Source organism: Petaurus breviceps, unplaced genomic scaffold (genome assembly GCF_028583685.1).
Source record: "Petaurus breviceps papuanus isolate PSGF00001 unplaced genomic scaffold, PetGlider_PUasm1.0 454, whole genome shotgun sequence".
NCBI lineage: Eukaryota > Metazoa > Chordata > Mammalia > Diprotodontia > Petauridae > Petaurus > Petaurus breviceps.
Genome location: NW_027186342.1, coordinates 1,185,717 through 1,257,805, shown reverse-complemented (window position 1 = coordinate 1,257,805; position 72,089 = coordinate 1,185,717). Strand labels below are relative to the sequence as shown.

The following is a 72,089-nucleotide window of genomic DNA, read 5'->3' as shown; positions in this document are numbered from 1 at the left end:
TTTCCAGAAAAGTCCTCAATAAATATAATATGCCTTACAGTTTACAAAGTCTCATATTTTTGAAACCGAGCCATAGGATCACGTGTTAGAAGGCACTTTTACAGTTGACCTGGTCCACATTTAACCCTTCCCCAACCCAACCAATCGTCAACCAAAAAAACCCAAAACAAAACAAAACAGATGAGGGTACAAAAGTGGAAGAATTGGCTAAAGATCACAGCAACTATGAGAGTTGTATTTTATAGGTCTTCTGATTTCAAGTCAAATGGTATTTCCCCTTTAATCTGTTACTTTTCTAGGACTGGCTTGACCTTGTTAAATTGAACGCAAGTAATAAAATGCACTTATTAATCCTATAAGACATTGCGTGGTATCCATGCAATGCCAGGAGAGCTAGAAACCCACCCCCACATCCCCAACACACATGTTGGGTGAACTTATTGTGCAATTTCTGGGGGGACACAGACAAGAGAAAGTACTTCCCCTTCAATGAGATTTAAGTGTGTGCAATGTTAACAGATTAGTCCACTGAAAATACATTCATGTTCTACTACATCAACCAACTAATCAACGAGCATTCATAAAGTGCCTATCATGTACTAGGCTAGAGGTGGGGAATCTGCAGCTTCAGGGCTACTTGCAGCCCTCTTGGCCCTCAAGTGTAGTTCTTTGACTGAATCCAAACTCCAAAGAACAAATCCCCTTAATAAAAGATTTGTTCTGTAAAACTTGGACAGAAGTTCCCTATTCCTATACTAGGCTCTAGGAATAAAGAGACTTAAGTAAAGTCAGTCTAAGTTCAAGAACCTTACATTCTACTGGAGGGACAGAACACATGCACTGATAGGTATAGGACATACACAAAATAAATATAAAGTAATTTCAAGGGGTTGACAATTTTGTGGATAATCAGGTGACCTCTTGAAGGAAGTGGAACTTTAGATGATCCTTGAAGGGAACTCGAGGTTCTAAGAAGTGAAGAGTAAGAACATTTCAGGGATGTGGGTGTGTTTGGTGCAAAATACAGTGGCAATGCCCATTGAACATCTCCAACAGAAGGGTCGATAGACATCTTAAACTTATCAGCATGTCCAAAATGGAATTCACTATCTTTTCCCTCAAGCCCTCCCCCTCCTTATAATTTTCTTATTACTGTATCACCATCCTTCCAGTCACCCAGGCTCCCAAACTAGATGCCTCCAAACTCCTCACACTGTGCCCCCTTATCCAACCTGTGGTCCAGGACTAGTGATGGTACCTTCAAAACATTCTCATATGTGTGTGTGTGTGTGTGTATATCCTCCTCTCTCACCTGTCAACCACTCTGGTGAGGGCCCTCATTACTTTGTGCCTCAAGTACTGGAATAATCTTCTGGTTTGTCTCAACTGTTTTCCAAAAGTACAGGTCTAACTAGGTCACTCCCCCTTCAATAAATTCCAGTGGACCGTTATTACTTCCTGGATCAAATATGCTCCCTCCCTCTCTAGTCTTTACCCCATCTTCTCTAAGTACTCAGTAATCTAATAACACCGGTCTCCTTTGGGTTCCTTGCACATGATACTTCATTTCCCAACCTACAGGTAATTTCCCTGGTTGTCCCCATGTCTGGATTGCTCTCTTTCCACCTCCTGGCTCCCCGCTGTGGTTGTTTCTGTATCAGATCAATACTGTCCATAAGGTTTTCTTGGCAAAGATACTGGAGTGATTTGCCATTTCCTTTTCCATCGGATTAAGGCAAATAGAAGTCACTTGTCCATGGGCACACAACTAATGTCTGAAGCTACATTTGAACTCAGATCTTCCGGACTCCAGGCCTGGCACTCTCTATACCCACCGAGGTACCTGGCAGGCTTCTTTCAGGTCCCAGGTAAAATCCCACTTTCTGTAAGAAGCCTTTCCTGGTGCTGCTTAATGGTTGTTTTTTCCCCTCTGACATTAGATTGTAAACTCCTTAACAGCAGAGACAGTCTTCTACCTTTCTTTGTATAACTAGCACTTAGGAGAATGCCAGGTATATGCTAAGTACTTAATCTGTAAAAAGCTTAGCAAATTTTAAGGTGCTATGTAAATGCTAGTTAGCTATTATCATTATTAAATCAAAGCAGAGATAAACAAGAATTATGCAAATGTCCCTTATCCCTCAAATTTTTAAGAAAGCTCAAATATTCCTCTCTTCTCCCATTCCTAGAGAATTTTCCAATTATTTTTGTTAATGATTTTTCAAATCTACTTTTCAAGTTCATTCTCCCTCCTCACCTCTAGTCTCACATCTCCAACTGCCCACTAGACATCTCAAAATAGTTTTCCTACAGCCATCTTTATGACGCCCATCCTTCTCCCAATCCTTCCCCACTGTTGCCTTACCATCCTCCCTGTTACTCAAGCTAGTAACCTAGGTGTTACCCTGTATTCCTTACCCCATCCCCCACTCAATTTATTGCCAAGGCCTGTTTGATTTTACCTTTGGAACATCTCTTGCATAGACTTCCTTTCTTCCTCAGACACCCCCCCCACCATCTCATGAGCCTGTATTATTCCAATAACCTGCTAGCTGGTCGCCCTGCTTTAGGTCTCCCCCCACTCTATCCTCCACTCAGATGTCAAATTCACCTTTCTAAAGTCAAAGTGTGATCATACCACACACACCCAAACAACTCCAGTGCCTCCCTATTACCTCCAAGATAACCCTTTCACCCCTTCTTCCTCTCCATGTAATGTGAAATCCAGTGACACTGGCCTTCTTGTGGTTCACTGAACAATTCACTCCATCTCTGGACTTCATGAATTTTCCCTGGCTGTCCCCCTTGCCTGGAACTCTCTTCATTCTCATCTCTGTTTCCTGGACTTCTTGAAGTCCTAAAGCCTCATTTTCCCAATCCTCCTTAATTCTAAGGTCTTCCCTCTGTTATCTCCAATTTTCTTTTCTGTATCTTATTTGTACATAGTTATTTGTATCTTCTCCAAAATGTAAGCTCCTTGAAAGCAAAAGCTGTCTTTTTTGGCTTTCTCTGAATCCTGATAAATATTTGCTGACTGACAAGAGATGTAATATTACATAGAAAACAGGTCAGTTTGATGGAACTGAAGAGCATATAAAAGGGAGTAATGTGTAATCAGTCTGGAAAGATAGGTGGAAGCCACATTAAGAACATCATGAAATGCCAAACAATAGAGTTTGTATTTTATCCTAAAGAGAATAGGGTGCCACTGGGTTGTTTGCTTTTTTGAGCAGACAAGTGAGGTTGTTAAACTCATATAAAAATATATAAGGGAGGGAGGGGAGGTTGGAGTAAGGTAGAACAATTCGAATACTATAGAAGCAAGTAGTTCAGATGAAGTACCCAAATAGAGTAAATGTAAGAAAATGCCTTTCAAAGGACTTTGCAAAGCTCTGGAGAAACAAATTCTAAAGACAGCTAGCAACAGCCCTCAAGGAATTTACAATCCTAATAGGAGGGATATAAGGAAGGGGATCCCAGGGGAGAGAAGTTACCAAGTAGGAAGTGAGTAGAGCCAGGAGAGGACATTGGCTTTCAGTGGTAAAGGAAGAACTAAGTTGATTTGGGTAATTATGACATGCCAAGAATAAGTAATCATAGTAATCTATAGTTTTTGCACAATAAAACAAGTCTCAACCAGAAGAGGGAGGTAGAGGTACCCTGAGGTAGCTTAATTCCCTAATCAAGTGGGGAAGGGGGAATCCAAAAAAGTAGGGGTAAACAGCTTGGTTAGAGAAGTGCTTAGGAGTCAGGGAGGAGAGAGAGATGTAGTAGAAGATTCCCGAGGACTAGGAAACAAACAGATTGGAGGTGTGACTATGTTCCCTATATTCTGTAAGCCCTGCAAGTTTCCTGTCAGCTACAAGTTTAGGATTAAACAACTTTTCAGTATTCTAATTAGACACATGTTTATAAGAACCATTTTAAAGATATCCTTTTGAAATCAGACAATCCAAATTTATCTTGACCTAAATAAATTAGGCATGGCCTTACTAGTACCTAAAACCACTTAGAAAAAAAAAGGGGGAAGGGAATACCTTCTCTAGCTGCCTCCATAAAAAGAGCTCTGAGGCATATTTGTAATCGGAAGGATCTTCAGTTTAAGTAGAAGCACCCTTTTTAAGGGAAAATATTTTTGAAGGCTTCCTAAACAATTCTCTTCATCATTTTAAAGTTCTCAACATAGGAGACACATATATATGTGAAAATTTAGGGTTGACAGAGAGTGTGTATACACTTTCAACTAGCCACGGTTAAAGTTCATTTGGTCAAAGACCAAATTTAAGCAGGAAAAGACAGATCCTAGAATTCTAAAATCAAGCAGACTTAAAACCCTCAAAAAACCACACACAACATATAAACCAAACTTGCAACAAATAGCCAACAACTTAAGAGGAAAAAAAAAATCAATGAATGAACAGCCTTTTCTACAAAAAGGACTTGTTTCTGCATCATAGAGTACCATGCTCAGCAATAATCATTTAAAGAAATTAATCCAAACCAAATAAGCACTTGAATTTTAGATTAAAACGAACAAATATCAGTTTCTATTAACAACCATGCCAGGCCAACCACTTATCTACCCTTCTGAATAATCTAGTATTCCCTGGCTAAGAAAGTCAGAAATTAAATCCTGCTTAAATTGCTCCAGAAAGAAACACTACTCTTTAAGAACTGTGGGCCTGGAAGGATTATCCAGTAAATGCAAAATACTGACCTATCAAAATTCCATTAAAAATGTGAGCACGGAAAATCATACCAATGTGCAAATATCTAACAGTATGTTTAATAGGATAAAATAGTACTACTTTAAGATAGTTTACTTTCGCCCTTCTATTTAGTCTAGTGTCACTGGAGAACTGGAGCCAGGCGACATATAAAGATCTTCTCCACCCCCAGCTCTTAAGTTACTTGACCTCTCTGTGACCAATTTCTCCACCTGGAAATTGAGGACCTTTTTTTCACCCTCAGGGTTGAGAGGATGAATTTAACTAGCATCAAACTATTTATCTATCTAGTTCCTAACACACACGACAGTCTGTTATGTTTTCAAACTTCAGAAATGCTTTAAGTTCAAAGTATTTATACTTAAGGTTCAATTCACTACCACGAGCAACACAGAATACATTATCTTATATTCAATCAGAAATCAACAAGTATTTATTAAGGGTCTACTCTGACACTCGGGGAATGAAACAGTCTCCACTCCCAAGCAGCTAATGTTCTAACAAGAGAGACAAAGACATTTGTCTTATTGTAAATATGAACATCTGGAAGGAAAAGAGGAGATTGGGGGCAGTCAAGAGATGGGGTTTGTTATGTGAGGAAAGGCAAGTAGGCCAGTGTGGAAGGACTGCAGAATATATGAGGGAAGTAAAACATAAGGAGTCTGAAAAGGTCAGAAGGGCAAGATTGTGAAAGGGTTTAAAGCTAATCAGTTTATTTCTGATCCTAATGGTTACTAGGATTGTATTGACAAGTAATGTGGAGGATAGACATAAGTGGGGGACAGACTTGAGAAGGGAGACCAATTAGGAAATCATAGTAATAAGGAGGCGACAAGGGCTTTAACTAAGGGGGTAGGGAAATGGGAGCAGAGGGAAGGAGTCAGAGAACAGTGTGAAGAATTCAATGGCCCAAGGTTATGAACTGCTTTTGGAGGACATAATTGTACAGGTTGAGTTTGAGATACTTCCCCTTATTGTTGTGGAGAAAAATAGAAAAGGATGGTTGAAACAAACAAGGTAAATTTAGACCAAAACAAAACAAAAAACCCAAAACCAAAAACATTAAGGCAGCATTCAAACTAAAACCATGGATACATATACTCAAAAAGGACATGGTACCTGTTTTTCTGTATATATATTATTCTTGCTGAGGAATAATATTGTAGAAAATATTATTTGGTGCTTTTTAATGTACTTCTCTGTACATAGGTTTCCCCTAGAAGGTAAGACTCTTAAAGGCAATTATTTTGGTTCTGTTTTTCTGTCCCCAAGCCACCTTTTGTGAATGGCCTTTAAGAGAGGCTTTAAGTAATAATGCAAATCTGAAGGCTACCAAAGAATAATTCTTCAATAGTCTTTTTAGTATAGATCTGTGATTTCATCAGTTCTGAATATAGAGGAAAAGTCTACCAAGGTAAATTTGCAACTCATCCAAGTTTCAGAGTTGCCTGGAGAACTGAGAAATTGAGTGACTTGACCAAAGTCTCTCTCCACTATGTTGCAGCTCACAAGAAAAAGAAAGAACTTGATTATAGCAAATAACAACAGTGGAATTAGAAGAACACTATATTCGGAGTGAAAGGGCTTGGGTTCAAATCCAGAATTTTCTGTTCATATCTTGTATTAATTTGAAAAGTCATAGGAATTTAGTTTTAGAAAGGAATTTGGAGGTTATCTTACCCACAATCCTCATTTATACATGGTCTTGAGACCAAGATAGGTTAAATGATTCAGCCAGGGTCTGAGATGGATTTTGGACCCACATTTCCTTGACTATCAGTCTATATTCACTAAGCTGCAACTCAACCTCTCTAGGCCTCAGTTTCCTCATCAGTAAAATGAGAGGAGTATCAAGATACTCAGCTTATGAACAAATCTGCTAAATTTATCACAAATAAAAATTTTAAGAAAAACCCAAATTTCGGAGATATGTCTTCTTGAGGTGTCAATCAAGAAAACAGTTAAGTCCTCTGATTTACCTGGCTCATGAGGAATCTGGATATCCTTTACTCGGTAGTAGGCTGCCCTAGGATACTTCCATGGTTCTTGAAGGTCAATACTAGGTCACAATGGAAAACAGTATTGCTCCACTGAGTTTCTAAAGGGGTCAATATTGGTTGTGAAAGGCATTTATGAAATCATCCTTAAGCATTTCAAGAAGGACCAGTTTATTCCTTAAAAAAAAAAAAATGCCAAGTGGGCACCAAAATACTGAAAATGCCACCCTATGCTTCCTTGGTTCATTCAGATTATTGTTGGGGACTGGGAACCAGAATATAGCATTCTGCTTTGTGAAGACAGCTTAATCATCTGGATTCAAGACTGGAAAGACAAAACAAGGGAATATGACAGAAATCTATAAAAAGTTACTGAGTAATCACAACCAGTATGGACTTTATTTTCCTCCCTTGTAAAATAAGGGTAAGAGAGAATTTTAGAGATAGATGGGATACTAAAGGCCATTGAGGGTTATAGGATCACCTGAAATTCCTTTGGGTCTAAAATGATAGGTGTGTACAAAGTGATTACAGATGTATTCAACAATCCCTGGAATTACTGGCACTTTCTGGACACAGATTTTGGCCTTGAATTTGAAAGAGGTAAATTTAAGATAAAATAAAAGTACTACTTTACATGCAAAATCAAACCCAACCAAAACTCAAACCAGTAATTTTGCAATCAAGAGTTAGTAGAATTCATTGACCAGTAGAGTGGCTTTCACACAGAAGTAGAGATAATAACCTATGCCCTTTTCACAACCATTTCAAAAGCAACAATAGGCTTGATTAACCACGGTTTGTTTCCAGTAGGGCAATTCATACCTATTCAAAAAGCCTATTCCCTTCAGCATTTGTGCAAGGCTCAGTAACATTTAAAACAAATTTGCAAGAACGACTATTAAGCCCTTCCGGTCTATGGTACCTAATTATGGGGGAAGAAATAATTCTTATGGTCTGAATACCACAAAAAGGGCCAGAATCCCAACGTCTGTTCCCTAACAACTTTTTTGGAACTAAAAGAAAAAGTAGACTATGGAACACATCTGACTCTACAGCAGGGAAGTTTAAACTTTCTTTTTTGGTCATGAGAACCTTTAGAACTCTAGTGAAACCTCTACTTTCCTTTATTAAAGGGTTTTTAAGTGAATAAAATACAACGTATTATGGACCAGGGGTTAAAAATTCTCGGTCTAGAGGATGGAGCATACCAAGAGACATGACAGAAAACTCCAGCAGACTGCCGGGAAATGGTGCAAAGCCATATGCAGATTAGAGGCATGCAGCATGTCTAGGATGGGCCTAACGAAGGATAAAGACCCAACGAAACCGATGATATTGTAATAATACCACCTTTCATTGGTACATAGCTTTTAACTCTTCCAGAACCCTGAAAGGCAAGAGCGTGGAAGGCAGGCGGGTGCAGGGAGAGTGCGTGGAGAAAATCGCGAACCCCACCCCGCCGCTTCGCTTCCTCTTCCGAGGCCCGGCCCGCGTGTCGGCCCCACACGTGGGCGCTGCACTCTAGGGCCAGAGACCAAATACGAATCCCCCCACCTTTCACCTCCCCGGGCACATGCGCGGTTGGTCAGTGTAGGGACATAGGCAGTCGACGAAAAGAGGGACAGAAGGAGGGGAAGAGGGTAAAAAGGAGGGGAACCCGGACCGCGTAGAGATCCCCGTCTGGGCACCGGCGCGCGTGCGCGAAGGTCGCCGCCTCCACTCCTCTGCTTCCCGCGCACGCGCGCCGTTCCCTTCCCCCCCCTCCTCACCCCCTGCAACCGGCTCTCGAGCTCGCATTCTAACCGCTCCCCGCGATCTCTCCACCATCTCAACGGCCTCGCGCCCCTGAGACCTAGTATGGAGCGCGGCCACCCACCCCTCCTTCCCCGCACGCGCACGGTGTCTGGCGCTTATGGGGGCAGGGTGGGGGGGTGGTTCTCGCGCCTTCCGCGGATTCTTTCCGCCCCCTCCCCACTCCAGTTCGCGCTGCAGCCCGTCCCCGCCCCCAATTAAGCCTCGAGCTGACGGGGTAAAAAGGGTGTGAGGGGTAAGGAAGGACACCTTTCCCCCATCCCCGAGGGGGGACCCTGAAAGGGCTGAGCCACCTGCCAGGCGCAGCCTCAAACCCCAGAAGACGGCCGCAGCTCCAGCTCCCCGGTTCAAGGGAGCCAGCGGATTGGGCCCAAAGCGGGGTTTCAGGGCCCGGTAGTCCGCGGCACTCCGGCGCTCACTCACCTGAAGCCGCCATGTTGGGAGAGGGAGAGAGAACGCAAAGGACCCGGATGAGGCAGTCACGTGATTATAGCGAGCGCGTCGGGCTGGGAGACGCGAAGCTGGGCGGGGGGGCCTGGTTAGGGGGAGGGGAGACGAGGGGACCAGGCGGTGCTGAGCTGGGCGCATCTACGTAGCACGAGGGCGGCAGGGTTGCGTCAGGCAAAGGGACGAAGTACAACGTGTGGGACTTGAGGGCGTGACTTGCCCGGCGCGTAGGGATGGCGTGACGTGGAGCGTGTGGGGCGGGGCCCATCTTGGGGCGGGGCCAATTGATTCTTGGGTCCTCCCGCCCAAAGGAAAGATGGAAAAGGGGGCGGGCGGGAGAACTTTGCCCCAATCTTCATTGAGTTCCAAAGGGAGTGTAAAAATAATGAACAGAATCATTGGTTTAGATTAGAAAGAAACATCAGAGGTTATAGTTATATAGTCCTAACTCCTTTATTGCTCAAAATGAGGAAACAGTACTGGAGAAGTAAACATACCCAAAATTACCCAGCTGGTAAATTAGCAAAACCAAGATAAAGCCAGCTCTGCTGGTTCCAGAATCAGTGCAATTTCTGCTGTTTCTGCTACATCATTTGGCCTCATTGATTTTTTATAATAGTAAAACTTTTTTTCATTATATTGCATTTTGTCAGCATATGTCCAGTCTAAATTTATGATGTGTCAAATTTGTTATTTATCAAATTAAACATTTTAAAGTTCAAAAATGACATTGACCTCATTGCTGTTTTTCCCATAAACCACTCCATGCATTTCACTGCATGGAATGCTCTCCCTCCTCATCTCTGTCCCCTAGTCTTCCTTCAACCCTCAACTAAAACCCCACCTTCTTTGGGAAGTCTTTGCAGGTCACTCCTAAGGCTGGTGCCTTCTCTCTAAGATGACTTCTAGCTTATCCTGTCTCTATCCTGTTTGCATGTTGTCTTTCCTTTAGAACTGTGAGCACCTTGTGGCAGGAACTGTTTTTGCTGTTCTTTTTTCATTCAGGAAAGATTATGAACAGGGTACTTTGACTTGCCTTGGGTTGCATAGCTAGTCTATATAAGAAGTGGAACTTGAACCCAGAGTGGTTTTCTGTCCAGTTGAACCATATAACAACTGTGTGCAATAGATACCACAGGAATTGTTTGCCATTTTCAAAGGAGGAAACAGATAAAGAGACGTTAGGGGACATTTCCCAGGGTAGGATTTGAAGTCAGATCATGCTGATCCAAAGTTCAGTACTCTATCCACTATATCATGCTGCTTCTCTAAAATGTGGCACCAAAAATTATAACCCATGTATCTAATATAGCACGAAATGAATAGGGCAGCATTGGAGGACTACTGTTTTGAATTCTGCCCCATAGGCTTACTGGCCATGCCCTGGCCAAGTCACTTACTTTCTCTCCTCTGATCTGACTGCTGCCCTCCCTGACTTCTTTTAAGTCCCACCTTCTATAGAAAATCCTTCTCAACTCCTTTCAATTCTATTCTAGTGCCTTCTTTGTGTGAATTATTTCCTCTTTGTCCTGTATATAGTTTGCTTTGTATATATTTATTGCATGTTCTCTCCCCTATTAGACTGTAAGCTCCTTGAGGGCAGGGACTGTTTATTTTTCTTATTTGTATCTCCAGTGCTTAACACAATACCTGGCATGTATTGAGTCCTGAATTCAGGCCTTCCTGAATCCAGACCTGGCACTCTCTATCCACTTTGACACTTATCTGCTCTGCTTAGCACATAGTAGACAATTAATAAATGTTGATTGATTGACTTAGCTCTCTCATCCACAGTTTCCTTATCTGTAAAATGGGGATAGCACCCCACAGTATTATTGTAAAGGGCAAATAAGATAGCATTTTAAGTGTTTGGCAAACAGTAAAATGCAATTTAAGTGTTAGATAGTATTATTATTATACTCACTGACATCTTTTGCTTGTAGCCACTATTCACACACAGGATTGTGATTATCTGCTTCCAGCATCACCATTCCTATCTGGTTTCATAGCAACCTCTTAACAGTATACAGGTTGACATATATAGTAACTATGATATGATAATGTCACATCACAGGGTACATTTCCTGTAACAAAAAGAAAGTTTCCATTGGCTAAAGTCAATTTTTAAAAAGAATTAGCTGATTATGGCAAAAGGTATTTCAGTTGCCATGTTTGGGCATCAGATTCTCCTTTCTGTGCACTGACACAATTCAGTTATTGGGACCAGAACACAGCCCTTCCAAGGAAGAAAGTATTGCTAAGTAGTTTGTTGTTTACTGTTTGTTGAGTCAGTTGCACAGATTAGGCTTTGAACTGAAGGAAACTGACAAATGTACAGGAATACTGGAGGGAATTTTGCTAACTTGAGTGGGCAGAGCATTATCTCCAAGGAAGCAAGGATATGTGTTTGTGTGACAACAGAAGAAACGAAGTTTGCAGAAAACTTGGCTGCCTCGGGAAACATTCTCACTGCAGAACTCTCACAAGAGTTAAGGGTAGAATTGATCATCTGGGATCATAATTCAGATACCTTTTTCATAGAGAAAGTCTGTAGACCTGTTCAAGATGAGGAAAAAAGAAATCTTCAGGTGGGAGGGAAGTGAGCCATGAGAGAGCAACATCTACTTAAGAGTATTTCTGGGTAGCCAAGTTCTCCATAAGTGAGAGCTCATGTTGAAATTGCAGAAAGCTTCCCTCTTACTACTTTGTGGCAGTATCGCTGACCACAGCCAGAAGAAACAAACTATCCTAAAAGGTAAGCTGGAACTCCAAGGAGGAGCGTTTAGCTCTGGTCTTGAGCAGTGACCAGGCTGATAATATGTAGACAAGACTGAGACAAAATAAAGACAGGGTCATAGCCCATAATTCAACAGTCCTGAAGCCAAGCCCTGTGGTTTTGAACTAAGTGCAGAGAATTTGGTGTTTTACTTAGCAGCTTTATTGAAATTTGGATGGAATGGAGAGGGTGCAGGAAATATCCCTGTCTAAACTTTGTGTCTCACCTATAGAATTAAGTAACAATATGATAATGGTCACTCCCTTTTATAGGGTGCTTTATAGTTTAAAAAATGAAGTGCTTTCTTCACTACAGTCCTGTAGGGTAGCTAGCACAAGTATTCTCCTCACCATTTCACAGTTAACTGTGGGTTCAGATCCTGGCTCTGACGCTCACCATCTATATAACCATGGAGTGGAGTCACTTAACTCCTTTGAGCCTCAATTTCCTCAGATTTTTTTTTTCTCTTTGGAGGGGGGAAGGCAGGGCAATTGGGGTTAAGTGACTTGCCCAAGGTCACATGGCGAGTAACTGTTAAGTGTCTGAGGTTGGGTTTGAACTCAGGTCATCCTGACTCCAGGTTCAGTGCTCTATTCACCTAGCTGCCCCCTCAGATTTTTTTTTTAAAAGGGTAAAAATACTTAAACCACCTACCTCATGATGATGCAGTGGATAGAGTATTGGGCTAGAAGTCAGGAGTATCTGAGTTCAAATATAGCCACAGACACTTACTAGCCGTGTGACCCTGGGCAAGTCACTTAACTTTGCCTCAGTTTCCTTATCTGTAAAATGAACTGGAGAAGGAAATGGCAAATTACCTCAGTATCTTTGCCAAGAAAACTTCAAATAGGGTCATGAACAGAGTTGGACATGACTGAATGATTAGGTAGCAACAATAACCTACCTCATAGGATTAATTGTGAGGAAAGAACTTTATAAACCACAAAGCACTATTTAAATATGAGTTGTTATTAAGCCCATGACTAGCAAGTAGAACAGTAGAGACCTGAATGCAAGATTTCTGACTCCCCAGGGCTAGGGTTCTTTCTGTATGCTTCAGTGATAAAGATAAGTCACGTTTAAGAAGTGAGTGAACCTAGCCCTCTCTCCACTTTGTTTTCTAGTCAGTATTTTCAGTATTCAGTACCCAAGTCAAATGATGTGAGCATCCAGCCATCATCCTTACATACTAAATTCTATAATAAGTTTCATTGCCAAGAATAAGCCATTCAAGAAATGGATGTTGACTGATGAGGTTTTAAAGAGAACCACAGCAGTGAACTAGGGAACATCACTTAAGCACCTGGATTCATCAGAGTCTATTGAAATTATAACCCAGTTTTCAATAGCAGTAGTTTTTCCATGCAGGTGAAGAGCCAATCTTTTCTTCCTTTGTTGTAATTCATTCTAAATTGAGAAATCATTTGACACAATTTGGAAAAAGCAGGAAAGCTTTCTTTTTTTTTTTTCTAGTTTGTAAGCAGGAAAGTGAAAAAAAATTTTCTGTCTAATGTTGTATCTGGGATGTCTTGTATTAGAGTGCTTGAAATTTTCTTTAAAAAATTGTATTTGTGGGGCAGCCAGGTAGCACAGTGAGTAAGAGCACCGGCTCCAGTGTTGGGATGACCTGGAGATAGAACCCCGGGCTCAGACACTCAGCACCACACCCAGAAATAACTGGCCGTGTAACCTTGAGCAAGTTACTTAACCCTGATTGCTTTAAAAAAAAAATTGTATTTGTAATCAAGTGACTAAAAATGATAGAGATTTATGATCTTAATCCTGGTGGTTTCTTTTTTAAATTAAAATTCAGAATACAAAAACATTACAACAAAAACAATGTTTTTGCCTTTCTTTGTAGAGTACTTTCTATTCCAGCACAGCATAAGCTTAAACTTAATAAATGCTTGTTGATTTGATCACTTAGTTAAGACAAATCACAGGGCCTCAATTTCAACTACAGAATGAAACATTTAGACTAGGTGATCTCTCTAACATCTTTTCTAGGTCTAAATTTCTGTGATTCTAAGTGAGAATTTTTTGCATGTGTGATCAATGTCCTCATAAAAATGACAAATGCCATTTGAAGAAAGGTGTATCCCCACTAGAGGATGCAAAGGAATCCCTGCTCTCATGGGGCTTCCAGTCTACTAGGCGAGGTTGAGAAATCTGTATTACAATTAAGAAAACTACAAAGTTAATTGAGAGAGGGCATCAGAGAGGTACAAAGGGGAGTCAGAAGAAGCACTGGATTTGGAGCCAGAAGGCCTGGATTTCAGTTGTCTCCAGCATTTCCTTCTATAATAGTCATGACATCGGAGTCTCAGTTTCCTCATTTATAAAATGGGTCATATAACATTTGTATAACCTCCTTCACAGGTTGTTGTAAGGAAATCAGTGAGCTATTGTGAGAAATAAAAAGATGGAAAGATTACTTCTGGTATGATTAAATATGAATTGACAGTTTCATGAATTGATGGTCTACCTCCCATGACTTCCTCTTTCAGTTTATTTCAGTAGCTAAAATCAAATGATCCTTTAAGTTTCTTGGGTCCACAAGTCCCACGAAATTAGGATATCTGACTATTTTAAAATGAACTCCATAGAGAGTTTGCTGCATTGCAGGATGCCATGCTTAGAATTAGAAGCCCTGGACTACGTTCCAACTCCATCTTTGTGCTAGCATGTTCTAGCTTGGGGATTTTCATCTCTCTTGGCCTTACATTACTTATCTTTAAAAGGAAGATGTTGGACTTTATCATATCTAGGGTTCTTTCCAGCTGTAAGCTCTTCTCTTTGCCACAGATTAACTGTGTGACCTTGAGATAAACAGGTCTCTGAGCCTCAGTTTCCTTATCTATGAAAATGAGTATAGTTCTGCTTTCAGTACTTAATTTATCAGATTAAAGTCAGTCCATTCTGTTTAGGACTCTTCCCTGGAGGTCCTAGATATCCACAATGATGAATAAATGTGTGAAAATTCCCTTCAGCGTACTATGCCATCCAGCCATTCACCTTCACAAGATATCTTGGAAATCTGATTTGGGGGCTAGATTTTTTTTATTCCCTACTTATTTATTCTATCCTTCTCCCCCCCCCCCAAATTGGGATAGTTAACCCTTTTGTCTCATGTAGTTTTCATTTATGCTTTCTTGAAATATAAATAAAGCCTAATTGAGATTCAAATGAAGCCATTTGTCTATGCCTTCAAACCCAAGTCAGTTTGGCTCTTACAGGTTGGCCAATAATAGGACCCAGCCCAAGCCTCACTTGCTCATTATTCAGGTTTTGCTGGGTCAGAGTGAATTAGTAATTGACATACAATTTACAGCAGCAAATAAACATAATAACCTTGTATTTGACAAGTGTAAAGACTTAGGATTTTGGGATAAAAATTCATTATTTCCTAAAAATCATTGGGAAAACTGGAAAGCAGCATGGCAGAAATTGGGCATAGACTAATATCATATACCATTTGCCAAGATAAGGTCAAAATGACCTAGATATAAAGAGAGATTTTTACAAGAAAATTAGAAGAACATGGAACATATTGCTTACCAGACATATGGATAAGTGAACAATTTATGAATAAACGAGATCTTTAGGTGTAAAATGGATCATTTTGATTATACTTAAATTAGAAAAGGTTTTGTAAAGATAAAACAAATGTAGCCAAGATCAGAAAGAAGGCAGAAAGTTAGGGGAAAAAATTTATAGACAGTTTATCAGATAGAGGTCTCATATCAAAAATATATAAAGCACTTTGTCAAGTTTATAAGAATATGAGTCATTCCTCAGTTGATAAATGGTTAAAGGCTATGAATAGGCAATTTTCTGAAGAAGAAATCAAAACAATATATAATCATATGAAAAAATGCTCCAAATAATTATTGATTAGAGAAATGCAAATTAAGAAAACCTTGAGATATAATCTTACATCTCCCATATTTGCTAAAATGAAAGGGGGGGGGGCGGCTAGAACACCAGCCCTGGAGTCAGGAGGACCTGAGTTCAAATGCGGCCTCAGACACTTAACACTTTGGGCAAGTCACTTAACCCCAATTGCCCTCCAAAAATAAAAAAAACAAACCCAAACATCTAGAGTACCTTAAAAAAAAATGAAAGGAGGGAAAAGTGACAAATGTTGAAGGGGATGTGGAAAAATTGGGACATGAATTCATTGTTGGTGGAATTGTGAACTGATCCAACTGTTTTGGAGAGCAATTTGGAATCAAGTCCAAAGAGTTATTAAACTACATATACCCTTTAACCTGGTAATACTGACACATGGTCTATTTCTGAAGACAATTAGGGAAAAAGGAAAAGAACCTATGTTCTAAAATATTTATAGTAAGGGCGGCTAGGTGGCGCAGTGAGTAAAACGCTGGCCTAGGAGTCAGGAGTTTGGTTCCGGCCTCAGACACTTAACACCCACACAAAAATACTATCCGTGTAACCTTGGGCAAGTTACTTAACCCCAACTGCCCTCCAAAAGGCAAACTAAAATAAAATAAAATGTTTATAGTGGCTTTCTTTGTGGTGGCAAAGAACAGGAAATTGCAGGGATGCCCATCCATTGGGGAATGGCTAAACAAATTGTGGTATGTGATTGTGATGGCATACTACTGTGCTATAAGAAATGATGAGCTTAATGATTTTAGAGAATCATGGAAAGACTTGTAAAAAATAACAAAGAGCAAAATGAGCAGAGAACCAAGACAGCATCGTATACAGTAACAGCAATATTGTTTTAAGATCAACTTTGAGTGAATATTATTTTGTCTATTATAAATACCCAAATTGGCCATAAAGAACATACGAAGAAAGAAGCTATTAGCATTCAGAGAAAGAACTGATAAAAAGAAGTATGTATAGAATAATTTTGCATATATTTGTATGTGGTAGCCATCTCTTTGCGGGGGAGGAAGGGAAGGGAAGAAAAAAAAATTACATGATAATTTTGTTGTATATTTGAAAGGAATAGCAAGTTGTACATAGTAAATTTATAGTTTCATATGCAATCATCTTTTTTATTGCACTGTTATAAAAATACTTATTTTATTCCATAAATTAAAAATAAAATAAGAAAATAGCAATTGTTTCTGTTCTGGCCAGAAACCCTGAGGGTCTTTTCCTCCCAGATTGATTCTTTTAAGATGGCAAAGTAGGCCATCTTTTGCCTCAGTTGTTACCTAGCCTTTAATCACTGAATGGGTGTTGCCTCAGACAAATTGAGACCTGGGAAAGACCTTAGCTTAAAAAGGCCAAGGTTTCCCTACTGCCTCTGGGGCCAATTCCAGTCATCCTGATCTGTTTCTTGCCAGTGGATTCCGGAATGAGGAAAGGATAAGGCTGATGACTTTGGGCAACTCTGCCTCACTTAAATCCAGTTCACTTGCAAGTCAAGACATCACCTTCCTGATGTCATTGGTCTTCTTTGAATAGAGAACAAACCAGGAACATCAATAGCAGGTTACCAGCACTTAGGTTCTACTCATGATTTCTGTAACTGTCTAGAGCCAAAGTTCCTTTACTGATCCCCAGTACCTGATAGGAGTTATAAACCCTCATTAGAATATAAGCTCCTTGAGGACAGGAACTATATCATTTTTGTATTTGTATCCTCAATGCCTACCACAGTGCCTGACAAATTGAATGCTTAATACTTGTTTGTTAATTGATATTTGAGTTAAGAATATTTAGCCTTAGTTTTAACGGTACAGTAAGTTTTATGACAGTATAAGAATATACTTCTGTAAGGAGGGGGAAAGAAGTTAAATTGAGTCCAGTGATTTAAGTTGTGACCTGTTTTGCCCTAAAGTTCAGGCTCTGAGCTCTCATTTCAGGGGAAATCAGAAGGAATGTATTTTTAAAGTTAAGGAACTGCTACTGGGCCCTTGGGGCTTGGACGCTCACTCCTTGGAACTCACTTGGTTCTCACTCCTCCTGAACTGGACCTTATGCTCTGGATCTCTATGTGATGGGATCAATATCTCCCATGTAGGCTGGGTTAGTTTTTCCTTAAGAAGTATTGAAGTTCTCTTCAAGACTGAACTGACTCAGGGAAAGAAGGCTCTGGCCAGTGATATAACTTCCATGCTGGTGGCCTAAGTACAAAATCCCACATAAGAGGAGTCAGCAGCTCTACTCTCAGGCTCATGACTGGCAGATGAGCTATTGTGTCCTTGGTGAATATCCTTTATCTGCTGTGGCTGAGCCAGCCGTCTTTTGTTAAGTTGGATATTCTATGAGAGTCCCATTGCATTACAGGCTTGAACCTCAGCTGCTAGGGAGCCTGAGGCAGGCCTGCCTGGCCCATACCATTTGGTGCACAAGTCACAAATTTGGATCAGAGTGGCATTGTTAAATGGTGGAAGAGCTGTGCAGAGGGTGTCTGGTGCCCTGGTGGCCCCTTGCCCTGATGGGGAGAGAGGAGGGTTTGGAAAGTAAAATAGAGGCATTCAGCATTAACTAGAGGTAGGAGTGAATGTGTTCTCTCTTTAAGAACTGTGACCTGTTACAGGGTTTAAGGCTTTGTTTTTCTTGCGTTTTCAGTGGGGAAGTGAGAGGGACAGAAATTAGATTCTCTTTGATTAAAAAAAAAATAAAATTTAAAAGAAATCTCTGCCCTGAAGATAAAAGGTATAAATCATTGTCAAATTAGCATAATTTTTGCATTTGGAGGTGATCTTGGGGCCCATCAGCTGTGTGAGGCAGGTCTATGTCATGCCTAGAGACTGTAATATTGGAATTGTTTGAAAATTGCCCTGTAGGAATTTCTGAGAATTTCTTATATGGCATTTGGGAGGGCATTGGAAAGTGTGCTGTTTGGACTTCTCTGGGACATTTTGGTGCAAGGCATTGGGGGACACACTTGAAAGAACTATGCTTGATCCTCCCCAGGACCCAGAAAACTTTCTGGAATTGGGTATATGGGCCAATGTGCTAAACATACCCTACTTAATTTTCTGGGAAGGACCTGAAGTGGGGATTGCACCTTTTTAAAAAGAGGAATGGCTTCTTCCTCTCTACCCACTGTGAACTGTAACTCTTTCTTTGGGACTTCTGCTAAGGGGTCGTTAAGTGTCCCTCTCAAGTAGACCCCAGCATAGAGAAATAGTAGCAGTATCTGTAGCTGCTCTCAGGCTGGCACAGGGGGGCAATGGCGCAGCCTAGGCATCCTTCTGCCACCAGCAGTGACAGTGCCTTTAGCAGTGCTTGGCCTGGTAAGATGGGGTGAGGATGGGGGTGGGGGGCCTCAGCTCTGAGGGCCCTGTGACAGAGGATTCGTAGTGTCAGTACTACTCAGGTGAGGGTGGGGTGGTAGTAACTGCGGTAAGGCTTGGCCCAGCACAGGGGGACATCATTGCTAGGCCCTGGCACCACAGGGGAGGCAACAGTTGTCCAAGGAGAAGGGGCATTGTTATGGGCAGCAATGAAGTCAGGACCAGCAGAGAGGGTCATTAACGGCTGGCTGCTACTAGCAGGAGTTCAAGTTCAGTGTTGGGACAACTCTTGTCTCCACGTGGAAATGTGTTTAATCAGCAGGCCAGGAAGTGGTGATTTGTGTGGTGGTCTTAAGGAATTCATCAAGTTGAGGGCCCCCCCCCCCCAATCCATGTGAGTAAGACTTTATCCTCTTAGTTGACCAAGAAGCCTATAAAGGGAGGCAGGAGCCAATCCAGTCCCAAGGATAACTTTGTTGCCTTTTAGGGAAACTAATCCCTGTTTTAGGAAGCAAGGGAACCCTAGTATTGCCACAGGGCCCCTCCTTATTCCTGTCAGTGTAGTACTCAATGGCCAGTGTCACCAAGGAGAGACATTGCTCTGAGGTAACTCTAGTTATGGGGGAGATGAAACTGTCTCCTTAACCCTGCAGAAAAAAGGTTGGTCACTCGGCAGAGGCCTCTAAAGAGACAAAGATTTGGTACCCTCCTTCCCATTCTGAGGATCCAGGGAGGGGGAGGTCATAGTTGGTGGGCCTGATGGTGGGCCCTGCAGGGGGCTTGATGGTACAGGCTGACTCCTAGTATTGATGTTGTCACAGAAACAACAACCTGCATGCAAGAGGGCAGTGATCTCTTAGCTGCCTTACTGCAGATGACCCTGACTAAGTGAGGAGATTGGGCAGTTCTGCCAGTTCACCCACGAGTGCTATGACCTGATCTTCCTGGTGCTACCCCTGCTGATCATCACCACTTTACATTGGGGAACCCACCGTGAATCACCAAGATGTGGCATCATGCGCCTTGTGGACCACGGTGTTAAGATCCGAGATTTGGCTCTTCCTAAGGGAGGAGGAGGAGGGACTTTCTCACCAGTAGTCTAACCTTCTTTCTGGAAGTTGTAAGGTTGTTTTTTGTTGTTGCTTTGCTTTTCTGTTAGTTTTTCATTTTCATTTTTTCCTCATTCTTTATTGTCCATTGCAGGCTCCCTCCTCCCTTTCCTCCCCCCCCTCCCCCCAGAATTAGGATTATTCAGTAAAGGCTCTAAAGCCTTTTAGTGGGGAAAGTCCTCTAGAAGACATTTAGGACCTTGCCACAAAGGGCTATGTTGTGGGAGGAGTAGTATTTTTTTTTTCTTTTTGGAGGCAGAAGGTAGGGCATTGGGGTTAAGTGACTTGCCCAAGGTCACACAGCTAGTTTTTGTGTTAAGTGTCTGAGGTCAGATATGAACTCAGGTCCTCCTGACTCACTTGAGGGCTGGTGCTCTATCCGCTGCACCACCTAGGCCCCCCCCCCAAGTATTTGCTTTCTAAGTTAGATTAGTTTTTCTTTAAAAGGCATTGTAATTATCCTTAAGGCTAACTGTCTCAGGAACTAAAATCTCTGGCCATTGGCATGGTTTTCTGGTGGCTTAAGGAAAAAAAAAACCAGCAAAGAGGAGTCAACAGCTCTTCTCTTAAAGTTTTAACCAGCAGGACAGCATGATCTTTACAGAAGGAAGGAAGCTACACCCAGATGAATTAGTGCTGCATCCTTAATGAATATCCTTTCCTTGCTAAATAAGCCTCTTTTGTTAACTGTAAGATGCTTTATGAGTATCTCATTTCATTTCAATCTTGCACCTAAACTACCAGGTTGGTCTGAGTTAGGCCTGGCCTATAACACTCAGCAGGAGGTCTAGATACCAGATTCAGTCCTGGGGGACCCTGGCCTCTCCCTGGAGGGAATAGACTCTCTTTTCTCACAATCTTCAGCTTGTTAAACTTCTACCACAGCACTAAATGAGACAAGAGAAATACCAAAAAACACAGAAGACTCAAAGTACACCCTGACAGATTTAAAACAAGATTTAGTGATTCAGCTTACTGCTGTCGTTGGGAAATTGATAGTTAAATCTCTTCAGAAAATAAAGCAGTTTTGAGTATTGCCAAATAAGCAGCATTACATTGCACCTTGGTTTTGTACAAACAATTCCCATTCAGTATCTTCTGGAAAGATGGGCTAGGTTTGGACCCATATTCTTGTTGATGGTTTTCTTCTCTAGGGGTACTGTGAATAATTAGTTACCAAGGTCTCCACCAAATTAAGACCAAACCTCATACGAGAGCTTTGGAACAGATCAGAGTTTCTTAACTTCAAGTCTGTGAATTTGTTTTTAAAAATATTTTGATATGTCTACATATGTGTATGTGTATGTATATATTTATAGCTATAGAGAAACATATCTAAACTTTATTATAGCCTTTTACAAGGGGGGATGGAGGGAGGAAAAAAAGAACAAAGTAAAAAACTGCACAGCAGAAAACAAAAGAAAACAAGAAAACTTACAAGGACGCAAAGAAAAGAGACAATTCTCAACACGACGTGTATTATTTGTCATACAGGCTTTCTTGAAATAAAAATTTATTGTTACATATTTTGAATCCTCTCTTATGTTCTGCTATGCATATGACATGTTTTTTTTCTTTGTATTTAAGTTTATATGCTTTTGTTTCTTTTCTCTATTCTGTATATATGTTCTGGCCCTTGAGTCTAAAATAAAAAAATTAAAAAAAATTTTGATAGTGATTTCAATATAATGAGTTTTGCAATCCTTGTATTTTACATTATGCATTTGGAAACATGATTGTGAGAAGGGGTTCATAGCTTTCATCAGATTGCCAAAGGGTCCTTGACACACCAAAGAAGCCCTGGATTTGTGACTGAGGTCAGATCTGCTTCCAGATCTATGATCTTATGATTTGTTTCTTAAGACCTACTACGCTTTCCAAATTCATAAGGCTGGTTCACATGAGAGAGAAAGCCTTGATCTTATTTGTGTCACAAGCACACAAATAAACTGGCAGTTTAGTGAAGCCTATGGAGCCCATCTGGGAATAATGTTTTTTAATATTTGAAGGAAATAGGGGCAGCTAGGTGGCACAGTGAATAGAATACCAGCCCTGGAGTCAGGAGGACCTGAGTTCAAATCAGGCCTTAGACACAACACAAAAAACTAGCCGTGTGACCTTGGACAAGTCACTTAACCCCAATTGCTCTACCTTCCCAACTTCAAAAAGCAAATATATATATATTTGAAGTAAATGCTAATTTTCAGAGGTTAGTGAAAATAAAGATATAATTTTTTCCCTATGCAAGTTCACCCTTCTCTCCCCCTGGAAAACTATCTATGAACCCTTGAGGGTCTGTGGACTTCTAAGGTTAAGAATCCCTGACCAGGGGTGGCTAGGTGGTGCAGTGAATAGAGCACTGCCCTGGAGTCAGGAGAACCTAGGTTTGGATTGGGCCTCAGACACTTAACACAAAAAATAGCCATGTGACCTGGGGCAAGTCACTTAACCCCAATTGCCCTCCAAAAAGCAAAAAAAAAAAAAAAGAATCTGTGACCAAAGATCAGGAAAGAACAAATGCAAGAGAAGTAATTAAGTAATTCTAAACCCAGGCTCAGACTTGTTTAATCTGGGCGTGTGTTTTGTCTGCCATGTGCCTGTGGCTGCATGATAGCTGGGATAGGTGATAGGACTGGCTCTTCCTCCCATCATCCCTCATGGAAGCAACAAGTAATAGCCCTGACACTATCTATAGCCAGAAGGGAAGCGAACACTCAGTTTTAAATATTTATGAAGTCATGAGCTGTTCTTCTGGAGGAAACAATAAAGATTGGCTGAGTTTATCACCCCAAAGTGACAATCCCTCACACCAGTGAGCCGAAAACATGTGGTTGGCTAGAAACAGGCAGGGAATCTGCACGGCTCTGTTCAGTCCCTGGTGCACATTTAAAATGCATCAGGAAAGATTTAGGTTAGACAACTGGAAAAGCAGCACTATGAAACATTAGAACAGTTGACAGAGGAAGGCTGTAGAATCTTTTCTAAACAAGGGCACCCTCATGCTTGAAGTAAGGGAAATCCTACCTGGAAGCAGAACAGAGAAGATCATCTCTTGGGGTTTCTTCTGTGTGCAGGAGATAGGGCCCTTGCTGTTGTACAAATGCAATTTGTTTCTGCCTTCCCTGTTGTGGTTCTCATTTGCTGGTCTGTGGTTTGTTGTTCTAAGGAGATGCTGATGAGAACTTTGTCCAGAGATTTCCCAATTAGCTTTTTGATTCAAAGCCTGACTTCTAAAGTCAGGCAGGAGAGGAAGCTTTGTTTTGTTGATGTTTTCTTCAGTCAAACATTTTTTAATGATCTTTTTTTAAAATATCACCTACATTTCTCACTTTTTCCCTCCTCAGAGAACCAGTTCTTATAATTAAGAATAAGAAGAGAAAGAAAGAAAAAGAGCTCCACAAAATTATCCAAAAGGTCTGAATTGTATTTGGCATTCCACACTCGTAGCCCCTCACCTCTGCAAAGAAACAAGGGGAAATCTCTTCTCATATTTCTTTGGGACCAACTTTGGTCATTATTATTCAGGCCCATTCAAATTTAATTGTTTTGTTATTGTTTCTCTTTGTATTATTATAATCATTGAGTTTTTTTGGTTTAGCTTACTTCACTTTGCATGAATTCATATTAGTTTTTCTATCATTCTTTGTATTCATTATGTTCATCCTTTATTTAGAAAAAAAGGTTGAGTTTCAACAAAAAACCCCACCATTTCCATATAGACTTACATATGAAATTATGGAGTCTCCATACTTCAAAAAGAAGTATGCCTTCTTTTAAAAAACATGTATATATAATAAATTTCACAGATTGCTTTCAAAATGGCCCTACTTTTCTAGGCTTCCTTCTAAACTCTACTCTTTTCTTTACTACTTTGTATTTTAAAAATGTTTTAATAGTCCAGTTCTTTTTTTTTGGCATTGCTATTGCTGATTTCACCTTCTCCCCAATTTCCCCTTCCCTTCTATTAAAAGTCAAGAAAGGAAAGAAATAGCCTTGTAACAAATAAGTGTCTACCAGGTGGAATAGCAATACCCAGAAAGAAGAGAATGTTAATCCTATCTTCCATCAGTCCTATACTTAAGAGATTGGACAAGCAAATAGGCCAGGGTAAAAAAGTTTGGGTTTCCCGAGTTTTAATAGTTGACTATAAATATATATATGTAAATTTTTTTTCTTTTTGGAGGGCAATTGAGGTTAAGTGACTTGCCCAAGGTCACATGGCTGGTTTTCTGTTAAGTGTCTAAGGCCAGATTTGAACTCAAGTGTTTCTGACTCCAGGGTCAATCCTCTACTCACTGTGCCACCTAGCTGCCCCAGTTGACTATTAATATGAGAGAGAAATAATAATTTCTCTCAATGTGGTGGAGCTAGGCATGTTTATTTTTTCTCAGATCAGCAACATTCGTTTTGATGGGGGATGGGATCTGAACCCCCTAAAAGGAAAAGACCATGTCTTTGGGGTCTGGATTCCAAAAAGGAAAAGCCCCTGGAATTTCCCATGTAGCCCAATATCTGGCCAGTCAATAATCTTTCCAACTCTCCTTACATTGTGACCCCATGACCAACCCTTCATTTTCTGTTACCCCTGACTCAGCCCAGCTTTTCTTTGTCTGTTACCTCCAGATCCACCACAGGCTGTTGGACACTCCTGAATCACATTCAGATCTTTCCACAGTCTTTTTCACTATAAAAAGGGGTCAGTCGTGTCTACCAGTTGCTCAGATTCTTAAGATCTGGCCAATAGCGCAGACTCACCACCTCTATTGGTGGAAACAATAAACCTTGTCTCTGACTGAAAGAAGGCTTGAGATGAATTCTTTCAAGGCAGAAACTGTGCCTTTTGCCCTTGAATTTCATGGTTCCCAGCACCCTTAGACCATAACACATTTGTCACAATTAAAAATTTTTAATACTATATTTTTCCACCAATTACATGTAAAAACAATTTTAACATTTTTCTCCAAATTTTGAGTTCTAAATTTTCTCCCTCCTTCTTTCTTCCTCCCCCCCCCACCCCCACATTGAGAAGGCAAGCAGTTTGACTTAGGTTATACATGTTGCCACAATTTATTTAGCCATTCCTCTCTCAGTGGGTATCTACTCTTTCCAGTTATTTGTGGAGCTCAGGCTCTTGTGCTTACTCTCCCAGCCCCATATTGGGATTAGCAGCCTGAGTCCTCAAAGTGTGGCTAACGTTCCCCACAGAGTTCTTGGAGTCACCCTGAAGAGCTGGGGAGGGGGGCCAGATTTCTAGTATTATGACTCATGAGCCCCTAAGTGTTCCCTTCAGTGTCAGTCACCCAGTTAACATCTCCCCAATATCAAATATTCAGTTGTTATCCTTCCAATATTAACTAACTAACCAATACCAATTACCTGTTACAAAGGGATATCCATTGAAAAAGGATTCTGTAACAGAACAGGGAGCATACTCTCACCTCTGAACACCCCTTTGATCCCTGGGAGAGTGAGTTCAAACTTAAAGGGGCTATATATACTTCATGGATCCAGGATGGGATATCTTAGTCTCTGCTGACAGGTCAGTTCAGTAACAGACTGGCCCAAGCAGGTAAGTGCTTAAAAAGAGCACTTGATGGATTCTGTTACTACAACCTTTGATGGTTCTTTTTACCTTTTGAAGCTTTCCAAGTCATAGCCTCCACTTTGTTATTGTTAGTTGCTTTGTTTGGTTTTTGATCTGATGCTCATTCACCTAAGATCAGGAAAGAATAAACACAGCAGAGAGAGAAGAAACAGTGGTCTCCATGTTTAGAGTCACATGGCCAAGTGGGGAGATAAGGGAGCCACAGTTATGTCTCCTATCACAGAGGTCCATAGTATTTCTTCCTTACTCAAAAGCTAACAAGGAAGGGAAACAAGTTTTTCCATACAAACACTGTGTATACACTCATTTCTGGGTCAGTAGCCAAAGAACAGACTTTTCATCACCATAGAGTAAGCTGACAGGAAACAGCCATAGGATCTCTGCTCTGATGGGGAAGGAAAAGGCCTCCCCACTATGAACTTTTGGAAGCAGGTTTCTTAAGTCTCCAAGTAGATTGACAGTAGGCAGATACTGCCCATGCTGTAAGGACTGAGCCCTCATTGGTCAGTTCTTCTTATCGGGAGACTCGCTACCGCATCTGCTACCCCCAAAGGTGCTTCTGTAATTCTTTTGGTGTATGTGGGACCTTTCTTTTTTGTCATTGATAGCATTAGAGTGTATGCCTAGCAGCGAGATCTCTGAATACGAACATTTTAGTCACTTTATCGGCATATTCCCAAGTTGCTTTTAAGAATGGTTGGATCAATTCACAGCTCCATCATCCTTCCACAACTCTCATTTCGTGTCTTTGCTAATTTGTTGGGTGTAAGGGCCAACCTCGAGATTTAGGACTTTTTTTTTTTGAAAGACAGATTCATCTGACAAGGGCCAAATAAAGCTGGTCTTCTTTTCTAATCTCTTCCCAATGTTCTTTTTACGTTTTTCATTGATTTACTGTTTGTGTAGCATCATCACCCTGCTCTTTGTTAGGTGAACTGAAAGATCCCTGTGTGTTATGGGGACAGGAGGATGAGAAAAGAATTCCTGTCCTTCCAGAGTTTACTTACATTCATTCATTCTTTCAACAAATATATTGATTCAGGATATGTACCTGCTAAGACCTGGGGATACCATGAAAAAAAAATGAACAGTTCCTGCCTTCAGAGAGCTTTGCAAATTAAATAGAAAGTAATTTCCAGAGGGAATAGAACTAGGAGCTGGACCAGGGTAGATGTCCTGTAGGAGGTGCCAATCAGGTTGAATTTTGAAGGAAGCTGTAGGGGTGCTACATGGGTCTAGATGAGGAGGGAGTAAGTACATCCTAGCCATGGGAAGCAGTCTATGCAAAGGCATAGAGAGGGGAGTTGGGAACATTGCTGTGGTCAAGAAGCAGCAAGCAGGTCAGTCTGGCTAGAATGTAGAAGCTCTGTTATTGTGGCAGCCAGGTAATGCAGTGATTAGAATGCTGGACTTGGATTCGGGGAAACCCGACCTCAGATTGTGTGTTGCCAGCTTGTGACCCTCTGCTTGATTGGAGGGAGAGCCATGAACTCCCAGACTTCCATTTCAGGATGGGCCTCAGCACAGACATCTCATTTTTTCACCTGTCTACACTACTCTGGGATTTTTCTGTCTTCTCCAACTTGCCAACTTTTTGGATACCAACCCCTCCCCCCAGCTTCCTTTTTTGTGTTGCCTTCCCTCATTAGATTGTAAACTTATGGAGGGCAGGGACTATTTGTGTCCTCAGTGCTTAGCAGAGTACCTGGCACATAGTAGGTACTTAGTAAATATTTACTGGACTGTTGTTTCTTTGCAGGTCACTTAGCAATTCTACCTGCCTCCGTTTCTCTATCTGTAAAACAGAGATAATAATAGCATCTATCTCCAAGAGTTTTTCTCAGGATCAGATGATATAATATTGGCAAGCACTTTGTAAACTTCAATGCGCTATATAAATACTAGCTTTAATAGATATATTCAGTAAGCCTGGAAAGGTAACTAGAGCCAGATTGTGAAGGCTTTTGGAAAACAAAAAACCCCACTAAAACAAGCATTTACTTTCTGTATTCATTGCTGATTGTAGGCTCTAGTAGAGAGGACCAGTGGGGGGGTGGGGGTGGGCGGCGAAATAGAGAAAAATTCAGTCAGCTGATTAGCCACGTTGGCAACAGACTAGAGACATTAATCAAACAGATGAATGGGTAATAAGTAGCATCCTTTTACATCACAGCCAAGTTAAGGTGCAATTTAGGGAAAGGCAAAGAAGAGTGTGATTCAGGTTGGGTAGAAGGTTAACAGTTACGTTCAGTGGCCTCTAGAGTGAAAGAGGAGTCACAGTAAAGAGAGCTAATATGGACTCTAGTGTATGGATGCAGTCCCCACCTAGGGCATTCTCTTAGGTATTAGGTAGAGGAAGTGGCATCAGGAGCAGATGGAATCTCTTCCCTTACAGAGCGCTCAGTCTACTAGAGGAGACAAGGAAAAAATGTCATTGGATCATCACCAAATTTAGGGCTGGGAGGGGACCCGGAGAGCTTAGTCCAATCTGCTTATTTTACAGACGCAGAGGGGGGAGGTGCTTTGGTCCACGTCACATGGTCAAGTGAAGTCACAGAGCCAGGATTTCAGTCCAGATCTTTGGATTTCAATTCAGGACTGCTTTAACTATTTCCTCATAGGAATACATCAATACCAAAGGACAAAGAATTTTTGTGATTCTTCAGACATCTGTGATTTTTTTTAAAGTGTAAGTCTTCCCTCCATCAATGTATGTCACTATCCTTCTTGGCCTTAGTATTTAAGTTGCTGTGGCTGAAAAATCCATCACCCTGCAGTGGGTGGTGAAAAATCTCCTAATCTAGCAAGCTTGGTCCTAAGATGACAGGCATCAATGGTCCATACTCGATAGAACTTTTTAGAACCTATGCTTGGCTGGCATAGCCTTGAAGAGCCTAGGATTACCTCTATGATGCCAGGAGGCCTTAGAGAAGAACTTAGTGGAAGAATAGAAAACCTTCATAAATGCATTGAGTAGAAAGCAAGGATCAGGGGAAGGAGAAGGTCTTGGAGATTGTGTTTGGCAGGCTGGAGAATGAACTAGATTAAGCTAGGAAGGTTTCTGAGAAGAAGTGGTTTTGAAACATCATATTAAAGATCAATTGAGGGAACAGGGAATGGAGAACACAGGGTGAGGGGGAGTCATGGCAGCTAGTTTCATGTCAGTCAGTTAATAGGCATTTATTAAGCACCTATTATGTACCAGACATATAACTATGCATTGGGTATACAAAAAAAGTTACAAACACCATCTCTTCCTTCAGACTCACAGTCTAATGAGGATTACCATATGTAAGCAACTATATATAAACAAGATATATATATATAGGATAAATTAGAGATAATTAGCAGCAGGAAGGCACTAGCATTAAGGAGGATCCATAAAAGCTTCCTGTAGAAGAAGGAATTTTAGCTGGGACTTGAAGGGAAGGCAGAAGACCATGAGGAGAAGGTAGAGGATTCCAGACATGAGGGACAGCCAGTGAACACACCTATAATTGGGAGATGGAGGGTCATGGTTGAAGAGTAGAAAGGAGGTTAGTGTGACTTCATCTGACTACATGGTGGGGAGTAAGGTGTAACAAGAATGGAAAGGTAGGAAGGGGCCAGGTTATGGGGGACTCTAAAAGCCAAATAGAATTTTATATTTGATCCTGGGATCATGGGGAGCAAGTATTTTAAGGGTCATCATGTGGAGGAAAGATTAGATTTCTTCTATCTGTCTAAATATCTATCTATCTATTGGTAATCTATTCTCTAAGTCTGGTTCTGTCCTCCAGAAGCCAATTTAGGCTGAATGTCAAGAAAACCAGCTAAAAATGAGTTGCCTTGAAGTGGCATGTGCTTCCTTGAGAGGTGGTGGGCACCATATCCCTTCTTCCCCTGCCTTCAAGCAAAGTCTGGATAATCATTGTCAGCTATGTTATATCACAGATTCTTTTTGTGTTATAGTTAGGACTGGAGAGAAACTAAGAGGTCTCTCTGCTTTTTCAAAGTCTGTGATTCTGGAAAAGTGTGGTATAGAAATATTACAAAGCAAGAGGAAAGGCTTCTTTTTTTTCTTTTTTGGAGGGGGAAGGCAGGGCAATTGGAGTTAAGTGACTTACCCAAGGTCACACAGCTAGTAAGTGTGATCAAGTGTCTAAGGCTGGATTTGAACTCAGGTCCTCCTGACTTCAGGGCCAGTGCTCTATTCACTGTGCCACCTAGCCACCCCTCTATTAAATTTCTTATGCCAGTCCAAGATAATCTCAAAACCAAGATGGGGAAAGTCATGATGTGGAAAGGATAACTGTATTACAATGGGTGTGCCACCTAGCTGCCCGAGGAAAGGCTTCTATATGAACACAGGACTACCTGGGCATGGGTTTCTGGAGGACCAGAAACAAAAACTGTGTTGGCAGCATCACCACATGACATTACCTTAACTGCTTTTCGGTCCTTAACCTGTCATTTCTCTGCCACCAGACAGACTGGTGAGGCAGGAAGGATGACAGTAAAATGGAGAAGCCATGCATGTCGTGGACTGGGAGAAGCCTGGAGTGAAGAGGTTTAGCCACTTGATGGTGCTATAATCCACCAAAACCATGAGTGTGGCCTATAGGGCACCTGGTTAGACAGGCTCCTGCAGCTCACAGGGAGGCAGAGGAAGGTTAGAGAAGGGAGGAGGTCCCCATCACAGAGCCAGCTGTCATCGCTAGGGAACAACACCACCAACTGTTATTCGACAAAAGGTAATATTATTATATTGATGAAGGGTTAGAAGTGCTTAAACAGCCACAGACCTTCAAATCAAACCCAGAGAAATATCCCTCAATCCAACAGGAGCCTGGACACCCCGGAGTTCCAAATAGTGCAATTACTGGCTGCCTGAGGGGTAGCAGTGGCCGGCCCTGCCATTCGCTTCCACCAGGTGTGTAAAGATATGGTACCTCTTCCACCCCCAGGTCACCTCTGAGACTCATTGACTAAGGTATCTCTTTACTAAGGAGACAAGATTAAAGAAAGCCTGGCTGCCTGGTGTATAAAACAAAATGTGACTACAGCTCCCCATTCTCCCATCCCCCTATCTACACAAGAGTAGATAGGACACAGGTCAAGGCAGACTTCTGAACCTCTCCAGGATCTGGGCAGGCAAACTCAGGGCTGAAGTAGAAGGAATTGTTTACAACTGTACGTGTTGGTGTCATCTGGGTCGGGGAGATAAGACCATTTCTCTTCAGAGGGTCTCCTCTCCTTCACTCTTGGGTGAATGCTTCTCCAAAATTCTCTTCCTTTTCAAAGTCTGCCCATTCACCCTTCTATCCTCTCCCCCGGAATATGCAAAAACTCTCTCTACCTCCCTTCTTGTCTTCCAGTCCTTTGATTCTCTTTTGCCTTTTCTCCTGAGTTTGTTTTTCTTTCCACTGTCATTACTTTCGGGTCCTTTACATGTGGTGTTCAGCCCAAGGGTAAGGGGGAGGAGAAAGAAAGAGAAGAAAGCATTAAGCTTTGGTTTATCATTATCATCATCGATAACAAACAGGTATTCCACTGATGCTAGGAGGAAGGCCTCTAGGGCTTACAACCTCTGGACATACTCATGGAAAGAAGGGACTTCTGAGAAGGGCACAACCTTTTCATTTTACACAAAAGAGAACTGAGGTCATCCCACTATGGCCTCCGTCAAAGTGGTTAATATGGTCTCCATTTTTAGTGTCAGATGTCATAAACAACCTGCCCTTGGTTATGAGAGTGATGGAAGCGAAGTGGGAGTGGGGCATAGAACAGGAACTAGGGACAGGGAAGGTAGACAACCCCCTTGGGAACAACATAAAAGGAGACACAATGAGGCATACTTTGTAATGTTACTTTTTACAAAGAGGTATATTTGAAACACTGGAATGTAGTCATGTTTTTTTTTTTTTTGGAGGGGGAGGGCAGGGCAATTGGGGTTAAGTGACTCACCCAAGGTCACACAGCTAGTTTTTTGTGTTGTGTCTGAGGTTGGATTTGAACTCAGGTCCTCCTGACTTCTAGGCTGGTGTTCTATTCACTATGCCACCTAGCCGCCCCTGGAATATACTCATGTTGACATTGAGTTGGTCTTTATTTTGTGCTATGCCCTCATTCTTTTGTAGTTTCTTCTCTAGAGTAGACTACCGTGTTTTCCCGATAATAAGACACTGTCTTATTATTTTTTTTTTGGACAGAAAAACACCAGAGGGCTTATTTTCAAGGGAGGGCTTATTTTAATGAAAATTGACAGCAATTTTAATAAACAGGTAAATGTGAACAAAAAAATGTACCTTTATTCAATAAGCAAATCACTGGGGAAGAACAGGATGATGCACTCACTGCTGTAGCTCTGATTGGATGCAGCTCGGAGCGTGGTGTGCGTTTCACCCGGGGGGGGGGGACGGTGCATACAGAGGGTACTGTAATGTAGCGTGTAGCACAGGGGACCACCTTCACTACAGTAGCAATCTCAATAGGGCTTATTTTCGGGGGAGGGCTTATTTTAGAGGAACCTTACACAGTAAGGGGAGGGCTTATTTTCGGGATAGGTCTTATTATCGGGGAAACACGGTAGTTTAAGTTTGCAGTTACTACCCTTGAATCCCTTGCCATCTTGTGTCCTCTCTACTTGTGTCTTGCCATATTCCAGTTATACCATTTATCTTCTCCCTTGAATACTGCTGTCATAAAGAGGAAAAAACACTGTGGACTGTTTACGTTATCTAATTTCAGCTACTATTGGCAATTGCTTGATTGATTATCAGACTTCCCACAATGGCTCTTCCAATCAATAGACAACATTTATTAAGCGCCTACTGTGTGCCAGGTACTGTGCTGAGATTACAAATATGAAAAGAGAAAGAAAGGCCCTGCCTTTGAGGAGTTTACAATGTAATGGGGAAAGACCAAACACAAAAGGAAGCTGAAAAGGTAGAGGGGAGATACCCAGTGCTGGGGCATGGTGGAGAAGTCAGAGAAGCCCCAGAGTAGTGAAGCCATGTGAGAGAGGAAAAGACATCTGAGCTGAGCCATTCTTAAATGGAGGTTTGGAGTTCAGGGCCCCACTCTCCAGTCAGAGCAGCAGATGGTGGAGTGAGAAGGCTGATCTTTTGGGTCATAATCTCCTTTCATCTCCTCCAGATATTCTGGTTTCTTCCCTGCAGGCTACAAACATACCCAGGTCTCTTTTTCATCCTTAGAAATAAACCCACTCCCTATCTCTCTCCCTACCAAAAAAAATCCTTTACTTGATCCTGCTATAGCTCCCTTTCAGGGGTGATCTTCCAACTGGGCATCTGTGGGTTGGGTTCCACCCTGGGGTCCCTCAGGTTCTAGGTACTCTGGGTCTAAACTCTTAAAGCTCTAAGCTCTTACTGGTGTGCTTCCCTTTAATGGTCAACTAGTTGGTACAACTAACTCAAAGCAAAGGCATTTATTTGCTCAAGTTATGTTATAACAATAGCAAGTGTGGAGCTCACTAACCCACAACTAGGTACAGTGTCAATGGGAAGAGTGAATACGTTTGCAGAGAGAGCACACTAGTAGAGAGGAGTGTGTCTGTCCACGTATGGGACTTCTCTGCCATGGCCTAGTGTTGGGTACTTCCCCATATGTGATCAAGGCCCCCCCTACCCAGGGTCTTGTTATCTTTCTTCCCATGGTGTCCTCTGGGCACAAGCTGGTGGTGATTTTCTGCTGACTCTCTTGAGCCTGCTCCCTGTCTCCTATAGGACGGATAGCTCTGTTGTGAGATGCGGTCCATGGTCAGTAGGAGGAGAGGGAAATTACCCTCTCCAGCATTCTTTCCATCCCCCCGCCAAATAACATGCTCCTGTCACATATCGAGGTCTTCTTCCCTCTTCTCAACTGCCAGAACCCCCACTCCTCCTTTTGGCTAGCTAATGACTAACTGCTCTCTTAATGCTATCAAGTCATGCCCCCATAACTTCTTCACACCCTATAAAAGGGTGAGGAAATGTAGATGCTTCCTTGGATTTTGTTTAAGACCCTAACACCTCATTTTATCTATTAATTGCCTGTTACATTTAGTAACTTCATCTACTGGAAAGGGGAGAATGAATGGATATGGCTGTTCTGATCCATTTTTCCTCCCAATTCTCCCCCAACTGACATGCCCTGAAGCTATTATATGACCAAATATGCAGAAAAAATTGTCAACACTCTTGGTCTCCACTTAATCACTTCCTGTTTACTTCCCTATGCCTTGGAGTCTGGCATTACTTGAGTACAACTCCAGGGTTGCCAACACTCTTTTAACTTTTTATTTTTTTTTTTTGCCTTTTGGAGGGTAATTGGGGTTAAGTAACTTGCCCAAGGTTACACGGCTAGTCTTTTTGTGTGGGTGTTAAGTGTCTGAGGCCCTAACCGAACTCAGGTCCTCCGTCTCCAGGGCAGGCGCTTTACTCACTGCAACACCTAGCCACCCCACCCTTTTAACTTTTAATCCCATGGCCTTTTCTCAGGCTTTGACTTGGCAGCCAACCTCTCTCTTCCTTGACTTCTATGATATTCTTTTCTCTTGGCTGTCCTGATGCCTTATGTGATGACTCTTTCTCAGTCTCATTTGCTTGTATCATCAAACTTTTCTAGCCTCTTAAGCAAGGATGTATGTATGTACACACATGTGTGCATGTACACATATGTGTGCATATACACACATGTATGCATGTTGTGTGCATACCCCAAGACTTTCTTCCGGACCTCTTTTTTTCTTTCTCTGTATATATACATACATAAATATAGTGTGTGTGTTCATGCGCATGTGTGTAAATATATGTAGGCTCTCTTTATAGACACATACACCGTAGATACATCTCTCCCCATCTTTTCTTCTATCTGTATATTCTCACCCTTGATGGTCTCATCTACTCCTATGGTTTTTGATTAAGTGAATGACTCCTGCCTCTCCATATGAAATGAATGAATTATTCATTAGTTAGGCATTCATTGATGTTATTATATGCTGTTGCTACACAACTTATAAATATTATTTTATTTGATCCTCACAAGAGCCCTGGAAGACAGGTGCTATTATTATTATTATTATTATTCACTTTTTATAGTGGAGATAACCGGGACAGACCAAGTGAAGTGGCTTGCCCAGAGTCAACTAGTAAGTGTCTGAGATTAGAACTGAACTCAGATCTTCGGACTCCAGGTGCAGAGCTCCATCCGCTGTGCTGCCCCTGGTAATCTCTAATCTGTCTTTTGAATTTCAATCTTATTAGTCAGTTGTTGGATATCTCTCTATCTGTATGCTCTATCAATGTCTCAGATTTAGCATGGTTAAAACAATTCATTATAAATAAATAATAAATTTATTAAAAAAAATAAAATAGAAAAATAACAAAAGCATCAAAACCCCCCAGAATTCTTTGTTTTCCTCCCTAAACTGAAGGGCCCTCCTTGAGACTTTCCCAAGTCTGTTAGGGCCGCCATCATCCTTCCAGGAGTTCAGCTTTGCAGCCTTGGAGTCATCTTTGAATCTTCTTTCTTCTTCACCTCCCTCATATTCCATCACTTGTCAAATCTTATTGTTTTTAACTCTCTAGCATCTCTGATTTCTCTCTTCTCCTCCCCATTTCCATGGGTGCTACTCTAGTTCAAACTCTCATCATGTTTTACCTGGATTAGTGTAATACTGAATTTCTCTCCTAGCTTCTGGTTTCTCCAAGTTACCTTCCATAGAGCCGCAAACAATCTCCCTAAGGCACAAATCTGACTATGCCATTTCCTTTTTCAAAAATATTCAGTGATATCCCATTGTCTCTGAGAAAAAACGTACAAATTCCCAAGTCTGGAATTAGAAACCCTCCACAGTATCATTCTAGTCTACTTATTTGGACTTATTATTTTGTATTATTTTCACCATTATGCCCCCCCCTAAAGAAAAAACCCCAGCAACTCTATATGATCTATTCTTTGAATTTGACATTTCATCTACCATCTCTGTGCCCACCTCCTTTCTCATTCAATAGGCTATGTGTAGCAGCAACCACACTGCCATACCCATACACCTAGCACAGGTTCTTAGGTCTGCTTTACTAGGACAGATAGTTGTTTAAGGGGTCAACAATATTTTTTTAAATTAAATTCCCTAGTTCAGAGGAAAATCCAGCTACCTGAACTTCAGAGAGAATACAGAGAAAATACAAGCAGAAAAATAAAGACCAACAGACAGGGCTCTGACTACCTGAATCAACTATATACTTTACATACATCCCTGGATCGAGAGAACCTTTATATCTGAATAATCAGGGAGCTCTGAACATATGGCCACTCAGAATCTCGACCAGGTAATCACAAGATCCTTCTCATAAGCAAGCCCCTGAAGCCAAACAGCAACTCAAGGTGTATATACACTTCTTAGAGCCAGAAGGCATCACACCCATCAGTACGCAGTGCCTAATTAGAAATTAGCAAAAGGTATGAAAGCCTTCCTACAAGCAAGCTTCTCTTTATGGGTTCCACATGAGGCCTATTAATGGGCAGGGATAATCTTAAATCCCATTAACATTATACTATGATATCCCCCCAGCCTGGAACACACTTCCTCTTTACCCCCACTGTTCCCCCACCTTCGAAAATAGGCAGTAGAATGTAAACTCCCTGAGGATAGATATATTTTTAAAAACCCAGTGCCTACCTTAGGGCTTGCATATTAAGTGCTTAATAAATATTTTTTGACTTGAATTGTTAAGTTGCCACATGAATTATGCTCTGATTCATCAGAACATAGTACTGAGGAAAAACCTGTTCAGGGTTTGGACATCAATGCCTATTCTTCAGCACCTCTCAGACTGGCTGGAAGGAGGGATGAGGACAGAAGGCGAGTCAACCCTGACTGCAATCCCTGTTGAGTCCTGCTATGCATTGTTTTTAATTTGTCTTTTCTATGCTATTTGATACTACTAATAAAATATTTGACCATTTTTGTCTAACCTTAAAAAAAACCCAAAGGAAAAGAGACCTATCATTTGAAGGTATACAGAGACCCTGAGTGGGCAATCTCTTCACCTTGAAGGAAATTCAAGATGGTGCCCACCAGCATCATATCTCCTTCTGATAGCATCTTCAGACAGTCAGAATTGATGAATTCTGCATCATGGAACCCAGATCACCGGTGCAGTGGGGGTCTGTGATGAAGAAGGGTATGCTCTATGAGAATTTTGATGGTGGCTGCTATGGTAGTGAGCTTGGCTGGAACGATAATATATAATTATACATTAAATTATTAATTAATAACATTAATATATGATTAATAATACAATAAATTAATAACATAATATCCTGAATAGATATTAGCTGTAGGAAGGGCAAATCTTTTGCCAGGAGATGGTAGAAAGGGTCCGAATGAATTAATTTACCAATTGGAGGCAGGTGGGGAACATCATGGAATCATATCAGTCTTTCAAAGTTCAGTGCTCTTTTTGTTACAAGGAACGTAATTGGGCAGGTAGAGCATGACTACCTCATCCTTAGGGAAGTCATATGGTTCGGTGTCCACTGCAACATAGTAACTGTATATGTGTATTGATTATATATTAATATGTATATTAATCAAATATATTACATATATCTGGATATATGTAATATATCCATATTGTCAGTGGACCCAATCCCCAACTTCTACCATTCTCATAAGGCCACCAGCCTGATTATTCAATTGAGTAGAGGGCATGTGACTGATATGTGCTGACATGCCCCATAAATAATTATATGTGAGAGGGTAGGGATGCTAATTGGTAAGATTCTCCCATTGATTTTGACCCCAAATGGAAGAGTTTTTGATGGTATATTCCTGTCCCTGCAGGCCTTACCCATGGCCACCACCCATGAGGGAGTGTAGATAATGTTCTTTACATTTTAAATTTATTTTCAGAACTTAAACATGAAATAAAATTAATATTTTATATACAAAATAGAACAGAAAAATAGTTTTACATGAAACTGCGACTCTATACTGTAGTTGATTTTCCATTTAAGTATGTAATAAATTTGACCATGTAATTCTCAAAGCTGTCCTACTTGCCTTTGTTTTCTTTTGGCTTTCCCTCCATCCTCTTTTGTATATTTTAAAAAACGTGCTTCAGTGACTTTCTTTTCTGTCTTTTTCTTTTCCTTTTTTAAATAACCATATTGATAGTTCTCTCCCCTCTCCGACTGCTCCCAGCACCTTATTGGGAAAAAGAAAAGAAAACAAAAACAAAACCTTTGTAGTAAATATGCATCATCAGGCAAAACAAATTCTCACACTGACCACATCAAAAAAATATGACTTGCTTTGTGCCTTGTGTCCATTGCCTTTGTCAGAAGGTGGATAGCATGCTCTATGTTCGTTCTCTGGAATCCTGGTTCGTTATTACATTGCTCAGAGGTTATAAATCCTTCAGAATTGTTTTTCTTTACAATGTTATTATATACATTATTCTCTAGGTACTGTTTATTTCACTCTGCATCAGTTCATATACATCTTCCCAGGTTTCTTTGAAGCTATCCTTTTTGCCATTTCTTACAGCACAATAATATTCTATTACATTAATATATTGTAATTTGTTTAGCCATTCCCCCATTCATGGTGACTTTCTTGGTTTCTAGGTCTTTGCTATGATAAATATTTTTATATGTATGGATTCTTTCTGTCTTTCTTTACTCTCTTTAGAATATATGCCTGGGGCAGCTAGGTAGCGAAGTGAATAGAGAATGGGTCCTGCAGTCAGGAGGACCTGAGTTCAAATCTGACCTCAGACACTTAACATTTACTAGCCATGTGACCTTGGGCAAGTCACTTAACCCCAACTGCCCTGCTCTCCCCTTCCAAAAATAAAAAGAATATATGCCTAAAAGTGGTATCAATGGATCAAAGTCAGAATTTAGTGACTTTGGGGAATTAGTTCCAAGTTGTGTTCCAGAATGGTTGAATTAATTCACAGTGGCACAATAGATAGAGCACAGGCCTGGAGTCAGGACCTTTTGGGACATCAAGGTGCCACTATTGATAGAGTGTTTGGCTTGGGAGTCATGAAGACTTATCTGGCCTCAAATACTATATTTCACTACATAATTGTTGTACCCTGGGTTTTTTTGTTTTTTGTTTTAGTCCAAAAATTGGTTTATAACCTTTCATCATATAATTGTCTCACAGTTATAATTGTGTTCAGTCACTCCACTTAAAAGGTAAACAGAGCAACAAGGTATTCACCAATGGCATATGGACACCATTTATCTGTTGAGCATTGTGAGCCATGAGCCTAGAATTTGTCTATGTATCAGCAAACCAGTTAAAGACCACTTGCACCATTTCTACAATGAGTGGAAGATGCTTGATGATCCCCAATTGATGCCCACTGGAAATATTAAGCACCCTTCCTTGGAACTGATATACACATGGGTAATTAAGAGTTGAGACCTCATACCACACAAAACAGTCATCACAAGCTTCCAAAAAGATGAGAATTTGGGATGTAGTGGATGGATCTGAAGACAAGGCAGTGTCTTCACGAGGCAGAGCGATGATGAAGTAAATGCATGTGATATGAGTGGCTTCAAGGACAACGCATCAGATAATGAAACCAAGGACAGTGGCACAGAAGATTAAATTTTGTTAAGTCCATACTTTGCAATACTGTAGTAAATTTTCTCAAGTGTAATGTTTCGACTATAATACACAAATCAGTAATAACTAATGTGTTAACTTTATTTTTCAGACTGGAAAAATGTTCATTAAACTGTCACAATTTCAAAAAAAAAGCTTTCCATAATGGTTGCACCTCACTTTTTTGCAAAAAAAAAATTTTTTGGCCTAAAATCTGCAATGATTATGCTGTGAAATACGGTACTTAGTAGCTGTATGACCCTGGGTAAATCACTTAACCCGGCTTGCCTTGGTCTCCTCATCTGAAAATGAGCTGGAGAAGGAAAGGGCAAACTACTCCAGTATCTCAGCCAGGAAAACCCCAAATGAGGTCATGAAGAGTCAGGCATGACTGAAAGACACCTGAACAACCTGGAGTCAGGAAGACCTGAGTTCAAATCCAGCCTCCAACAATTACTAACTCTGTGACCTTGGTCAAGTCACTTTAACCTCTTTTTCAGTTTCTTCAACTGTGAAATAGAGATGATAATAATAATGCCTACCTCCTAGAGTTTTTGTGAGGATAAAATGAAATATTTATAAAATTCTTAGCACAGTGCCTGACACATGGTAAGTGCTATATAAATGCTAACCACTACTACTACTATTATTATTTTCACTAATAAGACATTCATTAGTGTAGTTTCTCCACAGACCCTTCAACAATTGTCATTTTTCTTTTTTCTCATTGTTGTTAATCTGATTAAGAATAAGTTAGAATGTCAGGGTTGTTTTAATGGGCATTTTTCTAATTTGTAGTGACTCAAAGCATTTTTTTTTTAAAGCAATTGGGGTTAAGTAACTTGCTCAAGGTTACACGGCCAGTTATTATTTATGGGTGTGGTGCTGCGTATCTGAGCCCAGATTTGATCCAGGTCATCCCGACACTGGAGCCGGTGCTCTTACTCGCTGAGCCACCTGGCCGCCCCTAAGCAATTGGGGTTAAGTAACTTGCTCAAGGTTACACGGCCAGGTGTTTCTGGGTGGGTGCTAAGTGTCTGAGCCCGGGATCAAAGCATTTTTTTTTATGAAGCTGTTGATAACTTGAATTTCTTCCATATCTATTCACATTCTTTGATCATTTAATCAACTAGAGAATGTCAGCTTTTGATCTTTTCTTCTCTCTCTCTTTTTTTTTTTTGCTTTTTGGAGGGGGGAAGGCAGGGCAGTCGGGGGTAAGTGACTTGCCTATGGTCACACAGCTAATTTTGTGTTGAGGCTGGATTTGAATTCAGGTCCTCCTGACTCTAGGGCCGGCGCTCTGTTCACTGCACCACCTAGCCACCCCGTTTAATCTTTTCATCAGGAATATTTGAAGGTCCTCTATTTCTTTGGGAAATTTTTTTTTTGGGGAATTTTTATTTGGAGGTTCTTTCAGAAGGTGACTAATGAATTCTTTCTATTTTCATTTTGCCTCAAGGGTTCTAAGAGATCCAGTCAGTTTTCTTGAAATATGATGCCTAGGCTGCTCAACCCCACCCTCCCCTCCCCAATCATGGCTTTCAGGTAGGTCCAGTGATTCTTAAATTATCTCTCCTCATTCTTTTTCTAGTTTAGTTGTTTTTGCTATGAGATATCTTGTTTCCCTCTTTTTTTTTTCAGTTTTTTACTTTGTTTTAACATTTCTTGTCTCATGGAGGCATTAACTTCTTATTTTCAGAGAGTTTGTTGTTTGGGTAGCGTTTTATACCTTTTGTGCCAAACTGTTAATTCTCTTTCCAATTATTTTTCTTCTAATTTTTTCCTCTAACTCTCTCATTTCATTTGTTAAGAACATTTTAATATTTTCTTTTTAGCTTTTGTTTTATCTCTTCTAGGAATTCCAGTTGAATTTGTGCCCAAGCTATGGTTTTCTTTGAGACTTTTTTTTTTTTGATTGGGAGAAGGCAGAGCAATTGGGGTTAAGTGACTTGCCCAAGGTCACACAGCTAGTAAGTGTTAGGTGTCTGAGGCTGGATTTGAACTCAGGTCCTAACTCCAGGATCAGTGTTCTATTCACTGCACCATCTAGCTGCCCCATTTAAGACTTTTATTGTAGATATTTTGGTGTTGTTCTCTTACTTCGAGTTTATGTACTGAACATAACTGTCACCGTAATTGTTCTTTTATTTTTCTTTGCTCATTCTTCCAGCCTTACTTCTTGATTTTGGGTTCTGTATAAGAACTACTCAATACATAGTCTAGGGTCAAGGACTACTGACCTTGTATTGCTTCTTGGGCTGGACCACTGCCCTTAGGTATAGATCCCATCCTTAGTACTCATTGGATGTGTGACCTCTCACTGGGTAGTGAACAACAGCTACCAGCTGGAACCTGTCCCAGTTGCCTGCAGAATATCTCTTCCCTCTGTGCCAGATCTGAGACTTCTTGCTAGTGCATAGCCACCATCAATCCCTCATTCAGTCCCCAGCTTGGAATATTTGGTTCAGGGCCATCCCAGTGTCTGCAGATCTCTTTGTCTGATTCCTTATAAAATCTTCTGTTTGGCTTTCAAAGTCCTTTATACAGTCTTTCCCTCCCTCCACCTTTACAATCTTCTTATACTTTGTACCTCTCCACCCCCACCCCCTCTTTACACAGAGATACTCCATCTCCTCATTGTTCTTTTTCACTGGCTGTCCCAGGTGCCTGGAATGCTGTCCCTCCTTACCTCTGTCTCCTGATCTCCTTGGTTTCCTTCAAAATTCCAATTAAAATTCCACTGTCTACAGGAAGCCTTTCCCAGTCCCCCTTAATTCTAGTTCCTTCACTCTTTTTTTAAATTTTATTTTATTTTAGTTCCTTCACTCTTTTGATTATCTCCAATTTATCTAGTATACAGCTTGTTTGTATGTTGTCTCCCCTGTTAGACTGTGAGCTCCTTGAGAGCAGAGACAATGTTTTTGCCCTTTTGTACATGCCCACTACTTAGCATGATGCCTGGCCATAGTAAACACTTGGTGTTCAGTTGTTTTGTCAGTTGTGTCTGACTCTTCGTGACCCTATTTGGGATTTTCTTGGCAAAGGTACTGGAGTGGTTTGCCATTTCCTTCTCTAGCACATTTTACAGATGAGGAAGTGGAGGCAAATAGGGTTAAGTGACTTGCCTAAGGTCACACAACTAGTAAGCACTTAATAAGTGTTTAATGACTGACTGACCTGGGTTAGAAAAATGATTCATCGTGATTTTGTTTTCTTAGATTTCATGACTGGGACTTGGTATGGTAGATTTTCTAAGTCTTTGTGAAGTAGTTGTTAGGGAGGGCCCAGCTGTACTTCTTCCTGCTACTCCACCATTTTGTGGGGAATGGAAAGTCATCTATTCCATTAAATATTTTCATTTTTCCCCATCTAGGGTTATGTTAATTTTTGCAAGGTAAGTTATTCTTGGTCATGAGCCCATATCTTTTGCTTTTTGGAATCTTGTATTCCAAGATATCCTCTTTATGGTGGTAATCTCCAAGTCTTTTGTGATCCTGACTGCTTTTCTCTGGAAACTAAGCTCCTCTCTTTCTGGATGCTTGCAGTATTTCTGTGACCTGGAAGCACTGGATTTTGGCTATGATATTGCTAGGAGTTTTCATTTCGGGTTTTCTTTTAGGAAGTGATCTCTGTATTCTTTTTTTCAATTTTTACTTTGCCCTCTTGTCCTAATAGATCTGGGCAGTTTTTGTTTCTTTTTCTTAAAATATAATATCCAGACTTTTTGTTTGGTCAAAATTTTCACTTAATACAATGATTCTTAGATTACCTCTGCTTGATCTACTTTCCAGGTTGGTGGTTTTTGATATTTTCTTATATTTTTCATTCTATTGATTTTAATATTTCTTGCTTTCTCATGGAATCACTGCTTGGCTTATTTTAATTTTCAGAGAATCCATTACTTGAGTGAGGTTTACCATTTTCTCCTTTAGGCTACTTATTCTCTTTCCATTTTTTCCCCTCTGTGCCTTTTATTTCATTTTTTTTTTAATCTCTGCTTAATTTCTTCTGGATATTCATGTAGAATTTGTGGAAAATCCATTTTTTTTCTCTGAGTCACTTTTTGCAGTTTTTATGGAGATACCTTTTCCTTCTAGACTGGATTTTGTGGCACCTCTAAATCTGTATCAACAATGCAGTATTCACAATGCCTATGGTAATTATAAATATGCTGATACGGTTACGAATCACAAAATATACCGGGCTCTCTACATGGGGAATAAAGTTAGAACATTTATTCAAATACCAGAAAACTGAGCCCCAAAACCAGAAAGTCAAAGCCATCACAGTAGTTATGAAGTCGGCACATGTAGTTAATGTAGTAAACACCCACATTCTCAAGCCTTCAAAACGGAACAGGCTACTCAGGCAAAGGTCCTCCTTTCCTCACTCACGGCAACTGCTCATTGTCCAGGAAGTGTATTCCCAGCAGCTCTGGCCCCTCGCAGTTCCTGTCCCTAGCAGTCCTCAGCAGGAGTCCTTAGCAGAAATTCTGGCTGGCTCAAAAGCAGGAGTTCGCTCTGCCACCACCGCCACAATGCTGCTGCCACCACCATGCTTGCAGTCACCTCATGGGCTCTAGCTTGGCTTCCATTTCCTCTTGCCTCACCCCTTTGTGCTACCTCAGCAAGTCCAACAGGGCATGGAAGATCTTTAAATCCCATAATCTTTACAAAATTAAAAATTTTTTTTTTATATTGGTCATTATGTTCTTTGGTTTACTCATCTCTCCAACTTTAGCTCCAGAATAAGGGTTTTGGATCAGGGCTAGGCTCTACCATAACTTTGCTTTGAATGTGAGTGAAGTGGTCAGTCCTGAATGTTATTTCCCTGGGCCCCTGGGTTCCTGAGCTCACCTCCACCTCCCAAGGTTAGGTTTCCCTGGATCTTTGAGATTCAGAATTTTGTATCTTCAGAGTCCTCTGTGGTCTATCAGGACAGAGTGTTAGTGACCTTAGAGCCTCTTGGCACCTGGACTGTCCCATTCTGAGGGCTACCAAATTGCATTGGTCGCTGACACTTCCCAGGACTTCCAAGCTGTTTTCTATATCCCTGGATCTTTCTGACCACCCCTGGTTTTCTTGGGGGAGCCCTCTGCTTTTGCTACCTCCAAACACAGGACCTTGCTGGCTATATCTTTGGGTCATCTCTTTCCACTTTGGGAGGTAGCCAGTGTAAGCACTGGCTTTGCTGGCAGCCCCCTTTTCCTATTACTTGCGGGCTTCTGGCCAACCTAGTACGCAGTTCTGAGGTAGGATAAGTCACTTAATGTGGTTTCTCATTGGATTTCTTCATTATTTTTCAGTCTGGTGCAAATTTCAGGTTTTTGGTGGATCAGATAGGAGAGAGTCTACCTCCATTCAGGCACTGCTTTTGGCCTGCAGTCTTTCCAGTCTTTCTTAAACTTTACTTCCTTGTTGTACTCACCGTATGATCTAGCTGCATCGGCATCCTTGCTATTCCTTGTACAGGACACTCCATGCTCTGAATGCTTGCATTTGTACTGGCTGTCCCTCATGCCTGGAATGTTCACTCCTTCATCACCTCCAGCTCCCAGTTTCTCTGGCATCCTTTAAAAATTGGCAAAAATCCCACCTTCCGCAGAAGGCCTTTACACATTCCTTTTCCTCTAAATCCCTTATCTTCTAGATGACTGTTTGCACAATGTTTCCCCTGTTAGAATATGAGGTCCTTGAGTCCAAGGTCAGCTTTTTTTTTTTTTTTTGCCTTTCTTTATAACTCCAGTTCTTACGTCTGTGCCTGGCACATAGTCAACTCTTAATAAATAGTTTCTGGCTGACCAAGGTGTACATGAGATGCTTCAGGACCTCCTGGAGTCCTGCAGGTCCACAGATCTCTTTTGGCATTATTATGTGCTATTTTGTGTCATTATTTAATTTGTTGTATTTTTTTTGTTTCCTCAACCAGATTGGAAGATTCTGTAGGTCAAGGATCATCATATCTATAATTTATGGCCCAGCACCTCAGGTTTGGGGTTCATATGAGTTCAATCTTAAAGGGCCTCCTTCAAAATCATATCTCTGTTTTATTTTTGCTTCCACTCAGAGCTCTTTTGGGAAAATTTTAAATTTAGTTCATGCCTTAGTCTCCACAGATTTTGTACAAGAAATGCACATTTGGTACAGTTCAACCTTCATCCCTCTGAAAATACAGGGAACATATCAAGGGCTCATAATGACCCATACGAACATCACTTTTAACATTTTCCTCTTTTTTCTGGATCCCACCTCTCTCCCAGAGTCCGGAGGGTTCCTCACTACCTGAATCTGCCAAATAGTCCCTCAACATTCTTCTGAGTCTTATCTTTACTCCAGAAATCCACACATGGGCCAGTCTTCTGGGACCACCCTGGGAGTGTGAAAGCCTGCAAAGGGAAAGCAGATTCTGCCACAGAGGCAGTCCCCTTCTCATCATACATATTTTATCCAGATAACTTATGGGAATTTTTTTTTTGTTTCCCCACTTCATGGCATCAATCTCTTGTTCTTCTGCCTTCAGGGACTGTAGCAGCAAGCACCCCAAGTGTCCCCAGGGTTGCTGCTCACACAGGTTCTTGGATCTGCTTTGATAAAGGAAAGCAACTCAAAATGGGTTAACAAGCTTACTTTAATCAGTCAGACATAGATCGTTTACCTTGTTCAGGGGAAAAAGGTCAGCACCCCAAACTTCAAAGTATACAGGCAGAATTATCAAGACAGAAACAGATCAAGTAGACAGCTTTCCAAACTGTCCAAGCATTACATCCATACCAAATCAACATCTGGCTTTCAACATCTGGGTTTTTCAAAGCCGGGGGGGCTCCAGACAATGGCTTCCCAGAATCTATATCAAATCACAGAACACTTCTCAAAGTGAGCCCCCAAAACAAAGCCTCACATCAGGGCTTATATAGCCTTCTCCTGGCTCAGAGAATGTAACAACCTTTTGGACCCACTGGCCAATCAAAAAGTATCTACTGAAAAACAAGCCTCCCACCCCAGGCTTCAGGTGCACTTTAGCCTAGGGGCAGGGAAGATCTTCCAAATTTGCATTCCCATTACAGGGACCACATACAAGATGCAGCCAGTTGATACAGTGGAGAGAGTGCTGGACTTGGAGTCAGGAAGATGAGTTAAAATCCATCCTCAGACACATACTAACTTTGTGACTCTGGGCAAGTCACTTAATATCTGTGCACCTCAGCATCCATAACTGTGACATGAGAATGCCAGTAACTCCTACCTCCCAGGGCTCCTTCTTGTGAGGTAATCTTTGTGAAGTGTTTTGCATCATGCCTGGCTAGTAGCAGGAGTTTAATAAATACTTATTTCCTTTCCTTTCCTTCCCCTCCTCTCTCCTCCCTGGTGCCACCTGGGAAGCAGCACGTTCTTGAAAGAGAGCCACATCTCAGGACTCTTGTACTTAGAGTTGCTAGCAAGGCAGCCCAATGGCAGACACTATTCAGGACCTTCCCCTTCTTTTTGGGAGGCTGGATTCTGAGATTACCCAGGAATTGCTGGGGTTCTCCCCTTCCCTCCCTTCCTTTGTCTTGGGGAACTCAGGATCCACAAACTCTCCTCTTGGGGCACGTGAGTCAGCCATTCTTCCTATCTCTCAGAGAAGGGGAGATGAAGAGCAAAGGTGTCTGTCTGCATTATAAAAGGGGATACTGTGGCCACTGCAAGAGACAAAAAAAAAAGCTGATGACTCATTCCAAGACCCCTGGGGAGCTTTAAAACCCCTCCTTCTCTCCCCTGAGACACTAGGCTGTATATGGGCATTTCTAGTTGTGGACACTATAATTTTCCCCTTCTAGAGTCCAGAGTCTCTTGCTGTCCTCACTGTCATTCATCCATCCTTCAAAGCCTAATTCAGTTACTGCCTTGTCTATGAAGCCTTCCCTGACCACTCTAGTACTTGATGTTCTCTTTCTTTTCTCTGAACAGTGGTGTTTTCCAACAGATGCTTATGCTTCCTAGGAGAGCAGGCTGCACTCATGAACCGCACCCCACCCCCAGTCTTCCATGTGCAGGGACTAAAGCCACCGCTGCAATCTTCTCCTTGCCTCCTCAGGACTCAAAGGGCAGATTTCACCCCTGGTCCTAATACAGATGTCCCTTTAGTCTTGGGGTCAAGTAGGGGAGGTGGTGGGAGTGAGCCACAAGGGCGAAGGATTTAAGAGAATAGGAAAGGGAACCCCAGGAGGGAACCACAATGTCTATTGCCAAAGCACCTATCAGCCTAGCACAGGTTGGGTCTAGGCTTCCAGAAATGAAGGGAAAGAGCTTCTTCTCAGGCCAGAAAACATTCATTCATTCATTTATTCATGTGCCTTCTACCAGGTTACATACCAAACTGAAGGTCTACAGAGCCGTTTTGCTGACCTTACCATTGCATGCCTATGAAACCTGAACAGTGCCATTCCAGAAAACAGAACCTCTTCCACTTGAATGGTCTCAGGAAGATCCTGAAGATTACATAGCAAGATAGGGTACCAGACACCGAGGTGTTCTTTACAACTGAACTGTCAAGCATTCCAACTCTATTACACAGAGGGCAACTCTGATGGATTGAACATGTAGTTTGAATGCCAAATGCTCACTTACCCAAAAGGCTGTTTTCCAGAGAACTCACCCATGGTGGTCAGAACAGGTATAAGGACACTGCCAAGGTATCTCCACAGAACTTATGTATTGACTGTAAGACACAGGAAACACTGGCACAGGACTTTCCAGCATGGCGTGCCCACATCAAAGAGGGCACTGTGCTCCATGAGGAAAGCAGAGTCACAGAAGATCAAAGGGAGCATGAACTGCCCAGGTCCAGAGCCCCTTCCACACTCAGTGTTCTAACAGACCAGTTGTGTCTGATCTGGGTAGTGCCTTCTAAACTCCATCCCCTGACTCTAACATTGTGATATCACTGGTCTGCTTTGAGACCCAAGCACCAACACCAATGTGTAAAGTGCTGTGTTAGGAGGCAGAGACACTGAGACAGAAACAAAACAAAAAAGAAATAGTCCATTGTCCAAGAGCTTACAATTCTAGGCATCTAGGAGGCTGATGACCTTTCATAAGAGGCCGGCTCTCTAGAGTCTTGCTGCCTAGCCAACTCCTTGCTGTACCATCATTCAATGCCCTTTCTGTTCCTGAGCCTGAGAGCCCAAGGTCTCCTTCCTTTTTGGACCAAAGGGTTTCAAGCTTAGAGAGCTAGACTAGCTCCTCATCCTATAGGTGAGGGGACACACAGGAAAGGGGAGACTGGTGGAGCTGTGACTATGAGTGCAGGGCTCCTGACTCCACATACAGTTCCCTTTCCACCGAACAACTTTGTCTTTTCTGTTTCTTTGACCGGCTCTTTGGGGTCTGAGTCCCACATGCCTCATCTGCCACTCTCCGAGGGCCCTTCAGAGAGGATTCCTTTATAGATAGATGTGGCCTATGGCCTGGGAGCTGGGGGGGGGGAGAGGGTGGAGAGGAAGCCAAGGGAAAGCATCTCCAGACAAAGACCTTTTATATTGCAATGGAATTCCTCTTAACCACTCCCCAAAGAAGGAGGGAAGAGGGAATGGGGTCATAATATGACTGTCATAATATTTGGCACATCAAGTCAAATCCCACCATTTCCCCTAGACCATTGAGTGGTATTGGGAGGAGGGGAAGGAGATGGACCAGAACAGGAAGAGGCCTTCAGAGGTGGAAGTACAGATATGGGAGTGGGGAGAGGACAAAGGGAGGGGACTGGGAGTGAAGAGCCTGTAGGTAATGAAATCCAGCCAAACTGGAGAGAAGGCTGTTTTCCTGGATTAGCTCAGTCTCAGGTCTTTAGCTAAACAAACAAGGAGCCACATTCCTCACCTTAATCCCATCCTTCTTCCCCTCCACCAGCTCCTCAGTGCTGAGGTCAGCTTACACGTTTATAAAACTATTTAGGGTGTACAAAGATTCCACCCCCCATTTTACAGATGAAAAAACTGAGGCTTAAAAAAAATAGAAAAAACCCCTCAACCCTGAGATTCATATTGGTTGAATGACTTGTCTATAGAATCATAGGATTTAGATTTGGAAGGTACCTTAGAAGTCCTCTATTATAACAACCTTGTTTTATCTGTGAGGAAATCTGAGATGCAGAGATATGAAGGGCCATTTAGCTACTCAAACCCAGCTCTCCTGGCCCTAAATCCCATGTGATTTTCCCTTGGAAGACTCCCAGGCTCAGAGGTAAGGTGAGTTAGGGGCTGGTCTTTGTTCAGATCTGGTCTCAGACACTTTCTAGCTGTGTCTTAAATCAAATGGCTTCAGTTGCTCCTCCTGTTTCCTTACCTGTAAAATGGGGGCAATAATAGCACTCCCCAGGGCTGCTATCAGGATCAAATGACATAATGACACAGGGTCAAGGGATCAAGGAGTCCAGGAACCCCAATAACGAGAGTCCTCGGGAAGCAGTCTGGAATGAATTCATGGACTCAAGCATTCTCTGAGTCAAGGTGGCAAAGATTTATTGTTATGCTTTACAGCCCGCAAGAGTTCTTAGGAAACTGCAACCTAATAAACCAATTATGGTTTATATAGGATAACTATAGTGAAACCTACGCTAAATATGCTAACTAGGTGAGGCAGGGCGGGATTAGGGAGTCATAAAGGAGTGGTCAGTTCTTAAAGGAACATGCACTTTTAATATCTACTGCGCAGGTGTATTGCCCATCAGTGGGAAATAGCCTAAGGGGGCCTGCATGGAGGTGGAGGTGTGGTTTTAGGCTTGAAATATCACTAAGTCAGCTAGTGGTCAGGGCTGACCAAGAAATACCCAGTCTGCCACCCATCAATGTCCTGTTTGACAAGATGGATGTTGGCAGTATACATATGTCCCAAGCTAATGAGAGATTCAGGGTGTATATGCAGGGTGCTAGGGAGTTACTTATAGAGAGTCCAGTGAAGGATTCATAGGTGCAGCTTGTTATTGTACCAACGGGAGATAAACATTTGTCTGAGGCTTGATCTTGAATGGTTGCTAGGCAGAGTACTGGCAGGGGAGAAGGGGCAGAGATAATACTCTGAGGCTGGGGAGATTTGAGGCTAGGGAGAAATGTGATTTTACAAACTGAGATTCAAGCACAGGCATCCAAGCACCCCATCAATAACACATGTAAGATTGTTCTCAGACCTTAAAGGGCAAATAATTCCTAGCTAATTATTACTTTTGCTACTTCTTAATCCCTCAGAATGAAAACTATTCCTCAAGCATGGTGTGAAAAGAGCAATAGATCTATAGACAGAAGACTTGGGTTTATATCCTGGTTCTTCTTTGCTCAGGTTCCTCCTCAGCAGAATGAGGGGCTTGGATTTTCTCAGGTCTCTTCCAGCTCCACATCCCAAGGTCCATCCCCTGGGAAAGTGGTCCTTCCTTCATTCACTCGCTGAATTCCTGAGGATGGAGAAAGGTTCTCCCTGGAGGCAGTCTTTTAACTTCCAGCTTGATCTAGAAATACCTCTAAGGATGACTTTGTGGAGGAAACCACAGTCACTTAAAATTATCGATATGTTTTTAGTCATCTTCATTTTAAAATTTATTCCTCTACTTTACCCATATGAGCCATCCTTTGAAATAAAGAATTAAAAAAAAAAAGACAGAAGGAAAAAAGCAGATCGGCAAAACCAACCAATACATTAAATTACTCAGACTATATGGACCAGGGCTGGGGAACCTGCAGCCTCGAGGCCATATGTGGCCCTCTAGATTCCTAAGTGTGTCTCTTTGACTGAATCCAAACTCCACATTCATTCCCCACCACTGGAATGTGCAATATTCCACATCTGTAGCTTCCTGACTCTGCAAAAAAGGAAGGGAGGTATACTTTCTGCGTTCTTCTCCAGGGCCAAGCTTCTTGATCATTATAATTATTCAGCATTTCCTTCCTTCCTTCCTTCCTTCCTTCCTTCCTTCCTTCCTTCCTTCCTTCCTTCCTTCCTTCCTTCCTTCCTCCCTTCCTTCCCCCTTCCTTCCTCCTTGCTTCCTATGGACATAATCACATTCCATCATATCAAATTATAAAAACTTGTTTAGTTATTCCTCAATTAATAGCCATCTAGTTCTTTGCTACCACAAAAGTGCTGTTAAGAATATTTTGTTGTACATAGGACCCTTCTTTTTGACTCTGATGTGGGGCCAAAGCAGTGGATTCTTTAGGTCAAAGGGCATAGGCATTTGGACCACTTATTTTTTAAAGCATGATTCCAAGTTGGTTTTCTGAATGTCTGGGCCAATTCACAGCTCCACCAACAGTGTATTAGTGGGCCTAAATTTCTGCAGTCACTCCTGGGCACTTCCAACTTCCTTCACCCTTTTTCTAGGGCAGGAGTAGGCAACCAGTTTTCTATCACTGACCACAGGGAGGAGAGAAACCAGTGGAAACCTATATAAGTAGAAGAGGAATTTGAAATTTCCTAGGATCATAGATCTAGAAGAAATCTTAGAGGTCAATTTTTTGCTCAGTCTATTTTTTAGTAATATGTCATGTTTCCCCAGTTACATATAAAGACAATTTAAAACATTCTTTTAAAATTATTTTTGAGGGGGCAGCTAGGTGGCACAGTGAATAGAGCATCAGCCCTGGAGTCAGGAGGACCTGAGTTCAAATTCGGCTTCAGACACTTAACACTTACCAGCTGTGTGACCTTGGGCAAGTCACTTAACCCCAAGTGCCCCTCCAAAAAGGAAAAAAAAATTTTTTTGAGTTCCAAATTTTCTGTTTTCCTCCATAAATTCCCCCCTCCTTGAGACAGTAAACAATTTGATATAGGTTACACATGTTCAGTCACACAAAACATATTACCATATTAGTTATGTTGTGAAAGAAAACACAAACCAAAAGGGGAAAAAACCATGAAAAAAAAATACAGAAAGTGAAGAATAGTATGTTTCCATCTGTATTCAGATTCCATAGTTCTTTCTTTGGATGTGTATAACATTTTTCATCATAATCCTGCGCTACATGCTACATTACGGTACCCTCTGTATGCACCGTCCCCCCCCCGGGTGAAACGCATGCCGCGCTCCGAGCTGCATCCAATCAGAGCTGCAGCAGTGAGCGCGTCATCCTGTTCTTCCCCAGTGATTTGCTTATTGAATAAAGGTACATTTTTTTGTTCACATTTACCTGTTTATTAAAATTGCTTTCAATGTTCATTAAAATAAGCCCTCCCCTGAAAATAAGCCCTCTGGTGTTTTTCTGTCCAAAAAAAATAATAAGACAGTGACATGTAAAATGTTTGTCTACACCTAGTTTGTGCCAAATTGTTTTCCAGTGTTCCAAGCACTTTTTATCACATAGTGAGTTCTTGTACCAAAGGCTGGGGTTTTTGGATTTATCAACCACTAGATTATTGTGGTCATTTCTTGACTAGTACTAGATTATTTTGATGATTATCACTGTATAATACTGCTTGAGATCTGGTATGGCCAGGCCACGTTCCTTTACATGGTTTCATTAATTCCCTTGATATTCTTGACCTTTTGTCCTTCCAGGTGAATTTTGTCATAATTTTTTCTAGCTCTATGGCACTGAAAAAGTAAATTAATTTAGGTAGAATTTTCATCTTTATTATATTGACTTGGCCTACCCATGAGAAACTAATATTTTTCCAGTTGTTTAGATCTAACTTTATTTGTGTGAAAAGTGTTTTTTGCTCAGTCTATTTAAAAACTAAAATGGGAACCAAAATAGTAATTCCTCCTACTCAAATAAAGTACTCCACTTAGATCCAGCATTGTCAGGTGGACCTAATCTCTGAACCCACCCTCCTTCTTCATAAGTGTTTGTCTAAAATTGGCTTCCCTGTACTCCATTCCCTTAAGCCTTCTTCTTTGCTCTATAAAGTGACAATTAACTAATGTAGGAGAAAAACATATGTGCAAATGCTCGTGCTTCTGTGTTAATGTGCATGTTGTATGTATTGTTAACAGTGGTGTTCTGGAGTCAGTGTTTTAGCCCAAAAAGGCTATTCTAACATTGGAAATGTCTGGCATCAGGGGCAGCCAGGTAGCACAGCGAGTAAGAGCACTGGCTCCAGTGTCGGGATGACCTGGGGATCAAATCCAGGCTCAGACACTCAGCACCACACCCAGAAATAACTGGCCATGTAACCTTGAGCAAGTTACTTAACCCTGATTGCTTAAAAAAAAAAAAAGGAAATGTCTGGCATCGTAGCATAAAAAAGAAAGAATTAAATTTGTGAATTAAAGTTTTTCAATGCATCACGAATCATTTTGTGAATTTCGTGGTCGTGACACCTTTACCAATGTGGTAAAAACAATGAAGTGGGGGTAGGAACAAGGCACATAACTGCTTTGTTTCAGTGAATCAGTCCTTGTTTTATTTGTTAAAAACAAAAACAAAAGCAAAAACCTAAAGTGGAAAAGAGCACTGAACTTGGAGTCAGGAGACCAAGGCTCTGACACTACTGATTTAACCATAGAGAAGTCACACTTTTTTGTGTCTCGACCTCTCCTACAGTGTTATAGGAAGAAAAAGCTTTGTAAACTTCTGAATACTTTAGAAATGTGAGCTATTGCTATTGTTAGTAATAGCAGGATATACAAAACCATACTGGATTAAAAAAAAAAAGACAATTTTCAGACCTAATATTCAGAAGAGAGAGAGAAAACCCAGCAGTACATACATCTCAGTCTATATATTCCGAAATACAGGAAAAGATAGAACTACACAGACAGAGACCTTCTTCTTGGGATTAACATTCCTCTTATAACCTTTTAAGTCATATTTCAATTACAGACTTTTGAATTAGGTTGTGTTTTTACAATTATTTGCCCTTTGAACTAAATGAAATTATGTTGATGACCTAAGGTTCCTTGCTCTCTTTTTTTCCATTCTTTAAAGAAAAATTTCATTTTATTGCAAATTTGACAAAAATGAACATTTCCTTTTATAAAACCCTGCCAAAAAAAGAGGACTGTATGGGAAACAGTGAATGTACAACTTACTTTTTATATTTCAAATTTGACATGGTAGCTCGAACACTGCCTTGCTTGTCTGGTTCCCCTTCTGAATTTCCTTCTTCTGTTTATTATTTTAATGATTCATTGACATTCTTTTCTTCCTTTTTCAGTATCATTAACATTACCCACCCCCCACCGCGGTAAGTTTTTCTTACTTTTGTTCCCATACTTCTGGCATGGAGTAATAGTCTAAAGAGGTTACATAATTCTGTCCAAATGGTAGAGTATGAAGGAGTTAGAGAAATTTGGACTTCTTAACTGCCATAACCAGAACACGTTCTTTGGATCTTACCCAACTTTTTATGCCTCCAAAGATAAGTTAGCAAACAGGGGTTTAGGGTTCTTATGAACCTTGCCCTTGGTTTTCCCACCACCTGAGGCAAACAGAAGATTCATTGATTATTATAGGATTTCATGCTGAAGTCTCTCATTTTACAGATGAAGAAGGGTTAAGCCCCATGAGGCAAGGTGAGTTGTCGAAGTTTGCATAGATAATAAATAGCAGAGCTGGGATTGGAACCCAAATCTTCTTCAATACCAAATCAATTCTCTTTATGTTTTTGGGTTGGGGTATGCAATGTAGAGGGTCTCCTCCCCATTTTCCAATAATTTCTCAGAAAACCCAACAGGTAGGGGGCATCAAGTTAGATCCAAGGAAAAAACCCAACAGGTAGGGGGCATCAAGTTAGATCCAAGGAAAGACTTTCTAACAGCAGAGTGTGAAGTGTGAAGGTAAGAAGTGATGAGGAAGGACACAGAAGCAAAGGATATTCTTCCCTGAAGGACGGTAGACCCCCATCTACCAGAACTGGCTGGCACCAGGTAAATATCCCTATTGTTCATTCAGTTCAGCTGAAAGCATCTCTCATTTTCTTTCTGTTTCATCTCCAGATGGTTCAGTTTATCTTTTGGAACTTAATCCTTTTTCTAAATGTCCTTCCCAGCTATTCCAAGGATGAGCAATTTCTGGTCTTTTTTTGCCTGCCTCCATCTAGACCCAAGTATGAACTGCTCCCTTAAGCTGGGTGCAGCATGTCCACTGAGGGGTCAGGCCCAGCGTCTTCCATCTGCATAAGGATTCTGCCTCTGCCTGCTACCAGTTCATTGCCAGCCCCATCAGGTGAGGAGATCTCAGACTGTGAGTGGGATGGCACCCTGAGTCTTCCATCTCCTGCTGGGTACAGCATATCCCCAAGAGACCAGGCCAGGCATTTTCCCTATGCCCCCAAACAACTACTTCATCTGTACCAGCAGAAGGCTTCATATATCTCCTGCCAGCCCAGTCTCCCAGCTGGGATGTGGAGAACCGCCATTGCAAAGAGGAGCTACCCTCCCCTCTCCTTCTACACCTGTCATTTGAGGGTACAAGAGTGGCTCCCTCCACTCCCTGATGACTATCCTCACATCCAGATTATACCTTTCACATGCCAGTGACTGTGAACGCCATTCCTCACCTCCCCACAATCACCTGATTTCTCATTCCTATCCCCTTCAATCCTCCCACCCCAAAGTTTCATTTTTTTCTTTTTCTTATTGTTTTAGAGGGGGGAAGGTAGGGCAATTGGGATTAAGTGACTTGCCCAAGGTCACATGGCTAGTTTTTGTGTTTAGTGTCTGAGTTCAGATTTGAACTCAGGTCCTCCTGACTGCAGGGCCAGTGCTCAATTCACTGTACCACCTAGCCACGCCGCTCCCCCCCCCCCCCGTCCAAGTTTCATTCTGACTTCACCCAGCCCTTCCACTGTGCCCTCTGGATGCCTGTTTCCATAAACAACAAACTCCCCTTCATCTTAAAGCTATTTCTCTCTCATTCCTTCCAGTGATTGGCTCTTGCTGAAACCTGGCTTTTCCCTGATGGCATAGCCTCCCTGGTCGTTCTTTCCAGTACTAGCTGTACTTTCACTCATGCTCCTCAGCTCACTGGTCAAAGCCAAGGAGTCAGAATATTTGCTCCCCATTGCTACTTCTACGTTCTTTCCTTCCTCCATCACTAGTAACTCCTCTACCTTTGAAGCTCATGCTATTCATCTATACAGCACAATCAAAATTCTGGTAGCTGTTGTCTACAGACCTTCAGGTCACTCCCCTTCTCTCCTCAATGAGTTCAGTATCTTGCTTACAATTTTTTTCTCCTCTCCAGCTCTTGCCTTCATACTAGGAACTTCAACATACATATTGATTCTTCCTCAGATACCCTAACCTCTCAGGTCCTCAGCCTAGTCACCTCCCATGAGCTACTTCTCCACTCCACCTCAGCCACTCAGAAAGATGGTCACACTCTTGATCTTGCCAACACTCACAAATGTGCCACCTTGACCATGGGGTCAAGAATTCAGAAATTCCCTTATCTTATCATAATCTATTGGGTTTTCACCTTTCACTTTGCTTTCCTTTACATAATACTACTCTTTATCCACACTGTGACCCCCAGTCCCTTGACCACTCAGTTTTCCCCCAGGCCATCTCCCCTACACTAACATTTCTTTCCTTTTCTCTCCCTCTTGACCAAAGGTGAACCAATTCAACTCTATACTGCTCTCTTCTGAATCCCTAGGCCCCTTATAATGTCATCAATTATGCCTAATGAAACCTCAGCCTTGGATCACTTTCACTATTCTTTGTTTTTTCACCTACATCTATGTTGCTGAACAAAAGTGGAGAAAATCACACAATTGTTTTGACTGGGTCTTCTACAGATTTATGTTATATAACCTTACCTGGGCCCTCACTGCTGCCAGGCAATCCTACTATAAATCCCTTATTTAGTGACCATCCTACTCTCCCCAGTGGCTCTTCCAAACCTTTCATCCTGCCTTAAGCTTCCCAAAGCTCCCTTTCTCCAACTCTCAGCTGAGAACCCTGCCTCATATTTTACCAAAAAAATGGAGACCCTATTCACCATGAACTCTCTCTTCTCTTCTTCATCTCCCATCACTCAGATGTTTTCTGCCACTCTCTCCTTTACCCCTGTCTCACATGAAGTGGCCTTACTCCTTACCATGGCTATGCCCTCTACTTGTTCAAGACATCCCATTCCATCTCCTCCAACAGATTTTTCTCTCTGACATCCACTCTTTCACTTATTTTCTGTCTCTCCCTCTCTACTGGTTCATTCCCTACTGCCTACAAACATGTGCATGTCTTCTCAATCCTGAAAAAACCTTCCCTTGATTCTTCCATCCCCGTTAACCATCATTCTGTATCTCTTATGCCCATTGTAGCTAAACTCTTCAAAAAGGTCATCTATAATAGGTGAATTCCCTTCTTAAACGCCTATGTTCTGGCTTCTGACCATATGATTTCACCAAAAAACAATCTCTTGCCAAATGGAATGGCTTTTAGTCCTTCCTCATTCTCTTTGACCTCTCTGTAGTCTTTGACCTTGTTGACCACTCTTTTCTCTTTAATACTCTCTTCTCTCTGGGTTTTTTGGACACCACTCTCTCCTGGTTTTCCTTCTACCTATATATTTCTCCTTTGTTGGATCCTCCTCCAGATCACTCCCTGTAACAGTGTGTCCCTCAAGGTTCTGTCCTAGGCCCTCTTCTCTTCTCTCTCTATACTACTATACTTGGTGATTTAATCACCATCTCCATACTGATGATTCTCAAATCGACCTTTCTGGCCCCAAACTCTCCACTGACCTCCAGTCTTACCTCTCCAACTGCCTTTCAGACAACTTGAACTAGATGTCTTAAACTCACTTATGTCCAAAACAGAACTCATTATTTTTTTCCCCTCAACCTTCCTTATCTCCTACCTTCCTATTACAATAGAGTGCAACACCACTTTCCCATCCCTCAGGCTCCCAACCTGAGTGACATCTTGGTAGCTCATTGTCTCTCACCCCCTCTTGCCCCCAACCATATCCAAGCTGTTGCCAGGGCTTTCCTCTCTCCTCTGACACTGCCACCATTCTAGCACCTGGATTACTGCACTAGCCTGCTACTGGATCTGCCTGTCTCAAGTCTCTTCTCATTCCAGTCCATCCTCCATCAGCCATTAAAATGATTTTCCTAAAGCTCAGGTCAGATCAGGTCACCACCCCCTACTCAGTAAACTCCATTGGTTCCCCACTGTCTCCAGGAGCAAATGCAAAATGCTCTGTTTGGCGTTCATAACCTAACCCTGTCCCCATCTTTCCAGTCTTCTTATACCTTACTCTCTGACATGGGTCTCCTGGCTGTTCCATGAGCAAAATACTCTATCTCTTGGCTCTGGGCATTTTCTTTTCTTTTTTGGAGGGGGGAAGGAGGACAATTGGAGTTAAGTGACTTGCCCAAGGTCACATGGCTAGTAAGTGTTACGTATCTGAGGCTGGATTTGAACTCAGGTCCTCCTGATTCCAGCGCTGGTGCTCTATTCACTGTGCCACCTAGCCACCCTCTTTTTTTTTTAATTAATTAATTCGTTTTTAATTTTCAACATTCACTTCCATAAGATTTTGAGTTTTAAATTTTCTCTTCCTCCCTCCCCACCCACCTCCTCAAAGTGTACAATCTGATATAGGCTCTACATATACATTCAGAGTAAACATATTTTCACATTAGCCATGTTGTAAGAAGAGTTAGAACCAGTGGGAGGAGCCACGAGAAGGAACAAGACAACCAAAAAGAACAAGAGTATTTTCTTTTTTTTTTTTTAAGCAGTTGGGGTTAAGTAACTTGCTCAAGGTTACACGGCCAGTTATTTCTGGGTGTGGTGCTGAGTGTCTGAGCCCGGATTTGATCCCCAGGTCATCCTGACACTGGAGCCGGTGCTCTTACTGGCTGAGCCACCTGGCTGCCCTTAAGCAATCGGGGTTAAGTAACTTGCTCAAGGTTACACGGCCAGTTATTTCTGGGTGGGTGCTGAGTATCTGAGCCCGGATTTGATCCAGGTCATCCCGACTCTGGGGACGGTGCTCTTACTCGCTGAGCCACCTGGCCGCCCCTACAAGAGTATTTTTGATCTTCGTTCAAGACTCCATAGTTTTTTCCTGAATGTGAACAGCATTTTCCTTCATGAGTCTTTTGGAATTGTCTTAGATCCCTGCATTGCTGAGAAGAGACAGGTCTATCCAAGTCAGTCATTGAGCAATGGGGCTATTATTGGGTACAATGTTCTCCTGGTTCTGCTCACTTCGCCCAGCATCAGTTCATATAAGTCTCTCCAGGTTTCTGAAGTCTGCCTGCTCATCACTTCTTATAGCACAATAGTATTCCATTATGTTCATATATTGCAACTTGTTCAGCCATTCCCTAATTGATAGGCACCCTCTATTATAAATTCTTTTCCACCATAAAAAGAGCTGCTATATTTTTGTACATGTGGGTACTTTTCCCATTTTTATGATTTCTTTCAATCAGAGGGTATGCACAGTTTTATAACCCTTTTGGCATAGTTCCAAATTGCTCTCCAGAATGGTTGGATCACTTCACAATTCCATCAACAATGCATTAGTGTTTCAATTTTCCTACCTCTTCTCCAATATTTATCATTTTCCTGTGTTGTCATGTTAACCTATATGATTGGTATGATGCCGTACCGCAGAGTTGTTTTGATATGCATTTCTCTAATCTATAGTGATTTAGAGCATTTTTCATATGACTATAGCTAGTTTTAATTTCTTCATCTAAAAACTTCTTGTTCATATCCTTTGACCATTTATAAATTGGGGAGTGACTTGTATTCTTATAAGTTTGACTCAGTTCTCTCTATATTTTAGAAATGGGGCCTTTATCAGAGACACTGGCTATAAAAATTGTTTCCCAGCAGTATGCTTTCCTTCTAATCTTGGTTGCATTGGCTTTGTGCAAAAACTATTCAATTTAATCAAAACCATCCATTTTACAATTCATAATGTTTTGTATTTCTTGTTTGATCATAAATTCTTCCCTTCTTCATAGGTCTGACAGGTAAACTATTCCTTTCCCTAGTAGTTTGCTTATAGTATCAGCCTTTCTATCTAAATTGTGTGCCCATTTTCACTTTATCTTGGTATGTGGTGTAAGATATTGGTCTATGCCTAGTTTTTGCCACACTGTTTTCCAGTTTTCCCAGCAGTTTTTGTTAGTGAATTCTTTTCCCAGAAGCTGGTGTCTTTGGGTTTATCAAACAGTCTATTACTATAGTCATTGACTATTGTGTCCTGTGTGCCTTACCTATACCACTGATACACTACTCTGTTTATTGGTCAGTACCAAATAGTTTTGATGATTGCAGCTTTATAACACGATTTAAGATCTGGTAAGATCTTGCATTACTTTTCATTATTCCCTTGATAATCTGGACCTTTTGTCCTTCCAGGTGAATTTTATTATTTTTTTCTAGCTCTATAAAATAATTTTTTGGTAGTTTGAGGTTCTGTGCATTTTCTCTGGCTGTTCCTCATGCTTGGAATGCTCTCCCTCCTTCCCTTTGATTACTGACCTGTCTTCCTTTGAATCCCAACTAAAACCTTACCTTCCACAGGAAACCTTCCCTAACCCCCTTAATTCTATTACCTTTTCTCTGTTAATTATTTCCTATTTGTCCTGTATATACCTGTTTGCATGTTGTCCACTCCATTAGACTGAAAGTTTTTTGTGGCCAGGGACTATCTGTCTCTTTTTTGTATTCCCAGCTTTTAGCACACTGCTTGGTACATAGTAGGGATTTAATGTTTATTGATTAAGTACAACTTTAATTCTAATGCTATGGCATAACCAAGTTGTTCCCATAAAATTTCCTTGATCTGACTTTTCTTTTGGTTACAGATCTTTCTTGTTAATCTTCTTTGCCTCTTTCTGACCCCATATTCTCTCAACATACCAAACTCCATTCTCCTAGGGCTTGCTCTCATCCTGGGCCATCTCAGAGCTTCATCCTAGATCCCTTAGCCAGTCACTCTTTTCCTAGCAGGTCTTTTCTCCAAAGAACCTTATTTGCAATGGAATTTTCCTTCCATGTGCATGTTCTGTGGCCATTGTATATTCAAATTGAAATAGGATTGGAGGCTAAGAGAATGGAGGAGAGAAGATCTGATGGGGACTCTAGCTGAGCTACCCCTGCCACTTTAATAACTGGTCATCCCCACAAAAATCTTACCTTTGACTTCCCCCTATATCCAACTTCCCTTCTCCTGTTACCTTTTCCATCAACCCTCTCTACCTATCCATTCTATAGTGAGATGGGTGGTAGGATGATAAAGCTAGATGGTAAAGATAGTGGACAATACTGAGACTGTAGCTGGAATCTCAGATATTGAAAAGGGATATGACCCTGGTCTGGTATCTCTACACCTCAGTTTCTTCATATTAAGATGGGAATAAGAATATAGTACCTAACCCACAGGAATGCTGGGAAGATCAAATGCAACAGGCTATGTAAAGAGTTTTATAAACCTTTAAATACTCTATCAGTGATTGCTGTTATTGTTACTGTTGTCTCCTACCCTCTGGGAATGTAGACGCTTGAGAGTAGAGATTATTTCATTCTTTGTATCTCTAATGCTAGAACAGTGCCAGGTCCCTGGTAGGTACTTAATAAATGTGTGGTGAGTGTTGTAATTCCTTGATATTAGTCAGGTTTTGTGTCTGGCTAAGTGATTATATCAATGAAGAGAAAGCAGGATTGAAGGCTAGGTGACCAAAGAACCTTTATTAACTTCCTGACTTAGCCCAGGTCTTCAGTTTATGGCCCTAACGCCGTAGGACTTTGGTGTCATTGGTCTCTGCCACCACTTTACCATCTACAGTCCTCCGAGCGCTGGTTTTATGTAAGGAACTGCTGCTGCTGTCCAAGGCATGCACAAGACTAGGAAGAGAAACCACATCAGTCATGGGGAGGGAGGGGGAAGAAACTCCTGATCTTCCCACTTCACCTTTGCTCCCCTGTCTGATTTAAAGGAGTCAAGTCCCTGGGCAGCTTTGGTCCCCTTGTTTCCCAAGGAGGAATCTTAAGAGTAGGAGAAAAACCTCCTGGTTAGTGTATACAGCCCACAAATGACTGCCTGAATGTGGGATCTAGCAGAGGATCGGGGATAGAGGGGGCAGGGGGAAGAGTGGGGGGAGGAGGACCCCTACTCACTTGAAGTCTTCCCCATTCTCCAGCAGGTTTCTATAGGTGTTGATTTCTGCTTCCAGTTTGACCTTAATGTTGAGCAGGGCCTCATACTCCTGGGCCTGGCGCTGCCCCTCTGTCCGAGTCTGCCCCAGCTCTGCCTCTAGATGCAGCAGGGCTGTGTTGATCTGTTCCATCTGGATAGCATAGCGGGTCTCCACCTCCCTCAGGCTGTCCTCCAAGCTGGTTTTCTGTTCAGAGACAAAGGAGGAACAAAGTGAGTGGGAATGAAGGGGAAGGAGGTACCCAATGGGGTAACAAAAATTCTGCCATTTGTTTACTGTGAGACAGTTAGCAAGGTACTTGGTCTTTCTAGGACTCAGATCCTTCCTTTATAAAGTGCCAGGGCACCTTCCAGTTCTGATCTTCTATGAATCAGAGTATGGGGAGACAGAAATAAAGTAGGTAGGTATGGAATCATCAGGCCCTGAGATGGGAGGTTAGGACCTGGAGAAGGAATGGGGAAGAGGAGAGGTAGCTGGATATTCTCACCAGGTTTCGAAGGGAATCCAGGTCAATCTCTAGGGACTGGACTGTACGTTTCAGCTCAGTGACAGTGTTTCGGGCTGCTTCCACCTCCTCAGATCTGGTGTTGATCACCACAGTGCTCTCCTCAATCTGTCCAGGGAGAGAAAATATGTCTTCTCTCAGTGTCCTCATGTCTTTTCCTCAGTTCCTGCCTTCCTAAGACCCATGTCTCAACTCTCCTACCCTCCCCAAGCTTCCACCCCAGAGAGGTTTTCTCAGCTCACCTGCTGGGACCAATATTTGTCAAGCTCCTCTCTGTTCTTCTGAGCCAGAGCATCATACTGGGCTCGGATATCAGCCATGACCTTGCTCAAGTCCTGAGATTTGGGAGAGTCCACCTCCACAGTCAGCCCAGAGCTTGCGATTTGGGTTTGTAGAGAATTCACCTCCTAGAATGAAAAGAAAAAAGTAGGTGGGGAGAATGGGTCACAACTTATTAAAAATGTCTGATCAAACACCACTGATGATTGTAAAGGATACAGGGGGCAAAGAAGAAGCCATATGATGAAACCATATCCTCCCCACCAGACTTCTGCCTCAGCCAGACTGCCAACGGCAATTCTAGAGTCCTTGCTTTATGAGCCTTCTTTGCCCCTCCCCCCCTTCTATCCCTAGGCTTCTGATTCTTTTTTTTACAGATTGTTTCTTCATTTATCTTTTCCTGGAGTTACTTCCTCTCCTCTTCTCTTTGACTTGATCCTGTCATCTTCCACACTCAGCACCCCACTTTCTCCTCCTCACCCTTTTCTAGGTAACCCTCTCTAGACTTGGCTTGGCTGCTTCTTGCCATCCTCCTGGCACTGCTACCCAGTTGTCCTGGCCTTAGACTGTTTACTGTTCCCTTTATTAGACTATAATTCAAACGAACTGTAGGAAATATTTATTTTCAATACATTTGACTTGCCAGTGTGGTTAATAGCCTGGTTAAAACATTGTAGGCATGTAGTCTCTAAACTTGTCTATGAGAGGCTCCTATGTGTGGTTACATACTCTCATCCCATTTCTAAGATTGGGTTCCTTTGTTTTGCCTTATCAGGATGCCTAGATCCCCCAACCTTCAAAAGCCTGGACAGTATAATAGAAAGAATGCTGAAATTTGGAGTCAGAGTTTGAACCCCACTTTGCTATTTAATATCTGCATATCTTTGGGTAACTCATTCTCTTGTTTCAGCTTTCCAATTGTAAAATGAGAAACTAGATAGTCCTAAGGTCCCTTCTTGGCTCTTAACTCCTATCATCCCTCTGCTGAGAGACCTCTGCCTTCCCTCCTAGCTCACCTCCTCATGGTTCTTCTTCATGAAGAGCAGTTCTTCCTTCAGGTTTTCGATCTCTGTCTCCAGTTGCAGCCTGGTCACATTGGTGTCATCAATGACTTTCCGGAGGCCATGAATGTCGCTTTCTACAGACAGTCTCATGGCCAGCTCTGCTTCATACCTAAGAAAGTGAGATGGAGGTAGAAGGAGAGATAAGTTGGAAGGGCTACCCCCACCCCCCACCTCAAACCTAAACCTGCAGCCATCCTAACCCTAGTCCCATAGCCATCCCAAACTAATTTCCATCTCATTAAGGTATTTTAACCCCAACCATGACCCCATCCCTTAAGTCCCACCATATTCTTAAACCCCAAATGGGGTACCTAAGCTTAAACCTGATTAATTCCACTGACTCACTTGACTCTGAAGTCATCAGCCGCCAGACGGGCATTATCGATCTGTAGGACGATTCTGGCTTTGTCCACTGAGCTTGCATAGATCTGGTGGGGGGCAAGGAAAAGACATGGAGGTAATTTTATGAGTTGGGATCATACATAGGAAAGGAGGATCCCAAACATAGGACTATGTCCCTCAGGGCATGTTCCTCTGCATCTATCATCTATCAGTCTTCCAGACTAATCGAACCCTAGATTCTGTCCTCTAGATCCCAGTAACAACCACCAGTGGCTCTCACAGCAAACTTTGTTCGCCAAGACTATGCCTGGGTTCCCGCTCTCCCCAGACCCTGAGGAACCAGTTGCAAAGCTCCCCTCCCCCACTCCACCTGCAGCTTGCTCTAAAGCACCTGCTTTTCCACTCCCTTCCAAAAGGGGTGAGGAAAGCAAGTCCCTCCTACCAATTCTCTTGTTTACCCGTAGGTGACTCAGCTATATCCGCTTAACCCTCTCACTGGAGGGCATCTGAGAAGCTGGGCTTTTGGGGCCTTCTTTAAAGGACATTCATTTTCTTTCCTACCCTCAAAACTCATTGCATCCCTCTCCACTCTCCACTCTTTGCTTAGGTGAAACCTCTTCCTTGGCAGAAAAGCCTTTCTTGGGATCTTATGACTTGGGCATTTGGGGAAAATAAGTGCTTTCCTTGCCTTTCCACTTTGCTGCCTTCAGCAAGAGAGGCAGAAGGAAATGGGCAGCAGGGAGTGGAAGGAACGTAGAGTCGGTCACCCTTTGGGACTCAAGCCCTCCAGGGGTGGGGAGGCCTCGAGGCTGCAGGTTCCCCAAACCTGTTAACCTAGGACAGCAGCCTGGGGCAGAAGAGTTTTCTAGTTACTACACTGGGAAGAGTACTGGGAGGCTCTGGTAAAGGGCTGCTTAGGGGAGAGTCTGGGGAAAGTCTCAGTCCCTCCTTTTTCGGGAGTTCCCCCCCCCCATCCTCCCCCCTCATGCCTTTCCTAAGGTGACTTCCGACATCTCCAAATTAAAGGGCAAGAGTTATCAAAAAAGACAAGAGAAACTGGGGGGCTGTGACTTGGGGTAAAGGGAAACTCCTGCCTCTTCCATTCTCACCTGCGCCCGCAGATCCTCAATCATCTTGAAATAGTGTCCCCACTCTCTGGTCTGAGGCCCCTTCTTGTCCATATGCTCCCTGATTTTCCCTTCCAGTTTCCGATTCTCGGTCTCCAGGCTCCGCACGCGCTCCAGATAAGAGGCGAGGCGGTCGTTGAGGTCCTGCATGGTCTCTTTCTCCCCCTGGATCCCCCCGATCCCCCCCAGCCCCCCCATCAGGCTCCCGGCCCCCCAGCCCCCGCGGAAGCTGGTGGTGCGGGCCACGGAGATTCGAGAGCCGGAGCCGCCGGCGCCTGCATAGACGCTGGCGGCGCTGCTAGCGGGCCGGACCCGGTGGCTGGGCGCCTGGATCGAGCCCAGGGAGCGGTAGTTGGTGGAGAATGTGGTCGAGCGGGTAGTGAAACTCATGATGTCGATAGTGGACAGATGGGCGCAACAGGAATAGTCAGCGGGGTAGGTGAGAGTACACTGGCTTTATAGTCAGGAGGGAAAGGGGAGGGGGCGCTGGCTAGGACTGGCTCCGCCCACTCTTCTCTGGAAGGCGCACAGGTAGGCAAATAGATGACTGGAGGGCCTTTGAACTTTCCCTGTCCCAGATCCCGAGTGTCTTGGGCCCCTCCCCAGACTCTCTGCTGCACTTCCCCCCAGGGTGGGAGGAAAGCAGGTGTGTGGGCCCTGGGGCGGAGGTTTCAGGGTAGGAAATGACGTCCCCCCCCCCCCCCTTTCCCTGCTACACCCGAGTCAGTGAAGCTGAAGGCTAGGTAGAGGGTGATGCTCCTGCTTGAGATTTGGAGGTGTCGGAGAGGTACGTGTTGCTAACCTCCAGCCTTGAGTTCCCCATCAGACAAGAACCAGACCAGAGGGAGGGTGTTTAGCACCCCACCTTCTTGCCGTCCTTGACATATATTTACAGCCCTGCAAACATTCACTGTCATACATCCTCATACACGTTCATACTTAAACACACACATATCTTTATAGACCCACAGACATACTAACAAATAATATTCTACACTTCCTGGACATACAACAACAAATAATTGAGAACTTGCTTAGCTAGGTGTGGAAGAAGATGCTTTCACATTTAGCAGAGGCTTCATTACTAACCAGCTCTGTGACTTTGGACAAGTAACATTCTTATGCCTCAATTTCTTTAAAATAGAGATAATATTTTACCAAAGGGTTCACTTTGAACCTTGGGTAAGTCACTTAGCATCTCGGTGCCCAAAGGTTATTTTCTTTCTTTTTTGTTTGTTTTTTGCTTTTTGGAGGGCAATGGGGCTGAGTGACTTGCCCAAAGTCACACAGCTAGTTTTTTGTGTTAAGTGTCTGAGGATGTATTTGAACTCAAATCCTCCTGACTCCAGGGCTGGTGTTTTATTCACTGTGCCACCTAGCCTCCCCCATACTTTCTTAATATTTTTGTTATTTTCCTAATTACACATAAAAACAATTTTTTAAAACATCCATTCTCTCCCCCCTTCCTTCCCTCTCCCCTCTCCCTAAGACAGGGATTTGATATAGGTTATACATGTGCAATCATGCAAAATATATTTCTATATTAGTCATATTGTGAAAGAAAACACGGACAAAAAAAAAAAACCATGAGCAAAATAAAGAAAGTGAAAAATAGCATGCTTTGATCTTCATTCAGACTTCATCAGTTCTTTCCCTAGAGGAGGATAGCATTTTTCATGATCAGTCCTTCAGAACTGTCTTGGATCATTGTATTAATGAGAATAGTTGTCATTCACAGTTGATCATCCTACAATATTGCTGTTATTGCCAAAGGCTACAAGTTGTAGAGGTGCCTAAGTGCATTTGTAGAGGAAATTCCCATTTTAATATCCTGATGAAAGCATAAGTCCTATTAAAAACAAACAAAACCCCTCAAGATTTTACTCTCTACCTCACAGGGGAATTGCTGAAAGGAAAACTTGTCATAAACCATAAAGCTCTATGAAATGTGAGCTATCTCTACATACCCTCCTACACATTCATATTTTTTGTGTGCACACATATACTTTCTCTCATAACTCTCTGTTTCATTGCCTGTCCTTCCCCACAGGGTCCTGGGACCTTCATTCTTCAGCCTGCAGAGCTGAGGCACCAGCCTCAAAGGATTGTAATTGCCCTTCTTCAGGAAATCCACTTTCATTAAGAATTCCAGTTAGCCCCAGATGGGCTCTGGGGAGATCCCACATCTGTCCTCCTGAGATAGGCTTCCTGGATATGAAGAAAGGTAAGAACAGTCCTTGTCCTAAGGTAGCTCCCAATATAACAGGGAAGATGACATGCAAACAACTATCTACAGACAAGACAGATGCAGAATGAACCGGAAAGGGAAGGCACTAGCATTACGTGAGTCAGGGAAAGGCTTCATGCAGAAGGTAGGGTTAGGGTTGAGATTTGAAGAAAGGAAAGCTAGAAGGCAGAGATGGAGAGAATTCCAGGCATAGGGCAGCCAGTGGAAATGTGGGGACAGCAAGGAAGTCAGTGTCACTGGACTGGAGAGTACTCAAAGGGGAGAGATAAATCCACCACCCTCTAAATCAGTAGGAGAATTAGAAGTCAGGTGCTCTTCAGTCCTCTGAACTTTTATCCCTAGCTGGACTTGGCTTCCCCCATTCCCCCTCCCCCCCCCAGCCATTTTTGCTTGTTCTTTGCTCCCTGATCTATTGATTTTTATCCAGCTCTTTGCTGGACATAGGGAGTGGCAGGGGGAGGGGAGAAAATGGGAAGGAGAGATCCTAGGGGTGATGTAAGGTAGAGGGAAGTGTTCCTGGGCTGCTGGGTTATCCAAGAAACACTGTGTAGTTACACAGTTGAGTCACTATTGAGCCCTTGTTTGCTGTCCCTAGCCCCTGGCTCCCAGGATGCTTTAGTGGAAAGTGCAGAATTCTGAGTCATAGAATATAGTTTTGGGCCAGTCATTTAATTTCTCTGGGCCTCAGTTTCTTCATCTATAAAATGGGGAGGTTGAGCTAGATACAGCCCCTTCCAACTCTAAATGTGTTGATCCCAAGTCTTTCCCATACACTAAACAACATGGGCTGGTAGGGGTGAGACTGATGGAAGAAGGGAAGATGGTGGAGGCAGATGGAAGGGCACTTAGGTGAGAGAAGCCATAGGAAGTGCTTACAATGAAAATGTCATACAAAACAACTTGCAAATAAGTGCCCAGTCTTTTGCATTAGCAGTACCCCAGTATCAGCTGCAGGCTGGGAAGTTTCACCTTGAGGCTTTTTTTTTCCCCTCCCCTGAGTACAGGCACAGCCTCCTTATTGTGGGTACTAGTTTTCTCAATTTCCAGTTGCTGGTATAGCCATACTGGAGATAGCCTAGGCATACAATTTAGTTCTAAGTGTACTATCTTGTACCAACTACTGTTGTTTTATGCATTCATCTTGTCCCCTCCAATGAGGCTGTAATTTCCTTTTTCAGACAGCATTGTCTGGATTCAGACCTAGCTTGACATCTCACCCTTGCTGCTTACTAGTTTTTGACTTTGGACGACCTGCCTCAGTTTCTCTACCTATAAAATGTGAGTGAAAATAATGATACTCCAGAGCTTACAAGGTTTTTGTGAGGAAAGCACTCTGCAAACCTTAAAGAATTACAGAAATGTGAGCTATTCCAGTTCAGTAAATATTTGTTGGTTCACTCAACCATTCATTACCCATTCATTCAATCAGTAAACATCTAGTGAGAACTTGCTATGCACAGTGGATACAAAGGTGAATAAGCCAATGTATCTGTCTTCTCCAAGAGCTCATATATAGTTGAGGAGATGAAGAATATACACAGATAATTCATATATAAGGTGTTAGAACTAATAGCAAGCATTTAATACATGCTTTACCAATTTGTATGATATTTAAATGCTTTACAAAGCATTTTTCCCACATGCTTTCTCTGAGGCCAGTAGTGTATATATTATTAATCCCCACTTTCCAGATGAGAAAACTGAGTCTCAGAGAGTTAAATTGAATCACCCAAGGTCACACAGCTAGTAAACATTAGAGTCAAGGTTCAAACCCACCATAAAGCCAGGGCCTCCATATTTTTACCCAAATTATCCAGTCATATAAAGCAGATTCAGCCTCAAGTCAAGTATCCAGTGTCTAAACAGAGGGCTCTATGGCAGACTTTAAAAATTCGTATTGATTTACTTGATTTGAATGTGGGAGAGTTTACAATGGCTTTCCTCTTCCAAGGAAAAAACTGCTTGCTGTTAACAGCCCCTTACCTTTCACCACAAAGAAGTCCTGAGCCTGGGGTTACCATAAAGTACCAGCTACCAAAGTAGACAGAGAGTAGATAGACTCTTCTTCCTTTGTTCCTGTCAGGAAATACCTTGCAATCTAAGGAATACTGAACCCTTTTTTTCCTACTACATGTCTAATAGACATCTTAAACTCAAAATGTCCAGAATAGAACTTAGTATCTTTTCCCCTATCAGGGTGGGGGACCTGTGGCCTTGAGGCCACATGTGGCTTTCTAAGGGTTCGGCCTTTTGACTCTGTCCAAGTTTTACAGAGCAATTCCTTTTATTAAGGGGATTTGTTCTGTGAAGTTTGGATTCAATCAAAGGGCCTCACTTGAGGACCTAGAGGGTCACAGGTTCCACACCCTTGCTAAACCCCTTGACCACCTTATCTATCGAGAACAACACCTTCCTCCCAGTCCTTCCGGCTCCCAAACCAGGAGTCATATCTAGCTCCTCACTATCTCTCTCCCCCATATCCAATCTGTTGCCAGCGCCTGTGGGTTTAATTTTTTGCAACACCTCTTCAACGTGAATACACTACCTTCTCTCCATTGACCCTGCTACTACTTGAGTGCAGGTCCTCATTACCTCATGCCTGAACTATTTCAATAGCCTGCTGGGGGGTGTGCCTACCTTACTCTAGTGTATTCTCCTTTCAACCCCTAAAGTGATTGTCCTAAAGCTCAAATCTGATCGTTTCAATCCCCTATTCAGTAAAGTCCAGGGACTACCCATTGTTTCCAGGAGCAAATACAAAATGCTCTGTTTGGCATTCAGAGTTCTTTATAACCTAGCCCCTATTACTTTTCTAGTCGTCTTACACCTTACTCCCCAACATGTACTCTTTGATCCAGTGACACTGGTTTTTTGACTGTTCTGCAAAACAGGAAACTCCATATTTCTGCTCTGGGAATTTTCTCTGATTGTCCTCCCTGTCTGAAACACTCTCCCCACCTTATCTCTTTGTGCCAACCTCCCTGGCTTCCTTTAAGTCCCAACCAAAACCCTCCCTTCTACAAGAAGATAGATTACTTACCGGATCCCTTTTTATTATTTCTATTTATCCTTTATCTAATGTACTTTGTATCTATTTGTTTGCATGTTGTCGCCCCCATTAGATTGTAAGCTCCCTGAGGCCAGAGACTGTCTTTTGCCCCTTTTTTCATCCCAAGAACTTAGCATAGTACCTGGCACGAAGTAAATGCCTAATAAATGTTGACTGATTGAATTATCATTTGTCCAAATGGTAAAAAAAAAAAAACCCAAAAAACAAAAAAAAACCACCTCACAGGTCATCTCATCCACACTCCTGACTTCAAAAAATTAAATTAATTTTTATTCTGAACTTAAACACTAAAAAAAATCCCATTTCCATATATACAGAACACAAAAACAAGGATTACTGATGAAATTGAAAATCTCTGTTTTATAATACTCACTTTAAAAAAGGTGTATAATGAATTCCACTTCTTATTTTTATAACTGTCCTATCTGTCTGTGCTTCCTTCTGTTTTCTTCTGTGCATTTAAAAAATCTTTCAATGGCTGTCTTTTTGGGGCATCATTATTGCCACTCCCTTAAATTTTCTATCCCCAAGTAAAAAGCAAGAGAGATTTAGGAAAAAAAGCCCCTAAACTTGTAACAAAAAAAGTCTAATCAAGCCAACAAAGCTACATAATGGCTCTGGCCAAAAATGTATGTCTCCTTCCCTGTCCTGGATCGATCACCTTGCTGTCAGGAGGTAGGAATATGCTTCATCATGGTTCCTCTGGGGATGTGGTTAATCATTGCTTTGATCAGAGTTCTGTCAAAGTCATTTTTCTTTACAGTGTGGTTGACCCTTTAAAAATTGTTCTCCTGGGACTGCTCACTTAGCTTTGCATCAGTTTACACTACCCAGGATTCTCTGAACATGCCTCCTTTGTCATTTCCTACATCATAGTAATATTCCATTGCATTCATATATCACAATTTATTAAGCCACCCCCTCATTGATGAGCACCCTCTTTAATACTAGTTATTTTTTCTTTCATTCTTTCTTCCTTTTCTTTCTCTTCCTTCTTTCCTTTCTCTTCCTTCCTTCCTTCCTTCCTTCCTTCCTTCC

General features: G+C 42.0%; 2 protein-coding genes across 4 annotated transcripts in view; both read right to left on the bottom strand.

Annotated features, from left to right (window-relative positions):
• Positions 1 to 9,104, bottom strand: part of EIF4B (eukaryotic translation initiation factor 4B) — a 39,448-nt gene extending 30,344 nt beyond the window's left edge. For both annotated transcript variants that reach the window (XM_069101179.1, XM_069101180.1), the window contains exon 1: positions 8,963 to 9,104. In XM_069101179.1, coding sequence (XP_068957280.1) covers positions 8,963 to 8,975 — 13 coding nt within the window. In that variant the 5' untranslated portion in view covers positions 8,976 to 9,104. The remainder of the gene's footprint in view (positions 1 to 8,962) is intronic.
• A 52,826-nt stretch (positions 9,105 to 61,930) lies between these two features.
• KRT18 (keratin 18) lies at positions 61,931 to 66,123 on the bottom strand. Of its 2 annotated transcripts, XM_069101167.1 has the most exons (8): positions 65,716 to 66,123; positions 64,610 to 64,692; positions 64,217 to 64,373; positions 63,164 to 63,328; positions 62,904 to 63,029; positions 62,539 to 62,602; positions 62,379 to 62,451; positions 61,931 to 62,105 (listed from the first exon to the last, which is right to left on the bottom strand). In XM_069101167.1, exons 1-8 carry the CDS (start codon positions 66,121 to 66,123, stop codon positions 61,991 to 61,993), a joined length of 1,191 nt encoding a protein of 396 aa, XP_068957268.1. In that variant the 3' UTR covers positions 61,931 to 61,990. The 2 variants fall into 2 exon arrangements, with proteins under 2 accessions (XP_068957268.1, XP_068957267.1); XM_069101166.1 differs by having other exon boundaries at positions 62,379 to 62,602.
• Positions 66,124 to 72,089: the final 5,966 nt, after the last annotated feature.

Bases quoted from the DNA above. Each gene is read 5' to 3' on its own strand.
- KRT18 (XM_069101166.1), bottom strand. From the start codon at position 66,123: ATGAGTTTCACTACCCGCTCGACCACATTCTCCACCAACTACCGCTCC. The intron at 64,374-64,609 runs GTGAGTCAGTGG...TCACTTTCTTAG, and splicing joins GCTGATGACTTCAGAGTCAA to GTATGAAGCAGAGCTGGCCA. The intron at 62,106-62,378 runs GTGAGTAGGGGT...TTCTCTTCCTAG, and splicing joins GAGAATGGGGAAGACTTCAA to TCTTGTGCATGCCTTGGACA.